At 37.3% G+C, this 72,089-nt stretch overlaps 1 protein-coding gene across 1 annotated transcript; it reads right to left on the bottom strand.

Moving 5' to 3' along the window:
* Nucleotides 1–4,356: 4,356 nt before the first annotated feature.
* On the bottom strand, nt 4,357–46,625 carry LOC117083048 (H(+)/Cl(-) exchange transporter 3-like). The gene is made up of 11 exons (XM_033210254.1): nt 46,464–46,625; nt 38,863–38,962; nt 37,366–37,553; nt 35,947–36,069; nt 34,302–34,508; nt 30,943–31,023; nt 28,511–29,056; nt 23,122–23,308; nt 20,256–20,654; nt 14,237–14,453; nt 4,357–7,658 (listed from the first exon to the last, which is right to left on the bottom strand). Exons 1-11 carry the CDS (start codon nt 46,608–46,610, stop codon nt 7,568–7,570), a joined length of 2,286 nt encoding a protein of 761 aa, XP_033066145.1. The 5' UTR covers nt 46,611–46,625; the 3' UTR covers nt 4,357–7,567.
* Between the last annotated feature and the right edge of the window lie 25,464 nt (nt 46,626–72,089).

The following is a 72,089-nucleotide window of genomic DNA, read 5'->3' on the forward strand; positions in this document are numbered from 1 at the left end:
TAAATACTGCCCCTAATGTTAACACATTTAAAAAATATCCAAATTCATGTATCTCCCATTAAAGATTTGTTTAGCTAGAAATATTAGATTCCTTTAATTTTGCTAATTGGTGATCCAACAATCTCAACTGTGTAGTTGGTAGAATTTTTTTATATGCCTTATGATCAGTAATAAGGATTCCAGAAGGATTTCTTATCAAGGAACAAATGAAAGGGAACAAAAAAAGGTGAATCGGTTTTTCATCCATTCCTTACAGAAACCTAACATGAATGTGTACCTTCAGGAAGCTGGGCATATCAGAACCAAGACAGAAATTGGACACAAACCCTAAGAATATGGTGATTATAATTTGGATAATACAGTTGTGAATGGGGTTTCCTGAAGACAGTAACAAGAAATGTGGATTTCCAGTCTCAATCTCCAACCAGTTGACTCGGAGGGCTACTAACCTGTTTCAGGAGGTACTGATCTTCCAACTGGTGAACATTTTTCATTAAAGAGCAAGCTCCCTACAGGAAGATACCAAGCCTTCCTTATCTTTTGCCTTCACTAAAGGCACAGTCCATTTAAACCTAGTTAACTAAATATTACCTACCTAGGATCTGGTCACTCAATGGCTATAGTAGCTTCCAAATGGCATCTATATACCTCTGTTCTCTGAGAACAGTTTAAGTGCCTAGGCTTTTTCGTGAATGAAGAACTTTGATCCAATCAGGATTTAACAGAAAAGCATTACCAGTTCAAATTTAGCTAAGCTCACCTCTCGGAGTTCAATAATGGAGTTTCTATATAACCTCTCAAACATGTATGTAGGATGATAACACCCAAGGAAAAATGAAAGCTACAAAACATTGCTATAAACTACTCTGCAGTGTCCTAAGACCTTTGCATTACCTCAAACACTGACCTTACCAGCTTAATGGCATTCTGTCCAAACTATTCCTATCATGATTAATTTTAATGTCTGGCTGGACATGGTGGCTCACACCTGTAATCCCAGCACTTTGGGAGGCCCAGGTGGGCAGGTAGCTTAAGGCCAGGATTTCGAGACCAGCTTGGGCAACATGGTGAAACTCTTTGTCTCTACAAAAAATACAAAAGATTAGCCAGGCATGGTGGTGCACACCTGTGGTCCCAGCTACTCAGGAGGCTAAGGTGGGAGGATTGCTTGACCCCAGGAGGCAGAGGTTACAGTGAGCCGAGATCGTGCCACTGCACTCCAGCCTGGGTGATGTACATACGTGTGTGTGTGTGTGTGTGTGTGTGTATATATATATATATTATATATATGTAGGTGATCCCTACAATACTCTAACCTCGACTTACTCTTTCAATGATCTAGATTAGGGACTGACTGACAAACTAGAAACTAGTACCTTCTCAGTACCAATGAAAACCTCCCAAATCTCAACCTCAAGCATCCTACTGTCTTATCATCATTCATCCTTCCGTCTCTTTCCCTCTAGTGATTTTTAAACACGACAGTCCCCTACAGTTCACAAATGTAACCACTTTTTTCATTCTTCATCCACTCCATTCCTGATTCTCTTTACGGAGCCTTTAGATTCTACTCCCCATCATTACAATCACTCCCTACATCCTCCACTCCACTGCCCTTCTCTCCATTTGTTGTATGTATCTGTTAACCTTAAGCCAGGTTTTAAAAACTGCCTATTCCTTACCAGAGTCTGCTCAGTACCAGGTGGCTGGAGAAAAAACACAACCATGGCAGCTTGTGTTATTTTAACCTCAAGTTGGCCACGCTGGATGCCCATCGATCCTACTTTCTCATCTCTCAATCCCCAAACCCAACTCCCATCCTCAGTGTATTTCACTGAGAAAATAGAAGCAACCAAAATAACTTCAACAGAATCCCACTGCCTTACCAACTACCCCATATACTCTGCCTTTCCTCCTTTCTATGAAGGTTGAATGGGTGTCCAAGACCCCATCCTCCCTTGCTTGCTTAAGGGCCTATTTTTCCTCTCAAACATTCCTATCATTAACAGAAAGGCTATAATTTCCTGCATCTTAAATCTGATTGTTCTCAGATTAACTTTCCCTGTCAAACTATCAATAGCAGAAGAAGCTATAATATCCAGCATCTTAAAACTATTACGCATTACTTTCCTGGAAACCTCACAGGAAGAATTGCAATCATCTTCTTCCAATCTCCTGTTGGACCCACTGCTTTCAGGCTTTGGCTTGCCACCATCGTGCTGAACCTGCTCTGGGGGAAGCTATCAGTTCTCTCTACATTGGTGCATTTTGAGCCCTCATTTATTTCACCTATCAGCAACACGTGACAGTTAATCATCGCTCCTTGAAACTATTAAAATATTCATTTGGTTTAGGGCACTACCCTTCTTGAGACAGGGTCTTGCTCTGTCACCCAAGATGGAGTGCAGTAGTACCATCATAGCTCACTGCAGCCTCCAATTCCTGGGCTCAAGTGATCCTCCTGCCTTAGCCTCCTAAGTAGCCAGGACTACAGGCATGTGCTACCATGCCCAACTCATTTTTATTTTTTAATTTTTTGTAGAGACCTGGTCTGTGTTTCCCAGGCTAGTCATGAACTCCTGGGCTCAAATGATCCTGCCCAGCCTTGGCCTCCTGAAGTGCTAGATTTACAGGCCTGAGCTACCACACCCAGCTTATTTTTAAGTAAATCCACCAGTGGAATACCCTTCTTTGAATGTCACTACTCGCAACCCAACCTCACTGGCGGCTCCCTCATTTGCTGGCTCACCTCCCCAAATCTAAACATAAGCATGCTTCAGTGCTTAGTCCTTGTACCTCTTCTCTGTCTGCACTCAATCCATGATACTCTCCTGTCTCAGGATGATGCCGCCCGTGTAGCTCTCAGGCTGGGCCTTTCTCCTGAACTCGAGTCTGATACATGCTAATGCCTATGTGATACCCCCACTTGGAAGTCTAAAAGACACTTAAAACAATGTCTAAAACCAAAATTTCTCTGCACACAACACCCCAGCCCCAATCTATTCTTAAGTCTTTCCCAACTCGGCCAGTGGTCATTCCATTGTTCTGTCATTACTCAGCCAAAAACTTGGCAGACATCCTCGACTCCTCACTTACCACACTCTACGTCCAACCCATTCACAAGTCCTGTCTATTCTACCTTCAACATGTCTAGAATCCAACCACTTTCGGCACCTCCACCAGCTTCAATCAGGTTCAGATCTCTACCATATCTCACCTGAATTATTCCAAGAGTCTTCTAGCTGGTCTCCTGCTTCCACCTCTACCGCTTTATAGTCTATTCCCAACAAAGTAGTCCGAGGGATCATTTTAAGTCAGATTATGTGACTTTTCTGCCTCATTGGCTTCTCATTTTATTTAGAATAAAAATCAAACACCTACACCCCCAACCTCTTTCCTTATCACTTTCTTCCCTCTCATCCCTCTCCAGCTAGTGACCCACTCAGTGTTCCTTGAACCTGGCAGGAGAATCCTTTGTATACAGCATTTTCCATTTTCTCTTCTTACATTTTTTCTCGCAGATAAACGTACTTCTCTTTCTGTAGGTTTCTGTTCAAATGCTTCCTTATCCCCGCTTTCCCTGATCACCCTCTATAAAAATGGGGTGGGTGCACACAGGCACACACCTTCACTTTTTGTCCATTAGAAAAACTATTACCATGAGGATTCTTGACCGATTTTGTATATTCTTAACAGTGTGCAGCACATAAAAATCATTTTTTAAAAATTGCTGAACTAATCCATATGTATCACCATCTGACATACTATAGATTTCTCTTCCTGCCGGAATGAAAACTTCAAGAACACAGAATAGTACCTGGCGCCCAGTAATTGTTAAATACTCAGAGAATATAAATGATCTACTCTGAACTTTTAGTGTGTTTATTTTTACTAAAAGCTTAATAGTAAAAGACCACATCTTACTCAAAGGTTGTTACTTACCACCCTCTTTTGGCAGTTCTATTAGCAAATGTCCAAGGTGATTTTTTAAAGACGTGTAAATAAATTGTTTTACCTCTTTTCATGCAAATAGCATAATTTTTCTTGCAAAAAGAAAAAAAAATCACTTTTGAAAGTGAGCTGAAATGATCAGTTTTCTGTAGATCTGCAGCTTTCACTGACAAACAGGGGCGCTAAACCACTGCTGGTGGTATGAACATCCTGCTGTCAATCCAGCATCTATCTACACTTCTATTGCTCCTTGCTTGCAAAGTGTAGAAATGCTTTGTAACCTGAGAGAAGCATTATAATTATTACCTTTTTGGGGCTCCCTGTGCCAGGCGTATCGGCCTACACTGCATAGGGCAGCAGTGAAGAGGGAGGGCTGTTACAGATATAATTAAAGGCCAAACCACACATTGTCATATAGATTTTAATAGATTTTCTGATTAACTCATCACAGTAATCATTTTTACTGTAATGATATGCAGCTTTACTACACTAGTATAAATAAAAACAGATAAATACAGCTCTAGGTAACATCACAGATTAACAAACTAAGCATTCTTTGTGAACCAAAACTGAAAACAATTATTAAGAAGAAGAGATGCTGACACCCTTGCCCATTCTCATCATACCTTCTCAAAAAGGGTATTCAAATAAGGCGCTACATTTATTATATTGGTAAATTAATTTGCCAATTAGCCAGGCACAACAATTTCATGGTCTCCACTATTTCATCATTTGGTTGAAAAGGAGACACACCTCAATGTATGAAAAAGAAAATGGAACAGATAACACCAAAGAAAACCACTGAATGCATTAAAAATACGGCACTTTTCCTGTATTTTAGCAGTAAGACACGCTAGGGATAGAAATACACCAAAAAAGAAAATTAATGCTTTAATTAATATCCACTCTGAAATGTCAGTCTCTGAAGCAAGATGGGCAATGAAAGGAGGAGCAGAAATAAAAGAGAGAAATATGGAAAATAAACTCCATGTGAAGTTTTATGAAGCTATCTGCAAAGAAACCGATTTCTCCTTTGAAGGCTTGTAACTCGAGACAATCAATTATCCAGCAGCCATGCTGAGGAGTTCATAGTCTAGCAATACCTTGCACAGAGGCAAATACACTTAAGACAAGTTGGAGATATACAGAACTATCATTTAGAAATGATTTTAGTCTGGATGGCCCAAAAAACTTTGAAAGGGCTATGAAGAAAACTTGAAGTCTATCAAAGGAGGGAAGTAATAAGGACTAATCTTAGGCAGACAGCACAGCTCAGGATGTTTCCCAAAATCCTGAAAATTTTGCTCAACTTTCAATCCTCATGATTATATGGCTTCATGATCTTATAAGTCTTCAGGACCTTACAGATCTTAATAGGTATATTATAATTAAGAACTAGGAAGTGAAGAATCACTTTCAAAATGTAAAAACAGCTCATTGCCAGTTGTGTTTCAGAAAATGTCTGTCTAAGCCAGGCGCAGTGGCTCAAGCCTGTAATTCCACCACTCTGGGAGGCTTACACAGGCAGACTGCTTGAGCTGAGGAGTTGAGACCAGCCTGGGCAACATGACAAAACCCCATCTCTACTAAAAATACAAAAAAAGTAGCTGGGCATGGTGGCGCATGCCTGTAGTCCCAGCTACTTGGGTGGCTGAGGCGGGAGGATCACTTGAGCCCAGGTGGTCAACCCTGCAGTGAGCCAAGACCATGCCCCACTGCACTCCAGCCAAAGAAAAGACAAAAATAAAATGTCTGCTTGCAAAAACTTCATTTTCCTATCAAAAATGCATAATTACTGAATATTTAGGCCAGTCCTTTGAGTAAACTGCCTTTGCCAATGTGAATTAAGACTGTGATTAAAACAGACAATTCCAAAAACAAAAATCCCAAATATACTCCAGTGCATTTTAACTCATCCTGCAAAAAATGTCCAAACCATCATTGACCACTTCAAATATGGATGTGACCTAGCTCGAGATTCAAAGGTTATTTTCATATTAAAATTTTAACTGCTATCTTTGCAATTCTATTGTTTTCAAATTTTTTGTTTAATTTTTTTTTTTTTAAGAAGGTAAACACTAACTTTTGGTTTTATTCTCCAAAGTAATGTAGTTTTTTCAGTTTTCCAGTTAATGTAGTTTTTCAACTTTCCAGTTAATGTAGTTTTTCAACTTTCCAGTTAATGGGTCAAAATGGACAGGTCAGAAGACATAATCCTGAGGATGGCAGTGAAAGATCAGAGAAAGGTTTATGTACACACTGGATCACAGAGAGAGAACCACAACCTCTTTTTAAACCTTTGTTCCCACTGTAAACTTTGTTCATATCTCCATATTTGTAAGTCTGAGTTATTCTATAAAAATCACATTAAAAAGGTAAAATTACTTAAGTGCAATATTAACTGATCTGTATTTTATAAATTTTAATCCATAAAAATATAATAAGAATGGTAAATTTTTAAATGTATTTTAAGAAAAAAAATATACATTTAGTGCAAGTTATGAATTACATTTCTTCTTCAGTGTCAGCCATGTGATACCTTGAGAAAAGAAAAGAATGACTGATCTAATTTCAATTTTAAAAATTCCAGTGTTTTAACATGCAATTAATACCCGATACAGCTTAAACAGAATACTTCCTTCTCTTTACTGTCAAAGCAGCAGCATTTTGTTTAATTATGCTGAACAGCACTTGTATATCATAGTAGTTTTAGAAATAGAAAATTTGCATAAGACCAGGTCACATTATCCATAAAGTCTGAGAGGAAAACAAAAAAGAAAACTGTTTATCCTTTAAAACAAGCTTCACTGTTTTCGGTTTTGAGCCACATGGCACACAATGAGAGACTTCGTTCACGCTTCCTTCGAGATTTTACCTGTTTGATCAACCTTTGCTGTGGTGCATGTGTACTGTTCCAAGCGTTTAGTGATGGTACAAACTACATGGTTAATGGCACAAGAAACACTCCCTTCTTGTGATGAAACCTCAGTAAAATCACAGTACATCTCAATATGAGAAAGGACTGCTTCAAAAGGGTACACCGATTTAAAGAGGCTTTGTTACAGCTCAGGAGAGAGAGAGAGAGAAATAAAGGCTCTTCTGGAATGTAGAAAGGTAATGCTTAACTATACAATTCATGAATTAAACAGAACAGTTTTGATTTAAAAAAAAGGGCAAGACCTTGCAGTTTTATAGATGGCTCAATTCAAAGTAATCCCTCCAGAAATAGGGACTGATAATGTGTCTTTGCAATGTTGGAGCAACAGGCCAGGTGCTCGAGGACTCTGCTGTCATCTCTGTTGAGGCGCAAGCCTGCACTATCAGGCACATCCTCAGCTGAATGCATCCAGTGCAGAACAATAGGAGTTGATAGGCTGCTTTCTGTTAGGCGGGAAATACCTCACTCCTTTCCTTCTCTCTCCTTTCCCTCCCCAAACAACTCCTCCATTCCACCAGCATTATTTGCAAACCACGTTGCAAAAACCCGGCTTTTATATTTCCTTTCTTTTTTTGTAAAGGAGGAAAAAAAAGTAGACGACTCCCTCGGGTTAAAGAGTTGTGCTATTCAACAAATAAACTTCCTCTTCTGTTTCTTCTCTCTCCTCATCTATGAGATTCAGTTGAACATTATTGAAGCGGGGTCTTGGTTTGCCGTCTGGGCCATATGCCGGAGGATATCTTTTTTTGTTATAATGCCAAGGAGGCGCCTGAAAGGAATAACAGAAGACTCCCATGAAATAAAAGGGAAAATAAAAGCAGAAGCTAAATCTATAGCTAAATCCATTTTGTTGACAGGAATAGAGCAAAGCAAGCAGCCTGATTTTGTATTTCCAAAAAGTACTTTATTGGTAAAGGTATTAAAATTATCCAGCAACCATCCTTTGGTATAAAAAGTTACTATGGTCACTAATAGTATGACAGCCTTTCCACTGAGAGTCTGAGGACTGCATGCCTCAATGAAGCACAGCTATTTTGATTAATGTATGCCAACAAAAAAGTAACAAAAAATGGATGGATGTATGAATACAAAATGATACTGATCCCATTTGAGAAGGAAAATTGATTGCCATCACATTAAGAAAGCAAAAATGATGACCAAATCCTCTCAATACTTTCTCTATTTATTTATTTATTTATTTATTTATTTATTTAGACAGATCTGTAGCCCAGGCTGGAGTGCAATGGCACAATCTCAGCTCACTGCAACCTCCGCCTCCTGGGTTCCGGTTCAAGCAATTCTCCTGCCTCAGCCTCCCAAGTAGCTGGGATTACAGGCACGCGCCACCATGCCCCGCGTATTTTCAGTAAAGACAGGGTTTCACCATGTTGGCCAGACTGGTCTTGAACTCCTGACCTTGTGATCCATCCGGCTCGGCCTCCCAAAGTGCTGGGATTACAGGCGTAAGCCACTGCGCCTGGCCACTTTCCCTTTTTTTTAACCAAAATTAACCAATTTTTCAAAGATAATTTAAGGATTGCCCACTTGTATCAGAATCTTCATGAAAGCACATACTATTGAGATAAAATGTATATAAAATGGTCAACACAGAACATCAATCCCAAACATCAGAGCCCCAAGAACAAAGCTATAAAAGAACCCAAGTTTCTAGGACACTTATCAGTGTTTTCCTTTTTTGATTTAGGCCAGAAAAGTTAAGATACAGTGCTTTTATGAAAGTCTTAGTTGTTAATGCTTACATTAAAAGATAGGTGAAAAATCAGAAAGCAGTCCTAAAAGATTATTACAGGTGAAGCAGAAAGCGGAATGAATGAGTTGCTACGATAATATTCTGGTTAGTAGTTTTTAAAAAAAGGATGCATGAAACACTTGTGAAATATTAGCATACAACAGGAATACATAATCAGTTGTGCAATTAAGCAAACTGGGACAAGTTTCATATAGGTATGACAATTGCAGGGCAAAATAATTTCAGGCACTAATTGCTAAAGCCAGACACTTTTTATGTTATGCAGTAAGATAATTCAAATTTGTAGTCATGAAACCACTAGGACATAAAGCCAGTTAAAATGAATGCATTTGACTCTAAAAGCTGCTTATAGCATTCTAGAAACATCATACAAAAGGGACACACACATAATCTAGGTACAATTCACTAATGAGATGGCAGGACACACATTGTGACTTTGAAGATATGCAGGGTATAGCAGAAAAAGAACTAATGCTATGATCACAAATAATATACACATTACACTCTAGGTAGTGTGCCCATTAAAAAATCAATTTAACTGAAAGCAATTCTAATTGCTAAGCTCCTTTAAAATCCTTTAGGAGCTTAGATTTACCATAGGACTACCACAAGATCAGAAAACATTAAAAAAAAAAAAAAGGGCTTGGGGGGATGGGTCAGACATTTTTAACCAGTCAGGAGTCTTCTGAGACCGGTGTAGCCACTGAGGTAGACAGATTTGCCATATTCACTTTAAGAATGTCCAATAATATTCACTTATTCCACTACCAAACTGTTTACAGTTCTGAAATTGTAATGAACGATTTGATGAGGTGTTACTTTTGCTTACTTTCTATAAATGGGATTTTACACATATCTAAATTTATCTTACAGATATATTTTATCAGATACAAATGTAATTGGCAGCATAGCAGGATATTTTGGTTCAGCAGATATCTGGGAAAGAGAGAACTCAACAGTTCACAAGTTTCATGCTTCCTGACTTCTAAGGTGTCTAATGAGGAGATCTGATATATCTAATCACCAAGGGTTCGACGTGCTGCTTTAGTTGCTCGAGATGCTCTAATATGTTCTTCTTTGTGATGATCCCCAAGACAATCCTGAAACAGATTATTATGCTAATAACTGTGTGAGAAATTAAATTAAAAGAGGTTCCAATCATAATGATAAAGAATGAGAGAAAAAATAAAAACATGAACCATAAGAATGAGTCTCATGAACCTTAGGAAATAAAAACAAAAATGGTTTAAAGTTCCAGGTTCCTTTTGCATAAATTCTACTGACTCTCAAAAATGACACAATACTAATCTTCAATATTAGTGGGTTATTTTTCTTTTTAAATTAAAAATAGTAATATGAAAGTTTGGAATGAAGATGACTACAAAGCAAAATACAAAATAAACTTAATATTGATACATAGCTATAGACCTCTGATATGTAGAGTTTCATTTACAATGTTCTTTCCTCAGAGGAAAATTTTTTTTAATTTCTATGATGTCACAACACAGCAGCTATCATCTGGATCTACCTTCACAAAAAGGTAGGAAAAGGCTGTGAGGAGACTTTAAAAATCCCGTGGATTTTACTATCATTTCAGATTCAAATGAAAGGCAATGTGCACTGAATAAATGATGCTGACCAAAAGAAGCACTCCCTAATGTTCAGGAGCTGTGACTGCCACTTCTTAAAGCAAGCTCATAAAATGTATTTATGATTAGGAATGAAAAGGACTTTCACTTTATGCATTTTTTTCCTAAATAACAATTGTTTCTCATTTAGCATGTCATTGTTATCACATCAAGCAAAGTAATGGACATAAATTCTCATAATGAGGATACGTGAAAATAATAAGATTGCTAATTAAAATAAAATTATGGTTACTGGTTTTATAATGGAAATTAATGTGGCAATATAAACAGTGAAAAAAAAAAAAAAACTTAAAAAAACTTTAATCTTTAAATTCCGGAAGCCCATCCAAAATACCCTTCAGGATGACTGGACATTTCCCTGATGATCTCATTAAGTCAACCTCCCTGTTAAACAGCCTTTGAACATTCAGACTTGAATGATGTCCCCAGGAGACTTCAAAGTAGGCTGTTCCTATAGCTATGTCCAGGTGTAAAATAGTTACTTAGCTTGATGGCTGGGGTGGGAGGCGGGGGAGCAGGAGGGCAGAGAATGGGAGGGACAGAAATGGCTTCTCTGCTCATGTTTTCTCATTATTACGTTAAAAATAACGTATAGATCCTTAAAAGTTCTCAGAGCATGGGAGCAACTTCCCCCTCCAAAAAAGCTCAGAAAATGCACTATATAAAATGAACATTCACTCATTCAACAGATGTTCTTCATCGACTAAACATTTGAGGTTTCCTTTTTTTAAGCCATCAATTCACTTTATTTTATTGTTGTAGTCAGGAAATGTGAAAATCTTGGCAATTAATTAAATATAACACCAATTTAATTCTTACTCATGCTTTTCTATCCAATTATACAGAATGATTAATTTCAGTTAGTATCATCTATATTGTAAACTCCACCAAATCACAAAATATACTATGAGGAAAATTACAAATGTATAAGGGCCCAGTGGCAAATGTTGAATTTTACAAAGTAATCTCTGTATTTATAAAGTAAAAGCCCTAAAAGAGGGAGAAACCTACATTAATGGAGAAGAGTGATTCGAGCATAAGTCCAGAGTGCTACTTAGTAATTTTACAGATTGGAAGGAAAATCAGTGCAAAATGTGGCTCATATAAAAATTTATTTGCTGTTTCCTTTTGGGCTAAAAACTAATGATGTAAGAGTTATCAGGGCATAACCCAGCATTTCCAAAGCATGTTCCAAGAAACACCAATTCCCATGAGTTCTTCTATATCCTTCCCTGCAACCCCAAAATAGCTGCATTTTCAAACAAGTCTGGAAAACCATGTATACTACTACCCGCGCCCGCATCTGGGAATCAAAGAATATCAACATATTATAAGTTCTGAGGAGTTCCATAGCAAAGAAACCTCAATTGTATTTAATCCAATACTTCCCAAACTCAGACAGTCACAAAATGTTTTTTTCTCAGCCACTCCTATTAACATCCTGCTAATTCCACCAAGATTAACTGATTTTGAAAAATTCTAAGTTAAAAAATAAAGTGCAGAAAATCAATAGCTAATTTAAATTTTTATAATTTACAAACATCTTTCCTTTTCATCTCTCTATTCTTTTTCTCCTTGCACCTAAGGAGATTTGTTATCTCTCTTCCTCCAAATAACTATTTTCCACTTCTAAAATGCAGTATGAAGTACACATCAATGATAGCTATGCAGAACTTCATGGTCTCCATTAAAAACCAGAAGATAAATCATTTCTTTTCTGGGTTTTAAATAATTTAAGTAAGAAAAAAACACTCGATTTCTTAACACACTTCAAACAAAATAAAGTTCCATGAGCCACTTCCCTAAATGATCTTTTCTTCCCATATATGTATCAATTTATTTTCCTTGACAGACAGAATAAGGAAAATATGATGAAAGCAATTAAATATATTCCCTTAGAAGAAAGTCCAACCCCTTCTTTCATATAGACAGGCAGGACCGGACAAAATTTTAATTAGCTATCCACCCCTCGCCCTACACACTTCGTTATTTTTACACTTTCTTTTAAACATTTTCCTTTCTAATATCTATGCTGCCAAATACCTGGGAATTAATCAACAAACTGAAATATGAAAATTAATCCCTAAAAGTTCTGTGATCATAGTTAACCATAACTCAATAGAATAACATTTGTATTTGTTAGTACACAAAAGAAAAAGCCATACCAGGAACAGAAAACAACTTGAAGCAAATAATAGTTTGTAACAACTCAGCTTAGGTTCCAATTGAGCCACTTAATAAATAAAAGGGCTCAAGGACAGCAAAGCTTTATGAAAAGTTACCCCATTTAGTACTGAGTTTTTAAACGTAAGGAACTTGGTGCCATTATGTATTCAAACAATATTACATAAAGAAAAATAGTAACAGTAATAATTTATGACATACATCTCTTCTCCAATCAGTATCTGTGGTATTTAATAATTCTAAACTCCCTGCCTTTAATGAAGGGCTTTATCTCTTTAATGATTTATTTCATATTCCAAAAGTTATTTTAATTAGCACAGTGAAAAACACTAAACATAGATCTAATTCTCTAATTTCATATTTCTATTCTTAACCCAATCTAATACATTGGCCAAGAAAATGTTTTAGTAGTTTAAGAAATCACAAAGAAAGAGAATTTCTGCCAGTCGCTTACAGCGCAACACAGCGGCAAGAGACTCGGTGTTCAAGTTGGGAAGGCAGTTTTATTCCCTGAACCAAGACTTGCTCACCATATGGCTTCGGGCAAATTATTGAAGCTTTTTGAGCTTTAATGACTACATCTGTAAAGTAGGGATGTAACTATCTACTTTGCAGAGGTCCCGCAAAGTTAAATGAGAAAATGCGAAGGTGTTCAATAAACAAATGTCCTTCCTTTTCTGTTCTTTTTTTCTCCTTTCTCTGGACAGGAGTCATGTATTCTGTCACCAATGTGTTTTCTACAACACATCAAAAAAAAAAAAAACTGCTATGATTCTCTAAGTGTTTAGTATTTCAGCCAGCTTTATGCTGTTCAGGATTAGCTATTCAGTTTATGCATAATCCAATACCCTCTGTTGTTCCTCTCTAGCCTTTCTGGTATTTGCCTTCAGATAAAACAACGTTCTTAAGTTCAACAAGAAAGAATATATGGCGGAAATAAAGGGTCCTAAAGAAAGAAGTGTGGAGAAACAGATCCGAGGTCCAGGAAAAGAGAGCAGTGGTGATGAAGTAGTGTATTTGCCAAATTAATTCTGCGCATTAAGGTCTCCACAACCCCCATGACATCTGTCTCTTTCCTATATTCCTGTCAATGGAGAAACACTGGCAGTTCATGTGTAAAAGGTGGAAAAATAAATTATCAATGTATACATTTTAAATACATGAGTATTTGTCTTTAGCAGTTATATAAATATAAAAGATTTGTGTATAGAGAAGGTAGACGAAAGGAAACAAAGCATTTGTTAAAGATTTTTAGCTAATTTACAAATTTCATTTAATTATATATTCTTTCCTTCATTACATGATAAATCAAATATTGGCTGAAAGAGTAAATAGCAAAATATCTAGAAACTTATTGTACTAGAAATTTATATACTAAAAATGAAACATTTACAAAAATAAAACAGGGTTTTGCAGTGCTCCATACAACTTAGGTCCACTCTTCCCCTAGGAAAAGAAGCACTCCAAGCTCAACATGCTTTCATGCTGGAGATCTTTCAGCACCTCTTTTCCAACTTCGAGGGATTATTTACAAATGTCACTGTTTGGTAAAGAGCAGGCAGATGACATCTTTCTTATTTTATAGTAAATGTGAAATTCGATTGATCCTGTATTTGTGAGTATACCATATGACACACTTTCCCACCTGGGAGCTGACTCACATGCTCCCCTAATAACTATATAGATTCCACTAAAAAGGATCCTACCTAGCAAGTGAACTGATTCCTGTGGTACCAGACTTACCCATTGTGAGTTACAAGGCACTGCCTCAGTCCCAGCTTTCGGAAAATATCCACCACAATCTCCATTGGGGTGTGGTCTGTCACTGTAAAAGGGCTCATGTCAAGAATGCTTCGAAGCTTCAATGGCCGAGGACTTTCTGCTGGAAGAGATGGGGTGTGCTGTGCAAAACACACCCGAGAACTGCCAACAATACCTTCTTGTTTTTTCCTGGCACTTTCTGAAAAGAGAGAGGAGACCAACACCTTAAAATTGATAAATTTTTAAGTAGGCAACCTGGTTATTCAGCAATAAAAAGAAACTAATGTATCCTATGACTTCTGATCCCTTCATTTTTTCCTATCTTCTCCTTAACCAAGAAAGGAGTCAACTGAAAAGCCACTTAGCAATTTTTTATATTTGATTGAATTAGAAGTCAACAATAATATATCATCTTCATGGAAAGAAAGTATTTTTTGGTAAAGTTATATCATTGTACACTTTTCTTTACTGAAGCTGTTTTCTAACTTGGGGGCTAAGGAAGTGGGTTTGGAATATGGGATTTTAAAACCTGCACAAATTCTGAGTGCAGTTTATTAAAGGAATCCATCATCAAATGAAGCCTGCCTCTGCTTCGTCTGCACTGGAGGTGGCACTAAAGAGAGTTTCATCCTTGCTTTGATTATGCTGCGTCCTCCATCCCTATGAATTAGCTGGTTCTTTTTCTTTTCTCATGTTAAAGTATAATTTTCTAGAAGAGTCATGAACATTACAGATGAGATGAAACTACAATTATGCACATAATGCACACAGACTGATTCTGGGGGGTTGTTTTCTTTGTAAAGGCTTTGTTAACTTCTCTCCAGTGTGCTCTGCTTCAAGTTCTTCTGTCCTGCTGCCTACTTCCACTCTACCGTTGAAAGAAAGAAAAAAAAAAATCTGAATGAAACTGGTGATTAAAAAAAAAGAAAGTCCTAGACAAGAAGTGGCAAAGACGGAGGAAAGTTCAGAGATCACACCACACGGAGAAGGAAACTCAATGAAGAGAATCTGAAAATAAAATAGTCATTCAGCTTTACGTTTCTACTTTGAGTTAGTATTAAAACTGAGTATATACAGATATGATATTTGTTATAGTGAAAATATTTTGGCCGGCCATGGTGGCTCAGGCTTGTAATCCTAACACTTTGGGAGGCCGAGGCAAGGAGGATCACATGAGCCCTAAAGTTCAAGATCAGCCTAGGCAACATAGAGAGACCTTGTTTCTACCAAAAAAAAAAAAAAAATTAGCTAGGCATGATGGGTGGTCCCAGCAAATTGGGAGGCTGAGGCGGAAAGATCACTTGAGCCCAGAAGTTCAGGGCTGCTAAGTAAGCCATGATCATGCCACTGCACTCCAGCCTGGGTGACAAAGCGAGACTCTGTCTCAAAAAGAAAAATTATTATTTTGAACACGAATTTTACTACAAAACTATTTAAGCCATAATAAGCATCAGTCCTAAATTGAGAAGCAGATATTACTGCAAACAATGCACTGCTTTTTACTCCTTTTGAACACTACAGCCTTCTTAACTATGTTCTAACACATTTGAGTAGGAAGGCACTAAGTAAAGCCCCAGCAACTAGTACTTACTCGACCACCTTAAAAGCATGATCAGGCCGGGCGCAGGAGCTCACGCCTGTAATCCCAGCACTTTGGGAGGCCAAGGCGGGCACATCAACGGAGGTCAGGAGTTCAAGACCAGCCTGGCCAACGTGGTGAAACCCTGTCTCTACTAAAAATACAAAATTAGCCAGCATGGTGGTGCATGCCTGTAATCCCAGCTGAGGTAGGAGAATCGCTTGAATCTGGGAGGTGGAGGTTGCAGCGAGCCGAGGCCACGCCATTGCACTCCAGTCCGGGCAACAAGAGTGAAACTCTGTTTCAAAAACAAAAAGATCATGGCATAGAAAAGAAGTCCATTAGCAACTGACATAAATGATTTTTGAAAAATACCCATTAAGTTGCTTTAAGCTCATAACAATCCGACTAACAACTGAATGCTGTCTGACAACTGAATAGTGGAATGTAAAACTACTAGAAGTATCATTAATGGATTCACAAAATAAGATGTAAAGTGTGACATCAATAGTATAAAATGTGGATGGGGGAGTAAAACTCTATAATTTTTGTATGCAACTTTAGTTAAGTTGTCACAAGAAATATACAGTCAAATTCAGAATGCTCTAAAACTACAATGGGGTTTGTAAATCATTTCTAACTCTAGTATAAATGCTGAAAGACAAAAGAATTAAAATAACTACAGCAGGCCAGGTACCGTGGCACGTGTCTGTAATCCCAGCTGCTCCAGAGGTTGAGGAGAGGGGATTGCTGAAGCCCAGGAGTTCGAGTCTACCCTAGGCAACACAGAAGACCTCATCTCTAAAAAACTAATAACTATAGCTAAAATAATTCATTAATAGATATACAAAATAAAAAGACGTGAAGTGTGATATTAAATAGAATAACATTCTGAATTAAAACTAACCCCAATTATCAATCTTAAACACCAACAAAATAACAAACATTATATCATCAATGAAATTATACTGATTTAAACATTTAATAACAAAATACATAATTTTAGAAATTTTTAAAAAATTATTTAATGGAAAGTTTCTCCATATACAAAGTACCAGAAGTGAACATTCAATCTCTTTGACTTAAATTTGTCATTTAAAAAATAACACTTTTCGCCAGGTGTGGTGGCTCACACTTGTAATCCCAGTACTTCAGGAGGCTGAGGCAGGTGGATCATTTGAACCCAGGAGCTTGAGACCAGCCTGGGACATGGCAAAACCTTGTCTATACAAGAAATACAAAATTTAGCCAGTCACGGTGGTGTGTGGCTGTAGTCCTAGCTAATCAGCAGAGTGAAGTGATCACCTGATGCTGGGGAAGTCGAGGCTGAAGTGAGCCAAGATCGTGCCACTGCATTCCGGCCTGAGAAACAGGGTGAGATGCTGTCTCAAAAAAATAAATTACTTTTAATCTTTCATTTCATTTGGAAATCGTTAAGGAGAGGGATTTTAGATACTCTCCACACACACAAAAAAATCTGAGTTAATTAGCCTGATTTAATCATTCCACAATATATACATGACATAAACATATAATTTTTATCAATTAAAAATAAATAAAATGTAAAAAACAAGTATTACTTTTACATAAATACAGTTTTTTCATTTGTTTTTAGAGACAGGGTCTCACTCTGGACTCTAGGGTCCCAGGGATCCTCCTGCATCAACGTTCCCGGTAGCTAGGACTACAGGTGGCACCACCACACTCAGCCAATTTTTTTTTTGGTGGAGACCGAGGTCTTGCTATGTTACCCAAGCTGGGCTTGATCTCCTAGTGCCAAACAAACCTCCCACCCTGGCCTCCCATTTAAAAATATTTTGATGCTATTCATTCAAGGGCCTTTGAAATAAAGAACATTACAATTTTCATTTTCTTCATTTTTAAAAGAATATTTTTGGTGCTGTTCATTCAAGGGTCTCTGAAACAGAGAACAACATTAGTTTTTATTTTCTGATATAATTCAGGCTTTTTTTTTTTTTTTTTTTTTTTTGAGACAGGGTCTTGCTGTGTCACCCAGGCTGGAGTGCAGTGGTGCGATCTTGGCTCACTGCAACCTCCGCCTCCCAGGTTCAAGTGATTCTCCTGCCTCAGCCTCCCAAGTAGCTGGAATTACAGGCATGCACCACCACACCCATGTATTTTTTGGATTTTAGTAGTAGAGGTAGGATTTCACCACGTTGGTCAGGCTGGTCTCAGACTCCTGGCCTCAAGTGATCCACCGGCTTCAGCTTGCCAAAGTGCCGTTATCACAGGCATGAGCCAACACACATGGCCTCAGACATTTGTTTTAAAAGTCTCAGCATTCCTGTTGTAATGGCCCTAAGTAATCTGAGACATCTCATTTGGATTTAATACTTTACAACATTCTGCTTTAGTATGAAACAGGGGAATCGATCTAGTTTAGCATATTTCAACCATCTTATTTTATGAGACAGCATGGAAATTTTTTTGTCCTTCAATAAAGTATTTATCATTATATAATTATATTCTATAACTATATATAATACATACATTTTAAATTTATATAGAGACCTGTACACTAGGTTTTCTATATATAACCTAAATATAATGTAATTATGTTAATACTTATATAATTATATAATTATATATAATTATACAAAATATTTACATACATAATTTTCACATATAGATATGTACTTTAATATAGATATAGAGGATATATATATCTCTCCCATATAAAAATTACATATATAAACATACGTAATTTTAAATTTATATACATATATAAAACATAGTATACAGGCATGTTTTTCCCAGTTAAAAATTAAACTGGGAAAAATTACAGTTAAAAATTAAAACTTTACAAAAACATACATGAGTAAAACATTTAAGGTTTGCTTAAAAAGTCATGTGACTAACATTTCTGATGACATGGCTTGACACCTCACCTACAGAAAGTACCCTCATTCCCTTAAACCAACATTATCTCCTATCTCAATATTCTCTCTCTCAAGACAGTGACGAAACTTTAAAAACTACATCCACACAATCAGTGGGATAATGAATAGTTCTTAATTTCCACACTTTAAAAACCTGCCTGGCCTTTTCCCCCTAAATTTCTATGTAAATACCAAAATTCTGACCTCCTTTTTCTTTTCTTTGACTGGCTACTAGTAAAAACTAGAGAATGGGAATCTTAAACAATGAAATTATTTTCTGACTAGATCTAGCCACGGTAATGGCTAAAAAACTAAAATGCTTGAATGGAGCCAAGCATGACAAAATACTTTGTCATCAGCTCTGGCAACTACTATTATTAGCTAAGTAAAATTTAGAATGATGGGATTGCTAGGCCTTGAAAAATCCTTCCAAAGCTGTAGCCTGTTCCCAAACTGAACAAGCTGTTCTCTATAGGACCTTTTTTCTTTTCCTTTCTTTTCTCTCTCTCTGCCTAATGGTTCTTAAAAATTAAAGACTTTCCAGTTTGATTTGAGAAACACTCCCCCATATACACTGTCTGGTTGTGTGCCATTCAAATGGCACAAAAATTATTTTTAAATCCTTTTGCAATGGCCACAGGGGTAAGCTGGAAGGGAGATGATATGCTCACAGGAATGACCTTTCAGACAGACCAAAGGCTTGACACTTTCATTCAGGGTCCGGTACTAAAAACTGGGGAGTAACAAAGCAATGGCTTGATGTACCTATCCTCAGTCACTTTTTAGCGGTTGGAGGAAGAGATATAAGATTGCACCAAAAAAAAATTAAGTCTTAATGGCCTCCTCATCAATACTGCAAGACTATAAGGTAAAGAAAAAAACAAATTTTAGAGAAACACAACTGTAGAAAGTTTATCTCCAAGAAATATACTATGGCTAATACCTTTAACCAGTACTTTCAGGAAAGTCTGCATAAAACACAACAGGACTGATACATTATACTTTTTCAACCTGGCATTTGGTCAGAAATAAAAATCTCAGTGATAGTCACTTTAAATTATTTATTATAAATTAATATTATAATCCTAACTCCGAAGACTGATAAAGCAAAACACTGTTAATCTAATATAAAAGAGACTGATAAAGATGAGATTTTCAATAACTTGTATTCCAATAAGCCAACTTTATTAAATACAAGAATGTATTTGACTGAATGCATTTAGCCAAGGTCTTACATGGTATTTTGAATAACCAAAATCAACTATCAAGGCTTATCAGAGTGGGAAAAGAATCTGACTCCAATTTCTGGTACAATGCCAGATCAAAAGATAAAACTGTATTTAGCGGAAAACCATCCACTGAAGCATACCTTCCTTTCCTAAAGAACAGAAGATTTTAAGGGACATAAAATAACATCCCTTGCCCCCACAAATCCAACCCATTAAATGTTACTGCTTATTGCTTTCCTTTCGTCCAGAAATCCATCTCATATATACATATATATATATTTTTGAAAGGGTACCTATTGCAATTGTCAGGTCTCTTCTGAGGGCAAATCCCACTAATCTCTGAGATTCTTTCGACATGATGACCGGAAATCCATTGTAGCTGGTTTCATTAATCATGTTTTCTATATCATCCACTGTCATATTGTCCTGTGTCAGGACAGCTAAGGGAGGATCGTTCCTTCGAGGTCTCATGACGTCAGCAGCCAGGGTGGTATGAGTGAATTCTTCTTTTGCATCCAAGAAAGGGTACCCGTTTAATCGGATGTGCGCTTCATAAATGCCTTCCCTGCCAAAGGCATCTCCAACCCATTTACTAGTCATGACTGCAGCCATAAGGGGAACAATATATTCCAAGCCTCCAGTAAGCTCAAAAACAATAACCACCAGGGAGACAGTCATTCTTGTCACACCACCTGAAAAAAGTAAGCACCCACTGGTCAGGAAGGACAGGATCCTCATCATTACCTTTTATTAGAATTTTTGCACTAGGCAGTTAAAACCAAATGGCAAATATAACTCAGTCACGGAAAAGCATATCATCTAAAACTGCTACTCCTCTTTTAGGACAATAATCACTACTTTTAATAAAATCTAGAGAAACACCAATTTTCTTTGTTTATAACAGAGAAGACTATTAAAATAACATTTAAAAAACCTGTTTATTTCACATTTTAAAAAATCAAAGCTTATCAACTAAAACAATTTTGCCATTTTGGTTTACTGCTGTAACAAAGACATAATTTAAGCCTTATACAAGCTTATTATTCTAATTATTAAGGAATTTGGTAAAGGACATCATGGTTTTCTTTGCTACAATCTACAAATTAAACTCATATATGGGTAGAATGTTAATATAATAAATTTCTCCTCTAAATTTTTTTTCAAAAAGAGTAAAATACTTTGATGCCTTTGATTTACATTAACGATGCAAGTAATATCCACCCACAGAAAACTATCTGGGCCAGGCGCAGTGGCTCATGCCTGTAATCTCAGCACTTTGGGAGGCCAAGGCAGGAAGATCACTTAAGTCCAGGAGTTTGAGATCAGCCTGGGCAATACAGTGAGACCCTGTCTTTACAAAAATAAAAACTAAAAAAAGTAGCCAGGCATGCTGGTGTATATTTGTAGTCCCAGCTACTTGGACGCTGAGGTGGGAGGCTCGTTTGGGCCAGGGGCTTGAGGCCGCAGTGAGCTGTGATCACACTACTTATGGGATTCTCACTGTTATCAACTCAGTCCAAGCCCTCATGACTTTATTCCTTTTTTACTTTGTATTTTTTAAGATTTGGGGTCTCACTCAGTTGCCCAGGTTGGTCTCAAACTCCTGGGCTCCCATGATCCTCCCACCTCAGCCTCTCCAGTAGCTGGCATTACACACATGTGTCATCATGCCTGGCTATTCCTTAATTATAATACCATTTTCTCTGACCTCCTTGACTCCAGGCCCCATTACCACATGTCCTAATCAGTTGACAAAGACTTGTTTTTCAAACTAGGCACTTATTTCACCAGGCGCTATACATGCATTTTATCTCATGTAATCCTCAAAACAATCCTAGCAGATCACCAGCTGTTATTCCTTTTTATATACAGAAAATTAAAACTTCAAGAAGGAACTTTCTCAAAGTCATCAAAGTAAAAATGACAAAGCTAGGACTGCCACAAATCTGAGCAACTTCAAATGTAAAATCATCCTGACATTAATCAGGTTTCTTGTCTTTTCATAATCTGTTCCTTCTCACCAATCCAACTTCATTTCCCAAAAGTACCCAAAATGTATTCTCTACTTAGAGTCAATTTCTTCAAAGCCTTATGAATACAAAATTTATTCCCATCCTAGTTCGTCTTCACATGATAATCTTCAACAGTCACCTTTTCCTTAAATTCTGCTAATCTTTCAAATAAAGCTCATGCCTACTCTTCCTGAAGTACTTCAGCTCTTTCTTCCCCTATATTCCTACCATACTTGGACTCTTTTAACCTTGTATATATTTGTTAATATTCCTCACTATGTGTTCATCTTGTCTCCTCAACTTGATTAGAGTTGAGATTGGGTTCATGTTCTTTTTGTATTACTCACTGTATCTAGCATAATGCTAAAACAAAGTGGACACTTAATAATTACTTGCTAATTCGGTGAAAATGATTCTGTCCTTCCCTTTAAATTGATAATACATTTTAAAAGATCAATAATCACATAATTTTTATTCACTAAACAAAACTGGTCAAAATGGCAACTATTATTTAATATTATAACCAAAGTTTAGCTGACATTTTAAATATGAAAAGCAATAACCATTTTTTTCCTGCCCCAACAGACATTGAATAGACTCAAGTATTTAATGTAAGTGTTTTGCTTTTCTTCTCATTAAAATAAACAGCTACCTTTTCTCATTTTATAATGTACAGCTTAGATGATGGAGCATGGGTAAACACATCTGTTACTAAGGCTAACAGTAAATCATTTCAGAACCAAAGTCAAGCTACTCTGAAACTTTGTTGCAATGCTAATCTTAGGTATCAAGCTATAGTTGCTACAGGTAAGCCAAGATCCTTAACAATGAAAGAATCAAAGACTTCTTTGGTCAGGATTCAAATTAAGCTTATGTTGTACTTAGATGGCTTCTGCCATAAAGTATTAAGTTATATTACAATGTTAATTCCATTAAATTCTTGTATTAACAAATGTTGTAAGACAGAAAACCGGTACTGTATAATACCCTAATAGTACTACTGTTTCTTATCTGTTAAAACATTTCCGCCCTGCACCCTCCTTTACTCAACTAATCTGCCCACCCATTAAGCAAGAATGTGTCCCACTTTCTCTTGGCTCTCTCAAACTAGCAAACATCCACACACAGGCAGACACAGCCATATTACCTAAGCATGCAGCAGCACCAACCATGGCATAAAGGCCAGGTGTAATGCAATCGGCCCCAACCTCACACCACTCCTTAAAGATAAACCAGTCATGGTGATAGTAGGCAAGCTGCTCCACCGCAATCCCCACAATCCTTCCTGCGATCGCTCCAATGGCCATGCTAGGGATGAACAAGCCTGATGGAACCTATAACAAGAACAGAACTCTTAATGGGGCAGAGATCCTCGACATACATGCTTGAAACTTATACTCCATGCATTTGTTTCTAACATTTTTGATTCTATTCACATTAATATAGCAAAATCCTAGTACAAATAAAACTATAGCAAAATCTTGTACCTTAACAATCCCATGAATTCAGTTACAAAATAAACCACATTCTTTAGGCCAAAGAGAAAACAACTCAAGGGTTATTTCCTTTAGCTCAAGGGTGCCCTAAGGTCAGTCCCTAACAAAATTTTCATTAGTCCATGGTGAAATGAAAAAAAAAAAAAGGACAATATTCTGGATACAATATTGGGTGACAGGTGCAATAAAATCTCAAAATTCACCATTATAGAATTCATCCGTGTAACCAAAGACCACTTGTAACCCCAAAGCTATTGAAATTAAAAAATATGTATTTTTAAATGGACAATATGAAGTATTTTTCATAAATCTCAACTGATTTTTAAGCACTGTCTTTTACTTCAAGATTATGTGATTATGTCCTCCTACATATTTACAAATGATGTAAATGGTAGATGCTATTCATCTTCAGTGGTACAATGCTAAGTGGACAGACTTACCAGAGTTGCCCAATATTTTGACTGATACAGACATACCTCGTTTTATTATTACACTTTGTGTTATTATGCTTCACACATATTGTGGTTTTTACAAATTGGAGGTTTCTGACATCCCTGCATTAAGCTAGTCCATCAGCATGTGCTCGCTTTCTGTCTCTGTATCACATTTTGCTAATTCTCTCAATACTTTGAAATTTTTCACTATTATTATATGTTACAGTGCTCTGTGATTAATGATCTTTGATGTTATTGTTACAACTGTTTTACTGCACCATGAACCATGCCCATAGAAGAAAGTGAATTTAATAAGTGTTGTATGTGGTCTGACTGTAACTGGCTGTTCCCCTGTCTCTCTCTCCCTCTCCTCAGGCTGCCCTATTCCCTGAGACCCAGTGATACTGAAATCAGCCCAACTAAGAACCCTACAATGGTCTCTAAGTGTTCCACTGAAAGCAGAAGTCATGTCTCTCGGCTGGGCGTGGTGGCTCAAGCCTGTAATTCCAGCACTTTGGAGGCTGAGGTGGGAAGATCACTTGACGCCAGGAGTTCCTGACCAGCCTGGCCAACATGGGAAAACCCCATCTCTACTAAAAATACAAAACTTAGCCAGACCTCGTAGTGCACACCTGTAGTCCCAGCTACTCGTGAGGCTAAGGCAGGAGGATCGCTTGAACTTAGGAGGTAGAGGTTGCAGTGAGCGCGCCACTGCATTCCAGCCTGAGCAACAGAGCAAGACTCTGTCTCAAAAAAAAAGTCACATCTCTCACTTTATATCAACAGCTAAAAATGGCTAGGTATTGTGGCTCACGCCTATAATCTCCATCCTTTGGGAGGCCAAGACAGAAGGTTCACTTGAGGTCAGGAATTAGAGACTAGCCTGGGCAACACAGTAAGACCCATCTCTACAAAAAAAACCAAAAAACAAAAAATAGGCTGGTGTGGTGGTACATGCCTGTAGTCCCAGCCACTGACGAGGCTGAGTCAGCAGGATCACTTGAGCCCAGGACTTCAAGGCTACAGTGAGCAATGACTGTGCCACTGCACTCCAGCCTGGGTGACAAAATGAGATCCTGTCTCAAACAAATAAGAAAGCTAAAAATAATTAAGCTTAGTGAAGAAGGCATGTTGAAAGCCGAGGGGGGGGCCAAAATCTCAGCCTCTAGCTGCAGTCAGCCAAGTCATGAATTGAAAAGAAAAGTTCTTGAATCAAATTACAAGTGCTACTTCAGTGAACACAAAATGATTTAAAAAAAGTAAAATAGCCTTATTATTGATATGAAGAAAGTCTTGAGACAGAAGATCAAACCAGCCACGATATTCCCTTAAATCAAAACCTAATCCAGAGCAAGGTCCTCACTTTCTTCAAGTCTATCAGGGGTTAAAGAGGTGAGGAAGCTACAGAAGAAAAACTAGGAGCTCGCAGAGGTTGGTTCATGACGTGTAAGGAAAGAAGCTGTCTCTACAACATAAAAGCGTAAGGTGTTGGGAGGCTGAGGTGGGCGGATCACGAGTTCAGGAGATTGAGACCATCCTGGCTAACACGATGAAACCTCGTCTCTACTAAAAATACAAAAAAATTAGCCGGGTGTGGTGGCGGATGCCTGTAGTCCCAGCTACTCAGGAGGCTGAGGCAGGAGAATGGCTTGAACCTGGGAGGCGGAGCTTGCAGTGAGCCGAGATCATGCCACTGCACTCCAGCCTGGGTGACAGAGCGAGACTCCGTCTCAAAAAAATAAAATAGGCCGGGCGCGGTGGCTCAAGCCTGTAATCCCAGCACTTTGGGAGGCCGAGACGGGCGGATCACGAGGTCAGGAGATCGAGACCATCCTGGCTAACACGGTGAAACCCCGTCTCTACTAAAAATACAAAAAACTAGCCGGGCGAGGTGGCGGGCGCCTGTAGTCCCAGCTACTCGGGAGGCTGAGGCAGGAGAATGGCGGGAACCCGGGAGGCGGAGCTTGCAGTGAGCTGAGATCCGGCCACTGCACTCCAGCCCCGGAGACAGAGTGAGACTCCGCCTCAAAAAAAAAAAAAAAGAGCTTTAACAGCTCTTTTAACTTGATTCCCTAAGAAAAAAGGTAAAACTTTAAAGTTTTTCTATTATTATTATTATTATTATTTTCTTTTTTTTTTTTTTTTTTTGAGACGGAGTCTCGCTCTGTCGCCCAGGCTGGAGTGCAGTGGCCGGATCTCAGCTCACTGCAAGCTCCGCCTCCCGGGTTCACGCCATTCTCCTGCCTCAGCCTCCCGAGTAGCTGGGACTACAGGCGCCTGCCACCTCGCCCGGCTAGATTTTTGTATTTTTTTTTTTAGTAGAGACGGGGTTTCACCGTGTTAGCCAGGATGGTCTCGATCTCCTGACCTCGTGATCCGCCCGTCTCGGCCTCCCAAAGTGCTGGGATTACAGGCTTGAGCCACCGCGCCCGGCCATATTATTATTATTTTCTACTTATTATTTTTTGAGACAGTGTCTCACCCTGTCATCTGGGCTGGAGTGCAGTGGCATGAACTTGGCTCACTGCAACCTCCGCCTCCTGGGTTGAAGTGATTCTCCTGCCTCAGCCTCCCAAGTAGCTGGGATTACAGACACCTGCCACCACGCCTGGCTAATTTTTGTATTTTTAGTAGAGACGGGGTTTCACTGCCAGGGTTAGCCAGGATGGTCTCGATCTCCTAACATCGTGATCTGCCCGCCTCGGCCTCCCAAGGTGCTAGGATTACAGGTGCGAGCCACTGCTCCTGGCCAGGCTTTTCTATTATTTAACTCTTGATACTCAGTAGACTACAGACTTAGGACAAGAGAAAAGAGACCTAAAAACTAATACCACTCCAATTTTGTAGAAACAAAGCTGTTATTCCACATTAATTTACATCTGTAAAAGCATATTATCACTAGCAAATACTATTACATGAAGTACAAGGGCAGTAATTTAAAGAACAAGAATAAGCTGATATGTGCTTCCCCATATATAGCACTGATAGTCATATAAGAAATTGTATTTACTGATGGACCATTAATCAACAAATTTTGTTACTTTATAAATCCAAAAGAAGCAATGTGCCAGGGCATAAGGCCCAGCTGCCTTAATTCTTGACGGAAAAAGGCATGTATTTATAGATCTAGTAATTTAACTGAGTCTGCAGTGTCCTTTCAAGCTAACACCCAATACTCGTATGAGGCAGAATAATGGCTCCTCAAATATGTCCATAACTTAATTTCCAGAACCTGTGGTTACATTACGTTGCATGGCAAGGAGGAATTAAGGTTGCAGAAAGAAAGTTTCGAAGCAGTTGACCTTAACAAAGGAGATTATTTTCTGATTTATCTGGGTGGGCCTAAAGTTATCACAAAGGTTTTTCAAATGTGGAAGGGAGATTTAGCAGAGTTTGTGACAGAGTGATGAGACAAGAGAAAGACTTGACCAGCCATTGCTGGCTTTGAAGATGCAAACAGAGGGCCAGGAGCCAAGGAATGCTGACAGCTTCTAATAGCCAGAAAAGGCAAAAAACACACACTCTCCTACAGCCTCCAGAATGCCCTATGAACACCTTAATTTTAGCACAGTGAGATCCATTTCAGACTTTTGATCTGCAGAACTGTAAGATAATAAATTTGTGTGGCTTTTAAGCCATTAAGTTGTGGTAATTTTATTTATTACAGCAGCAATAGGAAACTAATAAAAGTGGTTTTAAAACATGATCATGAATGCTCTGACACTTGTCCCAGTAAGTATATGTCCCTCCTCTGAATGCGGGTGGGTCTCTGTGGCTGCCTCAATGAATAGAATAAAACAAGTCATGTTGCAAGTCTTTGGCTACATTAAAAACAGCCCTCTTAGGAATCCTGAGCTATGATACAAGAAATCTAATTACCTGAGGCCACCACCTTAGAAAAACCACAGAGAGAGAGGAAAAAGAAAGCTAGAGAAAGAGAGAGAGAGAGCGGGAGTGAGCATGAGAGAGAGAGTATGCAAGATTGATCCCAGGAGCCCAGGTGTATGAATCTTTTCAGCCTAGTCATGAATGAAGAAGTCTCTGAACTATACTCAATACTAATTTAATTGTACACTTAAAAATAATTAACAGTATAATTGGATTGCTTGTAACACAAGGGATAAATGCTTGAGATGATGGATACTCCATTTACTCTGAGATTATTATGCACTGCATGCCTCTCTCAAAAGATTTCATGTACCCCAAAACTATATATAGCTACTGTGTACCCACAAAAACAGTTTTTTAAAAAGGAAATGAAAGAAGCTTTGAGATGATGAGACCTCGCCATGTCTAATAACAACTATATGAAAGACCACAAGCAAAAAAGAGGCCCAGTTGAGCCCTTCCCAAGTCGTTGACCCAATATCGAGAACAAAATAAGTAGTTACCTTAGGCTGCTAAGGTTTGGGGGCAATTTGTTAAACAGCAACAAATAACATGGTCAACAACATATGCTAAGGAATTATCTTTTTCATTACTTAAAATTAAACTCAAAAGATAAGTACTTTTTTCAGTCACTTATGAAACAACAACCTCTCTCATTTCACATACAAGTTTTGAACATGCCATGATTACCCGAATATCACCTTACATTAGTACTTACCTTGATGCCAAAAGTGAATACTGTCATTATGATTTTAAATATGAGTGCCAGGCATAACTGCCATATAGCTGAATATACTCCAATGCCTGCTGGACGATCAGGAATGTCATCGACAATTTTACTGGCATTCATATCATTTCTGTAGTCACAAAGAGAAGAGGATTCCAGGGGACCACAGTCTGTAAAAAGCTCTTTGATCAGTTCACTGGTGTTTAGCCTAGTGTATGGATTAGGGAAGGCTATCACAGCAGTAATGGCTGCAACAATAATGACTTCCAGAACGGGATACTTTCCAAATTTGGTGGACTTGCGTCGACGACACCAGGCAATATTTGCCCTAATGAAAAAGGCTCCCCAAAGCCCTCCAAATACCCCTAGGAGAATAAAAGGAAACAGTTCAAAAAGGTACCATGGTGTATGATACTCCACATAAAAAAGGACCAGACGGCTGTTACCAAATGGATTGATGGACCTCAAAACAAATGCAGCCACTAAAGCAGCAAAAAATGATCTCCATAAAGTTTTGAGAGGAAAATAATAGCTAACCTAAAAAAAGAAAAGGAAAAGAAAAATTAATGCTATAATTTTATAAGATGTTTCTGATATATTATAACTTGAATGGTAAATATCCTAGTTCTAAATTTTGCTGTAGTTATAATTTACATGTAATGGATTTTACGGTAATAAGAAAATTGATGTTATTATTATTTTTGGAGATGGTGATCATCATTACAAATTCACAGTATCAACTGGTCATGAATGTCTAATAAATATTTAGAATACCTAGCACTGTTTTATTTTCAAGATGAGTTTCACATTCAATTCAATCATGGTAGTTAAAAATAAATGTACCGGCCGGGCGCGGTGGCTCAAGCCTGTAATCCCAGCACTTTGGGAGGCCGAGACGGGCGGATCACGAGGTCAGGAGATCAAGACCATCCTGGCTAACATGGTGAAACCCCGTCTCTACTAAAAAATACAAAAAACTAGCGGGCGAGGTGGCGGGCGCCTGTAGTCCCAGCTACTCGGGAGGCTGAGGCAGGAGAATGGCGTAAACCCAGGAGGCAGAGCTTGCAGTGAGCTGAGATCCGGCCACTGCACTCCAGCCTGGGCGGCAGAGCGAGACTCCGTCTCCAAAAAAAAAAAAAAAAAAAAAAATAAAAAAATAAAAAAAAAAAAAATAAAAAAATAAAAATAAAAATAAAAATAAATGTACCATCACCAACTCCTGTTAGCTTATAATGAATTTAATTCGCCTCTTCTACATTAAAAAAAGAAAAAAGCATACAAACAACTAAAAGAAAAAAGTAAATTTAAAAACATTCTTGAACTAAAAGAGTTAAATTCATAGAAGTAGAGAGTAGAATAGGGGTTACCAGAGGCTGGGGGTTGGGGAAGTGAACAGGGCAAGGGGAGAGGTTAGTCAATGGGTATGAACTTACAGAGGACGAATAAGTTCTGGTGTTCTATTTAACAGTAAAGTGACTACAGTTAATAATATGTATTATATATTTCAAAATAGCTAAAAGAGAGGATTTTAAATGTTCTCACAACCACAAGGACATAATAAATATCTGAGGGATTTGCTAATCACTCTGATTTGATTATTCCACAATGTATACATGTATAGACACATCAAATTATACCCCATAAACATAAACAATTATTATTTGTCAAAAAAATTTTAAAAAAAATTCCTGGTTACATTTTTATGTGAAAAGAAAACAAAAACAAAATAATCCACTGAAGTGACTAAAATTATTTCCTTAAACATCATTAACTGTATCAGAAATAATCACATGGGAAAAACTTTAAAACACAACATAGGACTTGATTAAAATTTTTCAAACAAAAACTGCTTGGGAAGCTGAGGCAGTAGAATCATTTGAACCCGGGAGGCAGAGGTTGCAGTGAGCCAAGATCATGCTATTGCACTCCAGCCTGGGCAACAAGAGCGAAACTCCATCTCAACAACAACAACAAAACAAAACACACACACACACACACACACCACACACACACACACACACACACACACACACACAAACAGCCTGGCCAACATGGGGAAACCCCATCTCTGCTAAAAATACAGAAATTAGCCAATGGAAATAGATTGTTTCACGTGTCCTCTATTAAGTCAAATTCACATCTTCTTACTTTTAAATATGTCAACAAAGTAAAGTTAGATTTTAAATAATTACTAATATTTATACATAAATAAATTAAAACAAAAGTTTCCTCCAGGTATGGAGTATGAATAACATTTACTTTTTATGTAAGAATGAGTGGAAAACGACTTTAGAAAACTAAATTTGAAAACAAAGTCTTTACCTATTACATCACCTATAAAACTGAAATGTGTGAAATATGTGTGAAATATATTTGCAGTGGTAATTATATATAGTTTTAATTGTTGTATTCTTTTCACCTACCTCCTCCAGGCTAAAAAGAACTCCTCCAATTGGTGCACCAAAAGCTACAGAAACCCCTGCAGCTGAGGCAGCTGATAGCACCTAGAAAGAGGATATGGCTTATTTCACAATTTCATAGAAATTCACACATACCAAATAAAAATTCTTCATGTTACTTGAATTTTCCAAATGGATTTTCTGAATTCAATTTTCATGTTCCTTGCTCCCTAAGCAAAGGGCAAGTATTCATTTCTTCTATTAAGATCTGTTTCTTTCTCCTGTGCTTTAATTGAAAGGTCAGTCATGCATTTACTATTCAGTTAAAAAATTTTTTTGCCAGATATACTAATGTGAATAGGGTGTAAAGAAGAGGAAGCAATGAATATAGATAATTTTCAAGATGTATGTTTGTGTAGATAAGAGGGGAGGGCAGTAACTGGGATGTGCGGCTATTTTTAAATAGGATATCATTTCTTCAAATTTTAGAGCTAACTGCTCCACCATAAATACTCTATTCCAAATCCTAGCAAGATACGCAGGGAACTGAAGACCTTGTAAAATTCCCTATATTTTCACTACCCTATGCCCTGTGAAATACTGCTAAAATACTGTCAGTCTAGAGAGCCTCATTCTGAAAGTACACACAATAGCTCCTCAAGTTACAGCCTCACCAACTAACACCTCTACAAAAAATTTAAAGGAAGAGAAAAATCCAAGGACACTCTTCCATGTCCTCTCTCTAGCTCCCCGGTCTATCAATTGGTAGTGGTCTGCTTCCCACCAGTATGAAGCCAACTACATCTATAATTTCACTAGGGTTTTATTTGTAATTATTTTTCTGGGCCTGTATTCCTTTTTTTTTTTTTTTTTTTTGGAGACAGAGTTTCTCTCTTGTGTCTCAGGCTGGAGTGCAATGGCACAGTCTAGACTCACTGCAACCTCCAACTCCTGGGTTCAACTGATTCTCCTGCCTCAGCCTCCCAAGTAGCTGGGATTACAGGCACCTGCCACCGCGCCCGGCTAATTTTTGTATTTTTAGTAGAGACAGGGTTTCACCATGTTGGCCAGGCTGGTCTCGAACTCCTGACCTTAAGTGATTCACCTGCCTCTACCTCCCAAAGTGCTGGGATTACAGATGTGAGCCACCACGCCTAGCCAAGAGTCTGTATTCCTTTCACTACTTAATCCAGCAAATATCCAAGGCTACCTAAAGTATTTCTTCAAATGGTCAATTGTTACATTTCCAGAAGAGAAATTATAAATAATCAGAATTAAGCTGTAAATGGTTAAGATCATGAACTCCATAGTCAGGCTGCTGTGTTGAAATCATGGCTCTGCTACTTACTAGCTATATGACTATGGGTAGATAATCTCTATGTGCCTCAGTTTTCTCTTCTCTAAAATGGAAATGTGATAATACTACTTAGCTCTTAAGGATTGAGTAAATATATAGAAAGTGCTCAGAACAGTGCCTGGCATCCAGGAAATACTTTATAAAAGTTTGGTGAATTAAAAATAAATAAATATTTGTTTTAATTAAATTGTTGGCATTAGAATGTAGACTCTGCTTATTTGGGGAGGAAAGGGAGCAAATTTAACCTCCTTTTTTTCCCCCCACTAAAAGGAATGCAACCATATTTCTTTGACTGTCCTGATCCTGCATTTACAACCAAACTAACACCTATGTATGTAAAACTCATATACACGTTTTAATCCATTTCATACGTATCTAAGAAGCATTTAATTTAAAAATATCAATGCTCGCTCCTCTTGTCTACACAAAACTATGGGATCTTAATGCTTTCAACTAACTGAATTCTTGCCATTTATATATACACTAAGGTAACAAAATAACAACATCTTAACATTAATCATTACAATACAAACATTAAAATTTAGGTAAACTTGATTTCTAAACATCTAATTATATTTTTTGAACTTAGAATAAAAGTCTTACCAAACAAACATAAAGGTACAGCAGAAAGTAAAAGAACTGAATTGAGGAAGCAGGTGCTCTAGCTCCATCTTAGCCACTAACTTGCTACACTACAGGATGGTTTTGAGTTTTATTTTGAACACACACAAATATATACCCACACAGTCGTAAGGGCAGTAAGGTAGTACATAAAACCACAGACTGGAGTCAAAGATAAATGAATTTTAATCCACGTTCCGCCACTAACTAGGTATGTGGTCTTGGGCAAGTTAGTGAGCTGTTTCCAGCCCTAGTTTCCTAATCTATAAATGAGGATAACAGGGCCATATTAATAAATTACTGTGAAATTAAGTTTTAAAATCCAAGTAAAGTATCTGCCACCGTACCAGATACATAGAAAGGAATCAATAATGCTATTTTTGTTGTATAGTAAAGTACTGGAATCACAATTCTTCAGAGATGAAACTATGACGATCTGAAGTATCCCACTTTTGGGATATTTATGGCCAATGTGAGGACAACATTTTAATGTGAACGTTAAAATGTACTAGAATTATTTCAACTGAAGATCAAACAGTTTGATAAAATATTCTACTTTTTTGGTTCTAGTACTTAAAAAAAACCCAACAAGATGAAAAGATTCTGCCAGTATTTAATGAGAGGTTTTTTAAAAATTCGTATCTAAAAAATCCGAAGATCTCTGTACCATCTAGGGCTGTAGATTTAGATTTGGAAAATAGGAAGGGACTGGGCTCCCAAAGTCTAGAGCTAATATAAAAGACTCAGGAAAATACTCAGAGCAATCTAGAAATATCAGAGGAAATACATAATATATACAAGGTATCAAGGTCTTGTAGAAGATCTCAGGCTGGCCTAAAGAAACAGTAAAGGAAATTGCCTTAAACAATCAAATGAAAAGGATTTCCTGCAATCTTTTTAATATGTGAATTTCTGATTTAAACTTCAAGAGCTTCTAAAGGCCCTCAGAACTTCCCCCACGGCACTGGATAGCATTTTTCATATCACACATCACTGACACTGGCACCAGATGCTGGCTCCAGGAGGAAAACACAGCTATTAAGGTTTCCCAACCTCTTAATGTTGAAAGCAAGAGTAAAAAACAAAGCTAAGCTTAGAAAACATTTCAGAAGAGGAAAGATATAAGGTAAAGTGAAAACAGGAAGATCTTCAAGAAATGCAACTGAAACCCAATGGACACCAGCTGTCTATCTATAAAGTTTCTCTAAAATGTAAGACTAACTGAGCAGCACTGGGAATGGATTCCAGAAAGATGTTATATTCAGGAAAAACAAAAGAAGCACACATTAATCTCAACATTTTTTATCTGAATACAGAATTTATTATTTTTACACTAAGAAATTCTTTAAAATAAACACTATACAATATACATTTTTCAGTCAAATTAACTATAAAAGACACTTACCTCCCTTTTTTTAGCTTCATTTGTGCTATACTTTGGAAAGAGGTAGGAAAAGATATTTCCGCAGCAACAGGCAACATGTACCAGGGGACCTTCTTTTCCTAAACTCAAACCTGATGCCACAGCCAGGACTAATGTGATGGTTTTAATCATTAAAGTCCATTTTCCCAGGTAACCTCTGATGATGAATCCACTTAAAATAGTTTTAATCTACAAGGCAAAGATTAAGGCAGCTTAATGTTCTTTAAGAAACATAAGAATATAACAAATCCAAGTTATTTTCTTGTTTTACGCACAAAAACGACCTCGCAAATTTTAGCAGCCTACAGAAACATTTACAGTTAATTTTTTAAAAACTTTACCTATTATGCTACATATGATAAATTGATATTATAATCTAATTCTCTACCCAAGAAAGGAGAGAGGGTAACTCCATCTCAGGAACAAGATCCAAATATCAGGCCATGTTAAAAGGAATATAGACCTTAATTATAAGGATTGTAATTACACAAGCAAAAAAAGAGGCAAATTTGAATATTTCTGTTGTAAAAATAAGCATAATATTTTAAATATATTTTGGACATTATGTTAGAAATAATATGTTTTCTCTAAGTACTATAATTATGTGGAATAGTTTTTTATATATCAAGAAGGATGAATGACAACTGTTATTATACTGCATGATACTGCTTTTTATGAAAGTTACTCTTAATACAACCTTAAAGATCACTACAATTTCATTTTAAAAAGAAATGTATTAGGAAAAAGTTGGTAACTTATTTAACTACAGAAAAATAAGTTCAAAACAAGTTCAATCAATCCTCTGTATAACTCTACTCTATTGTAATGAAAAATAAAACCCAAAAGTTTATATTACTGACCCACTGTGATTAACCACTTTCTCAAAGTATAAAATGGCCAAATTCAAGAATAACTAACATCTAATCAAAAGGTAATTATAAAAAGAGAATGAACGAATCAAAATCAGGGTCATAGCCAGGTGCGGTGGCTCACACCTGTAATTCCAGCACTTTGGGAGGCTGAGGCAGGTGATCACTTGAGGTCAGGAGTTTGAGACCAGCCTGGCCAATATGGTGAAACCCCATCTCTACTAAAAAAAAAAAAAAATTGAAAAATTAGCTGGCCATGGTGACACGTGCCTGCGATCACAGCTACTCAGGAGGCTAAGACACAAGAATTGCTTGAGCCTGGGATGCAGAGGTAGTGATGAGCTGAGATCGCGCCACTGCACTCCAATCTGGGTGACAGAGCAAGACTCATTCTCCAAAAACAAAAAAATCAGGGTCATAATAGCAAAATAACAACTAATCCATCAAAGACTGTTAGGTCACAAGACAGTTCTTCCAGGCTCCTGATGTTTAACTAAATCTTCTGAAAATTTGCCTAGTCATGTGTTAAATTAGTGGTGAGAGAAAAAAAAATCAACCTCCATAGTAAATGATCAAATGACTATACGGAACAATATTTTTCAAGTTTTTCAATTTTAAAGCTTATATTTAAAAAAAATTTTTTCATACTATGAACAAACTATCCCCTCCCTCCAGAAAAGCCAACTTCTATTATCACTAAGGGCAAAAAGTTAAGCACCATAATAATGTTTAATGACACTAAATATTACTTGGCTTACCTCCGGAATTCCAGAGCCACAGGCATATGGAGCAAATACCTTTACCAGAGAAACTGCAAGAAAGGCAAAACTCAAGGCCCAGAAGATGTACATTATGTAGTTCATGATGTAAGAACCAGGACCCTAAAAAGAAAATAGTTCAAGAGTATGAATTTAATTTACATTGCACCTCTAATGCAAATGCTTGTCACAACAAACTTCAGTAAATGGCCAGGCGTGGTGGCTCATGCCTGTAATCCCAGCACTGGGAGGTTGAGGCGGTGGATAACCTGAGGTCAGGAGTTCGAGACTAGCTTGGCCAACATGGTGAAACCCCATTGCTACTAAACATACAAAAATTAACCAGGCATGGTGGCGTGCACCTGTAATACCAGCTACCCGGGAGGCTGAGACAGAAGAATCGTTTAACCTTCAGAAGCAGAGGTTGCAGTGAGCTGAGATCATGCCACTGCACTCCAGCCTGGGCAACAGAGTGAGACTCCACCCCCACCACCAAAAAAAAAAGAACAGAAAAGAAGCTTCAGTAAAATGTGTAAAAGTCTCCTGGTTTATTTCCACAATAATAAAGACTTTATATGAACAAAACATTTAAGTAGAATCCAAAAATTAATGCCTATATATACAAGTAGTCGTGAGCCCATTTAATCTTTTTCCTAATCCCTAAAGTCTTGGGACCAAGACATCTCAGCTATACTCAATCTCTGCCTACAAACCACTTTTTGGAAACAATGGTGAAAACAAATTGTAACAGCACTCAGATTTCATTATGCTGCAACTTTCCAGAAGATCATTAAACTCAATTCAATTAAGCCAGGTGAGAAACAGCATACTACTCATGTTACCACAAATATATACACTTTAGCTCTCAAGTTCAGCTAAAACAAAATTAAAAAAAATATATCCATGTCATCATGTAAAAAATATATATATAATATCCTAAGTTCTAAAATGTTCTTTGTAGATCATAGTAAATTAATCATGTAAATGCTATAATGCCACAAATAAAAATCTGTTGTCTTCAATGTATCTCTACGTAAAAGGTTGATTTTACTAAATTATTTGATAATCATACTTTCATAATTCAAACTTCCCAATCTTAGTAATACATTAGTTTTAATAACTTGACTTCTTAGTAACTTTACACAGATCTTACTGCAATAACTATCACTTCTTTTCTACTACAGCTCAAATATATTTGCATCACAATCCAGAGGATTTGCTATACGACTATGTATTAACCAATACAAAAGCTTCTTGAAACAATACTGCACTTAATTATTTCTTGCTGCAATGTGTTGAGGGTGGATCCATTTAATGTGTATGCAATCATCTAATATGTGATTAATTCTATAATTAAATGAACTGGAAACATTTTGCTATATCAATTATTAATTCACCTTGAGACAAAGCAAGACTTACCTCTGCTTGACCTATGATTAATTCTGCCCATGTTTTCCACTGTGGACATTTATCCCTCTCTTCAAATGTTGTTTCATTAGATCCCCAACAGCACTGTTCGTGGTTGTACCACAACGCACTAAGGCAAATGCCTTCCTTTAGGTCAGTCATCCAATCGGCAGCAATGTCTATTAATCCGGCCAACGCCCCTGTAAAAATATGTTGGGGACGGTAAAAAAAAAAAAAAGTCAATTTTTTTGGGAGTCGAGAACAATCTAGTTAGAAGGCAAGTGGAAAGCAGGAGACTCCTAAATAAAGGGTCATTTACGAACTATATATAAATTTAAGATCTTCAAATTTTAGTTATAAACATATATTTTAAAACTGTAAAAAGTTATTTTTTACAATAAAATTGCCATTTTTGTTTGGAATTTTTAAAAGTTACATCATTCAAATTAATTGTGACCCAAAAAACAGTGTTTAAAAGATACTGAAATATCTTCAAAAGACAGCTACTTGGCAGAAGGTTCACAAATCTAATTTTCAATCCATAACTTAATTAACAGACTTATGAATGATGTCAATCTCATTAAAATTTAACATCCATTAGAAATAATTCCTGAAACTCACAGAAGTAATATTTATATTTCTCTTAAATTACAGAAAACCATATATCAAGATTATTTTACTGTAAGAATATTAAAAATACACAAATTTATGGTCAAATCTGGGTCCTTCTCATATAAAAAGATCAGTAGGTTACATATACAGAGGCCATAAAATTATTATGCATGCCAGTTAGGATTATCAGTACTTACCTCTATTCTCTATAAAAAATTTAATTTTGTGGTCTTCTGAACATAATCTTCCATCATGGAAGCTGAAACTTGATTACAACTGGGCTTAATATTTGTTTTCAGGTCCTCAACAGCTATTTCTTAAAATCTCACACATTGGGACTTTGTGGCCACGCTGTACAGCAGGGTGATAAAGGGGACAGGGTCTTGAACTAGACGGCTTTAATTCAGACCCTGGCTTGGCCACTTACTAAGTTGATGACCTTAGTAAGACTAAGTTACTTTTCTTCTGCTTCAGTCCCCTCATCTGTAAAATGGCGATAATGACAGCACTGGCACTATAGGATTGCGGTGAGGTTTAAATACATATAAAGTTTTTAGGACAGTGTACAACACATAGGAAACAATAAATATTAGCTATTTATTATGATGTTAACATCAAAAGATACTTTATTGATCATCTGATCCAAAACACTTATTTTACAGATATAGAAACTGAGTCTAGAAAGATCAACCAAGCTGGATAAACACGTCAAGTGACAGAGCCAAGACTAAACGTGGAAGCCTCTTGCCTCTTAGTCTTATATTTAAGATTTTTTGAAGAAGAGAAACAAATGCTTTTTAAAATCCAATGGTACCTGAGAAAAAATTGAGGGAAGGAGGGAAGAACAATTTATACTTCTGTTAACTAAAAAAGGATTTCTAGAAAAATTTTCTTTACCTGATGCCAATCCTGTTAGTGTTACTACTAGCCATCCTGACCACGCATCATACAAACTTTTTGTCATTTCCCATGCTGATTCTTTCTTTTTGCTGTTGATCTGAAATTAGAAATGTTTATGCTTCATTTTTCCAACTATGAATAGAAGCCACAATTCTAGAATCTAGCAATTTTTCTCATTTACCATACATAGAACAGTAAATTCTGAACTAGTCTCTGGCAAAATCACTACATTACAGACAGTTGTTATACCTGTAAACCAGACTACATGTCTTTACCCAAGATCTGCTTTTACTTTTTATTAAAAAAGTTTTTTTCTTTTAATAAACGAGGCAGGGCCTCGTTATGTTGGCTAGGATGGTCTCGAACTTCTGAGCTCAAATGATCCACCTGCCTCCGGCTCCCAAAGTGCTGGGATTACAGGTGTGAGCCACCGTGCCCAGCCAAGATCTGCATTTTAATAAGAACCTTGAGATTTGAGTACAAAGGGTCCACAAGCTATATAAAATCTGATCTAGATTGTTTTAAATTGAATCAAATTTGAACTTCAGTTGGTACACATAACTATCTTTTACATATGTCTTCTATAAGACAATATGGTTTGAATTATCAGTCATTCTCTGGTCCTAGCAGTTAAGTAGATTATAATGTTCTTCAAAAGACAGGATCTGTGTATAATAATACCATGTCCATAAATACAATGTATTATAGAATAATCATGTGGACAAACGGACTCCCCAAAACTTATAGGCTTTTTAATATGCAGGTTTGGAGAGCTCCGATCCCACTGGTAGAATCCGGAGGCTCTTTCTTTACTGTGTAAGCCAAAAGTGTCCTCTACTGAATATAGTGTAGGAAGTTAGGAGATTAACAAGAGTAATAGATTTGATCCAGATCTCACTACACTAAAACACAAGAAGGTAAGTCTCACCTCTCTTACTAAGAATGTACTTCTAAACCTAAATTCCTTACTAGTCAACACCTCTCTTCTGTTCTACTAGGATTGTTGCTTTAAAAAGCCGTATCTTCGGATGGGCACAGTGGCTCACGCTTGTAATCCCAACACTTTGGGAGGCCGAGGCGGGTGGATCACGAGGTCAGGAGTTCGAGACCAGTCTGGCCAACACAGCGAAACCCCCATCTCTACTAAAAATACAAAACTTAGCTGGGTGTGGTGGTGGGTGTCTGTAATCCCAGCTACTTGGGAAGCTGAGGCAAGAGAATCACTTGAACCCGGGAGGTGGAGGTGGCAGTGAGCTGAGATCATGCCATTGCACTCCAGCCTGGGCAATAGAGCTAGACTCCACCTCAAAAAAAAAGCCATATTTTCAGCCCAGGACTTCAGTGCTCAACTGTTCTGAAGGAGGGCTACAGCTGGAATTCAATGACCCAGTCTATTTCAAGCATCGGGTCTGTTTGAAGTCACAATGCCCCACTAAAATGACACAGTAAGTTCTAAGTTGAACAAGGCAATTTTATCCCTTCTACCCTATAAGCAACTAAACACAGATATTAACCATTCTTTAGAATTAGAAGTAGGTTATTTCTTTCAAAAATAATCACTAAACTCCATGTTGCTTTTCCTCAATAAAAATAAATAATGTGTAAGAAAACATGATAACATTAAGCCGTTTTCAGACTGAGTCACTGCTGTTTTCTTTATATAACTGCTTGCACAGCACCACAGTCAGTCACTTAAATAGTTGCTTGATGGAGTGTACCAAGTAAAAAAGATATATGTACAGAGAATTCAATCATCACCATTCCTAAAATCTGAAAATCATTTAAATGTTCTTCAATATAGCATCATATAAATAAATTGCAGTATACCTATGTAATGAAAAATTCTGCAGCAATTAAAAAAGATTCAGATAGATGTGGTGTTATGCAGGAAAAAGGCAAGATGCCTAAAAGTATGCTAAAAGTCAGGAATATAAATATTCATGCTTATATTTTTAAAAATCAGAAGATAAACCATAAAATTAAAAATGTAAATTATTACTTTAAGGGGAAGAAGACAACAGGTTGGATGGGACAGAGATAGAACCTAGACTTCTTTGAACATACCTGTTTTGTATATTTAACTTTGGAACCATGGAAATGTTTCATATATTTATAAAAAAAAAAAACTAAATCTAAAAAGTAAACCTTAAAAATTGAAGTAAATTAAATGAATCAAAGGTGCATCTAATTGGTAACACAATGACACAGAAGAAACTATCCCAAGGGACTTTACGACAAAGTAATTTGCATGTAAAACTGTGGTGGAATAAATAAAGGATAGGCCAGACACAGTGGCTCACGCCTGGCTTTGGAAGGCAAAGGCAGGAGGAATGTTTGAGGCCAGGAGTTTCAGACCAGCCTGGGTAACACAGGAAGACCCAGTCTCTTTAAAAAAAAAAAAAAAAAAGGCCAGACGCAGTGGCTCACGCCTGTAATCCCAGCACTTTGGGAGGCCGAGACGGGGGGATCACGAGGTCAGGAGATCGAGACCATCCTGGATAACACAGTGAAACCCCGTCTCTACTAAAAACACAAAATATTAGCCGGGCGTGCCGGCGGGCACCTGTAGTCCCAGCTACTAGGGAGACTGAGGCAGGAGAAGAATGGTGTGACCCCGGGAGGCGGAGCTTGCAGTGAGCTGAGATCGCACCACTGCACTCCAGCCTGGGAGACAGCAAGACTCTGTCTCAAAAAAAAAAAAAAAAAATTAGCCAGGCATGGTGGTGTGCACCTGCAGTCTCAGCTACCCGGGAGGCTGGAGGCAGATTACCTAATATATTTCAGTAGGTATATTGTTGGAGATGGTGTTGGTACTGTTATTCTGACAATGTTGTATGTGTGTATTATGGGGTAAATGAAATGACTATGCTTGTGATGTTCAGGTTTTTGGCATGACTTAAAGGAAAAGCAAATTTAAGAACTAGAGGTTTAGCCCCATAGTCATGAATTCAAATTAGAAGAGTCATAAACACTTAGGAGGCTAGAAACAATAGCCAACCCAGAAGCAACAAGTATCACCTATTGCCCAGATTGTACCTATATTATATTTTCCTTCAATGGAATCAGAGAGCTCCTTGGCGAAATGGCTGATTCCAGGTTTGCTGCAGGAAATGTTTATGATGAATCAGGATTAGGATTAGGATTATCTAAGGACATGACAAAGGACACAGATAGCAAACTAAATAAGCTCCCACTAATCTAAAATGGAATAACATGAACATCAATAAGAATAATAACAGTGATGATTAAAACACAAATATGCTTAAAACCATGAGTCCATGAAGACACAGAAACAAACAACAACCAAACAAGCAAAAAATCTCATTGGTCAACTTTGAGGATGCTAAGGAACCTAGTATTTCAAGGTATCTCCCTTTCCTGTACCATCTTACTTCAGGGAATCCAAATGGTTGATGTGGGGTAAACTCTCTATAGAAATATGCAAGCTAATATATAAAAAAGGAACAACAATTAAACTGCAACCATTTTGTAAAATACTGAAACAGCAATATTTGAAAGTACAGAATGTCAATTTGCTTCGAAATCATCTGGGGTAGGAAGGCTACAAGTATAACAAAAAAGTCACGGAAAAGAAGAATTAGGTTGGGTATGTGTACTGACGTAGAAAGACTTTAAAATTTAATGTAAGTCAGGCACAGTAGCTCCCATTTGTAATCCCAGCACTTTGCAAGGCCGAGACAGGCAGATCACTTGAGGCCAGGAGTTTGAGACTACCCTGGCCAATATGGTGAAAACCCATCTCTACTGAAACTACAAAAATTAGCCAGGTGGGTGGTGCACACCTGTAATCCCAGCTACTTGGGAGGCTGAAGTGTGAGAATTGCTTGAGCCTGGAAGGCAGAGGTTGCAGTAAGTCGACATCATACCACTGCACTTCATCACACCACTGCACCTCAGCCTGGGTGACAGAGCAAGACTCTAACCAAAAAAAAAAAAAAAAGTTTTAAGAACAATAGTAAGAGTATAAATGTGTGGAATTTTCCAGCTTTAAAAATGTTTGTTTATATAAGCATGGATCAAAATGTCGAAAAATATTTGATTGGTCTAGATGATTAATAAAATTAGCTAGGACACATATTGGCTACTTCATATATTGCTATATTATTTGCAATGCTTTTAAAGACTGTAGACCAACCATTAACATACTCAGAGAAAAAAGTGTTTTTGTTTGTTTTGAAGGATGACAGGGTCTTGCTCTATCCAGGTTGGAGGGCACTGAGGCAATCATAACTCACTGTAATCTTGAACTCCCAGGCTCAAGGGATCCTCCTGTCTCAGCTTCCCGAGTAGCTAGGACTACAGGCACAAGACTCTATACCCAGCTAGTTTTTCTTTTGTTGTGTAGAGATAGAGTCTCCATATTTGCCCAGGCTGTCTCAAACTCCTGGGATCCAGCGATCCTCTGCCTCAGTCTTCCAAAGCACTGGGATTACAGGCATGAGCCACTATGATCAGCCTGTTTTGGTTTCCTTTGGTCGCAGTTTTCTCTAAAATTTTATGAACATAGTATCATGGATATTCTCCAGGTACTTTAAAATACACTTAAATCCCAACTCTATTTACCTAATGATCATACAAGACACAGGATTTATAGTGTGTCTGATCTAGGCACTTTGGATTAAAATAGTGATTTTCAAGGTACGGTCCACAGACACCTTGGAGGATCCCTGAGACCTTTTCACACTATAAATCCTGTGTCTTGTATGATTATTAGGTAAATACAATCACACTTAGAAGTATACATTCAGAGACATTATCAGTATTCAGGTTGGGATTTAAGTGTATTTTAAAGTGTGGTAGCTGGAGAGTATCCATGACACTATGTTCATAAAATATTAGAGAAAACTGAGACCAAACGAAACCAAAACAGGCTGGTCATGGTGGCTCATGCCTGTAATCCTAATACTTTAGAAGGTTGAGGCAGAGGATCGCTGGAAAATACTGTTTACAAAATAATACAAGACATTATGTGCCTTTTTCTCTGTGTTAATATTTTTACTGAAAATGCAAAACCAATGGCAAAACTGCTGGCTCCTTAGCAAAAATCAGGCAGTGGCACTCAAATGTACTGGCAGTGATTACATTTTTGACTGCCATGCTTCCCAGTAAAAATAAACAAACAAATAAATAAATAAATTAAATGCCAGTTTCAAATAAGAGCATCTTTGATGAAGGAGTAAAAACTGCTACTCTTCAATCACTGAGTCTTTTTAATATTTTGTGTGATGAAATAAGAACTATGCATAAGTAACTATGCATAACTACACATGTCTGCTGCATGTGGAAGTATGAGGTTATGTCCTAAAGAAAAGCACTTGTGTAATTTATTTGAGTTGCAAAATAAACTAGATGCTTACATGGAATACCATTTTTACTTGAAAGAGTGACATCAAATTATGCTTTTTCAAACTTGGGAATTTGACAGGTATTTTCTCAAAAATGAAACAAAGTAATCCTGTCACTTTTAAGTAAAAAAAAAAAAAAAAAAAAAAGTATTTGTTTCCAATGATAGAATTTGAGCTCTACAGTAAAAATTAGAATTTTAGAAAACTTGTATCTATCACTGTGAGTATAGGTTCCCAATACTTAGAGACTTTTCTGAAGAGATCAAAGGTAAAATTAACAAATGTGATTTTTAAAATATTGTATTATACAATAAAAGTGTCAACATGTAAAATATCCACATAAATCAGTGAATCAATATTTTCCAAATGATCACTGCCGAAATCATATATTCCAAGTTCAAGGTTCAAAATCAATGGATTTTAATGTAACAGAAGACAAAGTTCATTGACGCAGTTTCAAAGCACACCTTACAATTATCTTTAAGAAACTAACAACTGTCACTTTTGTGTAGTATCAAAGAAGAATATTTGCAATAATCTTAAAAGACTATTGAAATACTCAATAGCTTTTCCAACTATATTATCTGTGTATAAGGTTATATTTTCTTCATAAACTTCCATAAAAACAACATATAACATATTGAATGCAAAAGTAGATATGAGAATCCAGCAGTGTTTTATTAAGCCAGACAATAATGAGATTTATAACAAATATAGTGCAATGTCATTCTCTCACTGAATTTTTTTTGAAAATATATTTTTGTAAAACTGTTATTTATGTTAACATGTAATGGATTTTGTTACTGTTGTTTTAAAATGAATTAGTTTTTTTAAGAAGTCCTCAGTTTTAGTGTCTAATATGGTAAATATCCATTGATAAAAACCATGTAAACCAAGGCTTCTTGGGGGTCTTCAATATTTTTAAAGAGTTTCAAGGGGATCTGACACCAAAAAGTTTAAAAATCACTGGATTAAAGCACTGATCTCATGTACTGTATTTTTAGATATGCCCTAAAGGTATGTATCATCTGATGAACCTCAGAAGCTGTACCTTTCATACACAATATAGTGTAATTTCAAGTTCAGGTTTCACACACATGTATACATTAATATGGAAGCTTATAATTAATTTCTGTAAATAGTCATTTTCATTGACAAGTAAATTTCCAATACCAAAATTATATATGGCCTTTTGAGATTTGGGATTTTATTTTTCTGAAATATTTTCTACATTGAGAGGCTGAGGTCAGCGAATCACTTGAGGCCAGGAGTTTGAGACTAGCCTGGCCAACATGGCGAAATCCCATCTCTACTAAAAATACAAAAATTAACTTGGCACGATGGCACACACCTGTAATTCCAGCTACTTGGGAGGCTGAGTACAAGAATCGCTTGAACCTGGGAGGCAGAGGTTGCAGTGAGCCAAGATTGTACCACTGCACTCCAGTCTGGGCAACAGAATGAGACTTTGTCTCAAAAAATACACATTTTTTGTTTTATAAAAATGTATTTTGTATAAAAACTAGGCATATTGGCACACGTCTGTAGTCCCAGCTACTCAGGAGGCTGAGGCAGGAGAATCACTTGAACCCAGCAGGCGGAGGTTGCAGTGAGCCAAGATCACGCCACTGCACTCCAGCCTGGGCAAAAGAATGAGACTCCGTCTCAGATAAATAACTAAATATATAAATAAATAAAGTACTTTGGATTACATTAGCAGTAAGTCACGACCACAAACAAAAGGATCCAGAGAAATATCTCAGAATCGAATACTGGAAAAGGGGATAAAAGAAAACAGTAAAACCCCACAAAACTATCTGCCCCCAGTAGATTTCTTCTTTTTCAATAGGTAAGAGTTATGCAATGAGTTTCCTTTTTTTGCCTTAGCTTCTGGGCTGCTAAAAACCAGAAATCATGCTGACCTCCATATCTTGACCTTGGCTTGTTCTTTACCCCAACTCCTGTGCTGTATTTTTCCCTTTCCTTCTTATTTTGTCTTCCTACTGTATTTCCTTGTTTTTTTAGCTACCTGGAATCCTTTCTGGAAATATATGGGGCATAAGTAAACTTTAAAAAGTTAACACAGAAAAAGAAAAAATATTTATCACGTATGAAATGTAGAGATTTACTTATACTAAATGTAAACATATTTTGGCAGCCTGAGATCATTGGCAGAATACGTTACCAAATGATCTAATTATGCACTATATTTTCTTAAATTACTAAAAACACTTCCTCATATATGCCTTTCTCTGTCTTACATTTGTCTTGCACCCAACCAATAGTATGGAACTCACCATATGTACCAACACCTGGAATTGGTTCATCCAAAAGATCCAGTAAATGTGTAGAACTATTAATGCTGCCTCCATTTGTCATTGTATAATGAGTTCCTACAGAGGAAAAAAGGAAAGATGAATATGTTTTAGAAGAGACAAGGCCGGCCGTGGTGGCCCAAGCCTGTAATCCCAACACTTCGGGAGGCCGAGACGGGCGGATCACGAGGTCAGGAGATCGAGACCATCCTGGCGAACACAGTGAAACCCCGTCTCTACTAAAAATACAAAAAACTAGCCGGGCGAGGTGGCAGGCGCCTGTAGTCCCAGCTACTCCGGAGGCTGAGGCAGGAGAATGGCGTGAACCCGGGAGGCAGAGCTTGCAGTGAGCTGAGATCCGGCCACTGCACTCCAGCCTGGGCGACAGAGCAAGACTCCGTCTCAAAAAAAAAAAAAAAAAAAAAAAAAAAGAAGAGACAATAGTGAGCTATGTGACCTTCTGAGAAGTTCATTAAGTCATACAGAAATGATATCACTTGAAATCATTTCAATTAGGGAAAAATGCTAAGAAAAATTATCCTAAACTTGGAAATAAGGTCAAAAGATTATGGCATGTCCTTTTAAAGTCAAATTCAAATGTCAACACAATTAGCCTGCATAATAGTCACCTGATGCTCTGGAAAATTTTAAATGAAACCATTTACTACTGATTAGGGAATAGACTCTGTATAGAAAATGATTTGTAAAAGATATATTGAAAATAGTAATTTGTATCTGCTAAAATAAAAATGAATTCTGTCCAGTAGAAAAAATAACCCTTAGAGTTGTGGTTTTATTTGTTTTTGCCCTGCAAGAATTTGCTTTCTTTCACTGATGCTATCTATACACTTCAGTCTCATACATCCTCCTCTGAATCAGCCCTGTCATCAGGTTGATTCCCTCAGGAGAGTCAAATTAACTTGGCACATGTAACTATGTATCTTATAAGAGTATCACAGACTTGAGAAATGTATCAGGAAGGACATTAAAAGATAGCTCAAGAAAAAGAAATACAAGTGCCTTTAAATATGAAAATAAGGTGAATCTAACACATAAAAAGAAATGCAAATCAAATCCACAATATCATTTTCCTCTATCAGATTATAAAGATAAAGCGTGTGAATGCACTAAGTTAGCGAAGGTAGAAAGAAAGAGGCCCTGTCACAAAATTAGTAGTTTAAATATGAACTGGAATAATCCGTTTGGGAAGGCAAAAACTAACAAAATTTAATATACACAGATGCTCTTCAATCCAGCAAGTTCACTTCTAGGTTTTTTTTGTTTTCTTGCAACTACACTTGCATAAATCCTTGAATAAATCCATAAATTATGCACAATGTGGGCAGAACATCTTACTATGTGCTACAGAAAGAAAACAAAAACATATTAATGCCAAAGTGCTTATAATCTAAAATGGGTTGGCAAAGAGCCAGAGAGTAAGTATTTTAGGCTTTGGATGCCACACAGTTGCCACAACTCAATTCTGCCATAGTAGCACAAAAGAAATCATAGACAATATGTTCATGAATGAGTCTGAATGTGTTCCAATAAAACTTTATTTACAAAACAGGTGAAGGACAGGATTTCGCACATGGCTGATAGTCTGTCAATCCCTGATCTAAAGTGTGTACAGCAGACTTTATAACTGAAGACTTCTATTAAGAATTTTTTTATGTAAATAGCACTTTTCTATACAGTGTCAAAGACACAAAGATAATTTAAAAAAAAAAACTGTCCCCGACTTCCAGGTGCAATATATTATAATATTTTTATAATATAACAAATTATATTTCAAAACAAAGTTCAAATATTGAAGTTCCCAGGTTGCAATATTCTTTGACTACAATTTTAGTCATGTTACCTATATTTAATTGTTAAAAAGAAAAAAGTCGGTAGCACCTGAAACTAGGTGGGATTAATCTAAGAAAATTTCCTTAAAATGAATTTTAAATTGTAATTTGAAATTAATTAGGCTATGGTTTTACAATGAGAATTATACCTGTACATGCCATGTTAGATACGCTTAACACCTATTTCTGAAAGAAGAAACATATGATATGAGTATAATCTGTAAAAGACAATTTATATTACTCTTAGAAAAAGAGTTTTTGGGCCAGGTGCCATGGCTCATGCCTGTAATCCCAGGATTTTTGAAGGCCAAGATGGGTGGATTGCTTGAGCTCAGAAATTTGAAACCAGCTTGGGTAACATGGCAAAACTCCACCTCTACTAAAAATACAAAAAAATAAAAAATAAAACTGGGCATGGTGGTATGTGCCTGTAGTCCCAGTCACTCATTAGGCTAGGTTGGGAGAATTGCTTGAGCCCAGGTCAGTCGAGGTTGCAGTGAGCCATGATCATGCCACTGCATTTCAACCCAGGCCAGAGAGCAAGATGCTGTCGAAAGCATAGGGAGGGAAGGGAGGGGAGGGGAGGGGAGGGGAGGGGAGGGGAGGGGAGGGAAGGGAGGGGAAGGGAGGGGAAGGGAGGGGAAGGGAGGGGAAGGGAGGGGAAGGGAAGGGAGGGGAAGGGAAGGGTGGGGAAGGGAAGGGAGGGGAAGGAAGGGGAAGGGAAGGGAGGGGAAGGGAAGGGAGGGGAAGGGAGGGGAAGGGAGGGGAGGGGAGGGGAAGGGAGGGGAAGGGAGGGGAGGGAAGGGAGGGGAAGGGAGGGGAAGGGAGGGGAAGGGAGGGGAAGGGAAGAGAGAAAAAAAAGTAAAGAGAAGGAAGGGAAGGGAGGGGAAGGGAGGGGAAGGAGGGGAGGGAAGGGAGGGGAGGGAAGGGAGCGAAGGAAGGGAGGGGAAGGGAGGGGGAGGGGAGGGGAAGGGAAAAGGAGAACAGTTTAGAGTGTAAAAAACAGGCTTGGTAAGAAATATGATGATCCCGAGTGAATATTATTAGATTTGACAGTGGAAGTAAAGAGATACAAGCATTTTGGGAGGCAATTGGAAATACCTATCAAAATGTAAGGGTTCTACTTCTAGGAATTAATGTCACAAGTGCACAAAAGCTTAAATATTTTATTGAACCATTATTTGTAATACTGAAAAATTCAAACCAATGTAAATGTATCATCTATTGGTAATGAATTAAATTATGTACATTTATGCAGTTGAATATAATGCAGCAGTTAAAAAGAATAAGGTTGATCAATATATACTGATATAAAAACTTAGCCACAATATATTGTAGTTTTTTTAAAAGGGCCAGGTGTAGATCAGCATTTTTATATGCAAATTACTGTGTAAAATTTATTTTGGTTTAAAAATTATGCTTCATGTTCTAACCCAATGCAAGGAAGCTAAGAACCTTGAAAAAGGTTAAACAAAATGCTAACTAGAATAACCAGTGTAGAGAACATAAATGACCTGATGGAGATGAAAAACACAGCACAAGAACTTCATGAAGAAGTGTCAATTGACACAAAAAAGTGTCAATAGTGCTGTCAAAAGTGCTGAATCAATCAAGCAGAAGAAAGAATATCAGTGATTGAAGATCAACTTAATAAAATAAAGCGAGAAGACAAGTATAGAGAAAAAAGAATAAAAAGGAACAAACAAAGCCTCCAAGAAATATGGGTTTATGTGAAAAGACCAAACCTACGTTTGCTTGATGTGCCTGAAAGTGATGGGGAGAATGGAACTAAGATGGAAAACACTCTTCAGTATGTGTTCCAGGAGAACTTCCCCAACCTAGCAAGACAGGCCAACATTCAAATTCAGGAAATACAGAGAACACCACAAAGATACTCCTTGAGAAGAGCAACCCTAAGACACATAATCTTCAGATTCACAAAGGTTGAAATGAAGAAAAAAATGTTAAGGGCAGCCAGAGAGAAAGGTCGGGTTACACACAAAGGGAAGCCCATCAGACTAACAGCAGATCTCTCAGCAGAAGCCCTACAAGCCAGAAGAGAGTGGGGACCAATATTCAACATTCTTAAAGAATTTTCAACCCAGGATTTCATATCCAGCCAAACCAAGCTTTATCAGTGAAGGAGAAATAAAATCCTTTACAAACAAGCAAATGCAGAGATTTTGTCACCACCAGGCCTGCCTTACAAGAGCTCCTGAAGGAAGCACTAAACATGGAAAGGAACAACTGGTACCACCCACCACAAAAACATACCAAATTGTAAAGTCCATCGACTCTATGAAGAAACTGCATCAGCTAACGGGCAAAACAACCAGCTAGCATCATAATGACAGGATTAAATTAACACATAACAATATTAATCTTAAATGTAAATGGGTTAAATGCCTCAATTAAAAGACACAGACTGGCAAACTGGATAAAGAGCCAAGACCCATCAGTGTGCTGTATTCAGGAGACCCATCTCATGTGCTAAGACACACATATGCTCAAAATAAAGGGATGGAGGAATATTTACCAAGCAAATGGAAAACACAAAAAACACAGGAGTTGCAATCATAATCTCTGATAAAACAGACTTTAAACCAATAAAGATCAAAAGAGACAAAGGAGGGCATTACATAATGGTAAAGGGATCAATGCAACAAGAAGGGCTAACTACCCTAAATATATATGCACCCAATAGAGGAGCACCCAAATTCATAATGCAGGTTCTTAAAGACCTACAAAGAGACTTAGATGCCCACACAATAATAGTAGGAAACTTTAATACACCACTGTCATTATTAGACAGATCAATGAGACAGAAAATTAACAAGGATATTCAGGACTTGAACTCAGCTCTGGACCAAGCGGACCTAATAGACATCTACAGAACTCTCCAATCCAAATCAACAGAATATACATTCTTCTCAGCACCTCAATGCACTTATTGTTAACTTGACCACGTAATTGGAAGTAACACACTCCTCAGCAAATGCAAAAGAAGAGAAATTATAACAAACTGCTTCTCAGACCACAGTGCAATCAAACCAGAACTCAGGATTAAGAAACTCACTCAAAACCCAACATCTACATGGAAACTGAACAACCTGCTCCTGAACGACTACTGGGTAATTAACAAAATGATGGTAGAAATAAAGATGCTCTTTGAAACCAATGAGAACAAAGACACACTGGACCAGAATCTTTGGGACACATTTAAACCAGTGTGTAGAGGGAAATTTACAGCACTAAATCCCCAAAAGAGAAACAGGAATGATCTGAAATTGACACCCTCACATCAAAATTAAAAGAACTAGAGAAGCAACAGCAAACAAATTCAAAAGCTAGCAGAAGACAAGAAATAACTAAGATCAGAGCAGAACTGAAGGAGATAGAGACACAAAAAAACCCTTCAAAAAAATTAACGAATCCAGAAGCTGGTTTTTTGAAAAGATCAACAAAATACATAGACCACTAGCCAGACTAATAAGAAAAAAGAGAAGAATCAAATAGACGCAATGAAAGTGATATAGGGGTTATCACCACCAATCCCACAGAAATACAAACTAACATCAGAGAACACTGTAAACATCTCTATGCAAATAAACTAGAAAACGTACAAGAAATAGATAAATTCCTGGACACATACACCCTCCCAAGTCTAAACCAGGAAGAAGTCAAATCTCTGAATAGACCAATAACAAGTTCTGAAATTGAGGCAGTAATTAATAGCCTACCAACCAAAAAAGTCCAGGACCAGACAGATGCACACCTGAATTCTACCAGAGGTACAAAGAGGAGTTGGTATCATTCCTTCAGAAACTATTTCAAATATAGAAAAAGAGGGAATCCTCACTAACTCATTTTATGAGGACAGCATAATACCAAACCAAAACCTGGCAGACACACAATAAAAAAAAAATTTCAGGCCAATATCCCTGATGAACATCGATGTGAATATCCTCAATAAAATACTGGCACACTGAGTTCAGCAGCACATCAAAAAGCTTATCCACCATGATCAAGTCAGCTTCATCCCTGGGATGCAAGGCTGGTTCAACATATGCAAGTCAATAAATGCAATCCATCACATAAACAGAACCAATGTCAAAAAAACACATGATTATCTCAATAGATGCAGAAAAGGCCTTCGACAAAATTCAACACCCCTTTATGCTAAAAACTCTCAATAAACTAGGTATTGATGGAAAGTATCTCAAAATAATAAGAGCTATCTATGACAAACTCACAGCCAATAGCATACTGAATGGGCAAAAACTGGAAAAATTCCCTTTGAAAACTGGCACAAGACAAGATGCCTTCTCTCACCACTCCTTTTCAACATAGTGTTGGAAGTTCTGGCTAGGGCAATCAGGCAAGAGAAAGAAATAAAGGTTTGCAGATAGGAAGAGAGGAAGCCAAACTCTGTCTGTTTGCAGATAACATGATTGTATATTTAGAAAACCCCATCATCTCAGCCCAAAATCTCCTTAAGCTGATAAGCAACTTCAGCAAAGTCTCAAGATTCAAAATCAATGTGCAAAAATCACAAGCATTCTTAGACACACAGAGAGCCAAATCATGAGTGAACTCCCATTCACAATTGCTTCAAAGAGAATAAAATACTTAGGAGTCCAGTGAAGGACCTCTTCAAGGAGAACTACAATCCACTGCCCAAGGAAATAAGAGAGGGCACAAACAAATGGAAACATATTCCATGCTCATGGATAGGAAAAATCAGTATGGTGAAAATGGCCACACTGCCCAAAGTAATTTATAGACTCAAGGCCATCCCCATCAAGCTACCATGGACTTTCTTCACAAAATTGGAAAAAACTACTTTAATGTTCATATGGAACCAGAAAAGAACCTGCCAAAAAAGACAATCCTAAGCAAAAAGAACAAAGCTGGAGGCATCACGCTACCTGACTTAACACTATACTACAAGGCTACAATAACCAAAACAGCATGGTACTGGTACCAAAACAGATATATAGACCAATGGAACAGAACAGGGACCTCAGAAATAACACCACACATCTACAACCATCTGATCTTTGACAAACCTGACAAAAACAAGGAATGGGGACAAGATTCCCTATGTAATGAATGGTTTTGGGAAAACTGGCTAGTCATATGCAGAAAACTGAAACTGGACCCCTTCCTTACACCTTATACAAAAATCAACTCAAGATGGATTAAAGACTTAAATGTAAGACATAAAATCATAAAAATCCTGGAAGAAAACCTGGGCAATACCATTCAGGACATAGGCATGGGCAAAGACTTCATGACTAAAACATTAAAAGCAATGGCAACAAAAGCCAAAATTGACAAATGGGATCTAATTAAAGAGCTTCTGCACAGCAAAATAAACTACCATCAGAGTGAACAGGCAACCTAGAGAATGGGAGAAAAGTTTTGCATTCTATCCATCTGACAGAGGTCTAATATCCAGAATCTACAAAGAACTTAAACAAATTTACAATAAAAAAACAAACAGCCCCATCAAAAAGTGGGCAAAGGATATGAACAGACACTTCTTAAAAGAAGACATTTATGCAGTCAACAAACATATGAAAAATGCTCATCATCACTGGTCATCAGAGAAACGCAAATCAAAACTACAATGAGATACCATCTCACACCAGTTAGAATGGCGATCATTAAAAAGTCAGGAAACAACAGATGCTCAAGAGGATGTGGAAAAATAGGAATGCTTTTACACTGCTGGTGGGAGTGTAAATTAGTTCAACCATTGTGGAAGACAGTGTGGTGATTCCTCCAGGATCTAGAACTAGAAATACCATTTGATCCAGCCATCCCATTACTGGGTATGTACCCAAAGGATTATAAATCATGCTACTATAAAGACGTACGCACACATATGTTTATTGTGGCACTATTCACAATAGCAAAGACTTGGAACCAACCCAAATGCCCATCAGTGATAGACTGGATAAAGAAAATGTGGCACATACACACCATGGAATACTATGCAGCCATAAAAAAGGATGAGTTCATGTCTTTGCAGGGATGTGGATGAAGCTGGAAACCATCATTCTCAGCAAAGTAACACAGGAACAGAAAACCAAACACTGCATGTTCTCACTCATAAGTGGGAGTTGAACAAGGAGAACACATGGACACAGAGAGGGGAACATCACACACTGGGGCCTGTCGGGGAGTGGTGGGCTAGGGGAGGGATAGCATTAGGAAAAATACCTAATTTCTCCTACGTATTTGACGAGTTGATGGGTGCAGCAAACCACCACGGCACGTGTATACCTATGTAACAAAACTGCATGTTCTGCACATGTACCCCAGAACTTGAAGTATAATTTTAAAAAAAGAAAAAAAAATTTGTTTCACAGGTATACTTATGAATACAGAGAAAACAGTGTGACCAAACATGAGACAACATATTAATAAAGGTTATCTCTGGGGACTAGAATTGTCAAATGCAGAAAATGAACTTTCATTTTCTACTTTGTACTTATAGGTGTACATATATGTATAAACACACACACAATATTTTCACAGGACCATGGATACAGCTATGAAAATAGAGACATTCTAATGAATTCAATCATCATTTAGTAAGAGAGCAACAAACTGTTACCAAAAGGCCCAGATTCTAGTTCTGGACAGTTGAGTAACTTTATATGTCACCTTTAAATATTAAGTATCCATCAGCATCCTTGACAAATATATGATATATTCTACAGCTTCTAATAAAGATATATAAGCAAAGAAACATTTAAATATTTTCCAAAGCACTATAAACTTTGAACGCCTCATACATAATTTCAAATCGGTGATTTTAGCATAAGTGATTATAAATTATACTGTCAAATTATTTAGTAATGCAGATTTTAATGCCAAAAATTACCCAGAGTTTATTATTGAAAATGTAACTAATTATTTGATATAGAATATAAGGAGTGTCATTCTATACTAATGTTTAAAAACATTATAAAAATAAAACATGAGACATGTTTATTTTATTATAGGAATTTCAAGGAATGGAGCAAAATTCCCAGACTACTCTTGGAGTCTTTCCAGTTTAAACAAACTCATTCTCTTTTGTTTGCAGATAACGAAACAATTATATACGTTAAAGCCAGAGTCTGAACTTTTCATAATCACTATAAACATTCTTAGACTAGAGCAAGAGATCATTTGAAATCAATTTGTGTGGTGGGATAAGGGAGGAATGCACAAAGAACCATGATGCCAATACTATTAACTAATTTTATTACTGCTGAGATATGAGCCAAATAAACTATAGAGAAAGTTTTTTTGATAATTCTAAGAGGCAGTAAGAACAGACATGAATATAGAAGGGGATAATATTTTAAACAGTGTAATAGTACTAATAAATGTTTGTTTGCTTTTACCAGGTCCAACAGGGTTCTCGCTTATCTCCCTATTTATTACTTTAAATGCCTGCCTTGGAAGCCCAGAGTGGTGGTCCACGTCTGTAATCCCAGCACTTTGGTAGGCTAAGGAGGACAGATAGATTGAGTTCAAGAGTTGCAGACCAGCCTGGGCAACATGGCAAAACACCATCTCTACAAAAACTAGCTGGGCATGGTGGTGTGCACCTGTAATCCCAGCTACTCAGGAGGCTGAACTGGGAGGACTGCTGGAGCCTGGGAAGTAGAGGCTGAAGTGAGCTGTGATTACACCAATGCACTCCAGCCTGGGCGACAGAGCAAAACTCTGTCTCCAAAAAAAAAAAAAGTGTACCTTGGAAAGGTGTAAAAATTCTAAAAGGAGAGTGGCGCACTGATTTGAGTGTTTTAGCAGAAGTACTCCAAAAAATATATATAATAATAACTGATACCATTCTTGGCCAAAGGTTTAAAGGCCCAATCCCTGCATCATGATGCCCATGTTCATTTACATACAACACATACTCAAAAGCTTAAACTTAAAGATTTAATAAAGCTCTTCCCCGCCCCCCTCATCCTAATTTTATGTAGTGACTTCCACTTTGTAAAAGCTACCTGAAAGGCCACACATTTTCTTGAGAAAAAGCAATTGGAGAATAAATATATAAGGAACACTTATAGTATCTTGACATATGTGAGAATCTCTGACTCTGCTTTCCACATAATATTAAAACTGATCATTTAGAAAATGCATTTGCAGGGAAGAATCAAAAGGCACTTATGGCTTTCTGGTAAGATTTACAGTACTTCTGTGGTATTCTGACCAAAAATGCATAAAATGAATCTTACAAGGAAAAACCAGATACACCCAAACTAAGGGATATTCTGCAAAATATATGGATTGTACTCTGCAAAAATGTCAAGATTATGAAAGATAAAGAACTGAGGAACTGTTCTAGATTAAAACAACTAAATGTAACATGTGCTCCAGGATTAGCTCCTAGACCAGGAAAAAAACCTTTTTTCTTTTGTACTAAAGGACACAGTGGGACAACTGGCATACTGGAAAATGGTCTGCGGATCATGTCATAGTATGGTATCAACATAAACGTTCTGATTTTGAAAAGTGTAGAAGTGTACAGTAGCTACACAGAAGAAAATGCCCTTTCTTGAGGGAATACACACTGAAGTATTTAGGAATAAAAGCATGTTACATCTGCATTTTACTCTTTACATGGCTCAGAAAAAAATACATAGTGCATACATGCCCTGTATCTATATAAAATGCTACTTATTGCATATAATGGCATATACAGTACTTGGAGAATAGAGACATAATGAACAAATGTGGTAAAATATTAACATTTCAGGAACTGGGGTGACAGGTATATGGGATTCTCTGCACTATTTTTAAACTTCTGTAAGTCTGAAGTTACTTTAAGAAAAAGCCTACTATGAAATATTTTGCAAACTTTGTTTTCCCTCCTACATTGCCCTTCTCTGGGTAGAGCTGAAGAAACATGGACTACTGATCTTATTCTCTTCATGCAAAAAATAAAAAGTGAAATTTCTATACCACTTAACATGTATCGGTAATACATCGCTAGCCCCACTTAAAGAATTTCCAGGCTATTTGCAGCATGAAGACAATAAGCAAACAAAACATATATCTCTCCAATAGACTTATGAATGACGAAGTGGAAAAGTACAGACTGCTGTTCTCACTTTTATGAGGTATAAAAAGGTACAGTAGTGCAATACACATTTACATCAGACATGTGTCTTGCTTTCAGTGACTTTCAAATAATTACTCTGTGGAAACTACTCTTAACATCTCAATTTACAGAACGATTCAGCAATTCAAAATCTCTGAAAACCAGAAAATTTTCAAACATCCAAACATTTACTTTAGTATGTGACATTTCAAATATTTCTCTTATAAATTTTATAATTTGTTCTGTCAAACATGGAAACCTATTCGAAAGGGAGGAAAAGGAAAATTTCTATCCTAAACTGGGGAGAAGTCACTGTATTTCTAATGTGAAAAGAAATTTTAAAGGTATTATGTTTTCTAACAATAACAATGGCTTTAAAATAATCCTATTGCACTGTTTCTTTGCATATAATTCTCTGAAACCTAGATTAGTGTAAGATATAACTTACAGCCAGGCGCAGTGGCTCACGCTTGTAATCCCAGCACTTTGGGAGGCCGAGGTGGGTGGATCACAAGGTCAGGAGTTCAAGACCAGCCTGGCCAAGATGCTGAAACCCCGTCTCCCCTATAAACACAAAAATGAGCTGGGCGTGGTGGAAGGCGCCTGTAATTCCAGCTACTCAGGAGGCTGAGGCAGGAGAATTGCTTGAATCTGGTAGATGAAGGTTGCAGTTAGCCGAGATTGCACCACTGCACTCTAGCCTGGGCAACAGAGCAAGACTCTGTCTCAAAAAAAAAAAAAAAAAAAAAAAAAAGATGTAACTTATATAGGCTAAAATGAGATAGGTACAAAAAATTATGTATGTTAAAAAATTTTTTTAAAGCAACAGTATATCCAATTTTACCTCTCAATTTCATCTTACATATGAATAAAGCATGTATCTTTTAGGTACTGTCACAGCATAAAGTTCTCTTTTACATGAAGTACACCTCCTCTTTTCCTAAAATAATATTTCAAAGGCTGGGCGTGTAATCCCAGCACTTTGGGAGGCTGAGGCAGGCGGCTCACTTGAGGCCAGGAGTTTGAGACTAACCTGGCTAACACGGTGAAACTGCGACTCCATTAAAAATACAAAAATTAGCTAGGTGTGGTGGTGCACGTCTGTAGTCCCAGCTCCTCAGAAGGCTGAGGTGGGAAGACGGCTGGAGCCTTGGAGGCAGATGCTGCAGTGAGCCAAGATCACACCACTACACTCCAGCCTGGGCAACAGAGTGAAACCCTGCCTCAAAAAAAAAAAAAAAAAAAAAAAATATATATATATATATACATGCACACACACACACATAATATATATATACACACACATAAAAATATATATACACACACACATATACATAAAATTAGGAAAGTTAATTAGGAAAATATGGCTTTTTTAAAACTGATATCTGGAGGAAACTCTAGAAGACAAAGAGAGGTCCTTAGGATGAAATAAATGTAGTAGTGAGACTGCAGCTTCCTTGATTATGCCTTTCTTTCTCTCCTTAGTAAAAGCTCTTCTTAAGATTTTATTTTATTTTATTTATATGTATTTTTTGAGGCAGAGTCTCGCTTTGTTGCCCAGGCTGGAGTGCAGTGGCGCGATCTCGGCTCACTGCAAGTTCCGCCTCCCGGGTTCACGCCATTCTCCTGCCTCAGCCTCCTGCGTAGTTGGGACTACAGGCGCCCACCATCACGCCCAGCTAATTTTTTTAAATTTTTACTAGAGATGGGGTTTCACCGCGTTAGCCAGGATGGTCTCAATCTCCTGACCTCGTGATCTGCCTGCCTCGGCCTCCCAAAGTGCTGGGATTACAGGCATGAGCCACTGTGCTGGGCCACAGTTAGATGTCACTAACCTAAAATGACAGGATTTGCCTTGGACCTCCCATTTCTCAAAGTATATGCAGTTCTCACTTACCTGTGAAAACCGTAGTGGAGCTGTAGTGGAATACCTCTAGGAAAGACTAAGCAAGTTTCCTTATTCCACACTATTTTCTTGACCCCTCCACACACCTTCCCCACACCAATTCAGTCAGAGACATCCATTGCCATAGGAAAAGAAATACAAAGCAGAGCATGGAGAACATGATTTGCTATTACGGTATCCCAGTTTCAAATGTAGGCTTCTGAAACCCAAAGAGAAGAAAAATTCTTTTTTTTTTTTTTAATTTAAGTTCTGGGATACATGTTTAGAATGTGCAGGTCTGTTACACAGGTACACATGTGCCATGTGGTTTGCTGCCTTTACCAACCCATCATCTAGGTTTTAAACCCTGAATGCATTAGGTATTGTCCTAATGCTCTCTCTCCCCTTGTCCCCCACCCCCCGACAGGCCTCCCTGTGTGATGTTCCCCTCCCTGTGTCCATGTGCTCTCACCATTCAGCTCTCACCATTCAACTCTCACTTATAAGTGAGAACATGCAGTGTTTGATTTTCTATTTCTGTGTTAGTTCGCTGAGAACAATGGATTCCAGCTTCATCCATGTCCCTACGAAGGACATGATCTCATTCTTTTTTATGGGTGCATAGTATTCCACAGTATATATGTGTCACATTTTCTTTATCCAGTCTACCACTGATGGACATTTGGGTTGGTTCGAAATCTTTGCTATTGTAAATAGTGCTATAATAAACATATGTGTGCATGTCTATAGCAGAATGATTTATAATCCTTTGGTATATACTCAGTAATAGGACTGCTGGGTCAAATGGCATTTCTGGTCCTAGATCCTTGAGGAATTGCCACACTGTCTTCCACAATGGTTGAGCTAATTTACACTCCCACCAACAATGTGAAAGCGTTCCTATTTCTCCACAGCCTTACCCACATCTATTGCTTTTTGACTTTTTATAATAATCACCACTGCGACTCACGTGAGATGATATCTCATTGTGGTTTTGATTTTCATTTCTCTAATGATCAGTGACGATGAATACAACTTACAAGGGATGTGAAGGACCTCTTCAAGGAGAACTACAAACCACCGCTCAAGGAAATAAGAAAGGACACAAACAAATGGAAAAACATTCCATGCTCATGGATAGGAAAAATTAACATCATGAAAATCTCCATACTGCCCAAAGTAATTTACAGATTCAATGCTATTTCCATCAAGCTACCATTGCCTTTTTTCGCAAAATTAGAAAAACCTACTTTAAATTTCATATGGAACCAAAAAAGAGCCCGTATAACCAAAAGAATCCTAAACAAAATTAACAAAGCTGGAGGCATCATGCTACCTGACTTCAAATTATATTACAAGGCTACAGTAACCAAAACAGCACAGTACTGGTACCAAAACACATATACAAACCAACGAAACAGAACAAAGGCCTCAGAAATAACACCACACATGTACTATCATCTGATCTTCAACAAACTTGACAAAAACAAGCAACGGGAAAGGAATCCCTATTTAATAAATGGTGCTGGGAAAACTGGCTAGCCATATGCAGAAAACTGGAACTGGACCCCTTCCTTACACCTTACACAAAAATTAACTCAAGATGGATTTAAGGCTTAAATGTAAAACCCAAAAGCATGAAAACCTAGCCAATACCATTCAGGACGTAGGCATTGGCAAAGACTTCATGACTAAAACACCAAAAGCAATGGCGACAAAAGCCAAAATTGACAAATGGGATCTAATTAAACTAAAGAGCTTCTGCACAGCAAAAGAAACTATCATCAGAGTGAACAGGCAACCTACAGAATGGGAGAAAATTTTTGCAATCTATCCATCTGACAAAGGTCTAGTATCCAGAATCTACAAGGAACTTAAACAAATGTACAAGGAAAAAAAAAACAAACGACCCCATCAAAAAGTGGGCAAAGTATATGAACAGACACTTCTCAAAAGGAGACATTTATGCGGCCAACAAACATACAAAAAGACTGATTCTTAATAGTCAAAACTTTGAATTCAAAAGATGGGTCTCTGGGTTTCAAAAAGCTTTAAGTAAACAGGATTAGGGTTTCTGCAATAAGCCAGATGTAGAACCAACTTTACCTAACTACATGAGGATTGTTGGGGAGGAGAAAAAAGGGAATCAAGTAAACAAGAGAGTTAGAAATGTTAAAGTGGTGACTGGCTTGAGCCTTTTACATTTTCTAAAAGTGAGATATAGGTAAGATCACACTAACCACACATACAAGTTGATTTTTTTCATTCATACCTCCTAAAAATTATGTCACGTCATTAAAAGTACACGCATATTTTCAGTGACTTCAGATAACTGTATTTGTCATAACATACTATAATTTGTTCACTTTATTTTTTTAGAGATGGGGTCTTGCTCTGCCACCTAGGTTGGAAAGCAGTGGTGGAATCATAGCTCACTAGAGCCTCAAACCTAGGCTCAAGCAATCATCCTGCCTCAGCCTCCCAAGTAGCTGGGACTGCAGGGAAGCACCACCACACCTGGCTACGTACTACAATTTAAACAAAACTTCAGGTTGGTTTAACATTATGAACATTATCTAACATATATGTATCTGCTCAGCCATCCTCTTTTTCAATTAATTTTTACAATTTTAAGTCTTTTCTTATTCTCGACTTTTTCTCCAACCCCACTACCAGATATTCAATACTAATAACCAGGTATATTTCCAAATTTAAAATAATCATATTATCCATTTATTATCCTCACATTAGGGTTAGTATTTATATAATGGAACCTGATTGTTTTGCCCACTTGGTATCTCCTTCCCCTTCTTTCTATAATAGAACCCAATTATTTTAAGGAAACTTCTGTCTCTCACTGCATGCAGGCCTGGTAAAGGTATCAATCAAGGTACCTGCTCCTCCCCAGCTAAAGAAAACACACAGATCCAAGTTAGATCAATCAAACTGTGGCTCCTAGAAATGTAAATCTTGGCACAGTGGTAATCCGAACCAATTGATTTTAATAGCTGAACCTTCAAGAGGACATAGGATAATTCCATAGTTCCTGTTACCTAAATATCCAGCTCTTGGATAAGAAAGTATGACCTGAAAGTAGCTGCCAAGTTTAAGACAAAAAAAAAAAAAAATCAAAAACTTTTTTGGAGAGCTGACTACCAGATGCCCGTGACTACTATTCTACTACCCAACTCTACTATCTCCTGGCTGAAAAACAGTAACAAAAAAGACTGGAAAAAAGATCACTTTTCTTCCAGGTGGCCTAGTAGAGAAATTCCATGACTTTACTGCACTTTGAGGTCAGAAAGACCTACAGTCAAATTCCAGCTCTGCCTCCCATTAGTTCTGTGATCTAGCACAAGTTAACTTATTAACCTCTTTGAGTACCTTGGTTTTGTTACTCACTTCTACTAGAGTATGGTATGTGGACTGGAGATACATTACGTAAAACATTTAATAATACTACACTTGACAAATAGTAGAAAAACAATAAACACAAGCTATTATTTCTGCTCAAATACTTGAGTATTTAAAATTTCATCAGAAAAGCCAGGTGCAGTGGTGCACACCTGTAGTCCCAGCTAATTAGGACGCTGTGGCAGGAGGCTGTGTCGTTTGAGCCCAGGAGTTCAAGGCAGCCTGGGAAACATAGTGAGATCTCATATCTATTTAAACAACAAACCAAAAACAAACCCCCCCCACACACTTCAGCATGTTGCATTATATTACTCATATGACTAAGTTATAATACTGCTTAACCAAAAGACTAACAATATGACAAAGAAAGCCAAAAAAACAAAACGAAACAAAAGTCTGGCTGGACGCAGTGGCTCACGCCTGTAATCTCAGAACTTTGGGAGGCTAAGGCAGGTGGATCATGAGGTCAGGAGTTCAAGAGCAGCCTGGCCAATATGGTAAAACCCCATCTCTACTAAAAATACAAAAATTAGCCGGGCATAGTGGCATACACCTGTAGCCCCAGCTACTTGGGAGGCTGAGAAAGGAGAATCACTTGAACCCGGGAGGTGGAGGTTGCAGTGAGCAGAGGTTGCGCCACTGCACTCCAACCTGGGCGACAGAGTGAGATCCATCTCAAAATGAAAAAAAAGTCTTAAAATTTTGGACACTAAGTTCTTCTACAACTGTATATTGAGCAAAAATCAATTTTTTTAACAGATAACTTAATTCATTATGCCTGGTACGGACACAGAAACAAATTCTTAAAATGCATGATTCATGAATTTCATAGTTCAGACATTACCAATACTGAAATACCTCCAGTAAGCAGGAAAAATTATTCAATCGATGAACTAAAACTGGCTTGCAACCTTCTTGCAAAAATAACTCTATTAAGAAGATTGTTTTGCCTTATTTTATTTTTTTCAGAGACAGGGAACTTTATAAAGATCAAGCACACCTATGGAAACACAAATCCATTATTTCCTAATATGTGTAATCTAAACAAAAAGACTTAAATTTACCTGTAGGAAAATTATTTAAAATTATTCATTATTCTTTTTCCAATTGAGTGACAGTGGTTAAAAAGAAAAAAAAAGTATTCATTATTCTTTAAAGAAATATTTTTTCTACTCGGGAGGCTAAGGCAGGAGAATGGCGTGAACCTTGGAAGCCGAGCTTGCAGTGAGCCAAGATCGCGCCACCGTACTCCAGCCTGGGGGACAGGGCAAGACTCCACCTCAAAAAAAAAGAAATATTTTTTTCTAGTGAGGAAAGATAGTCTTTTGAATAAATGATGCCAGGACAACTGGCTATTCACATGTAAAACAATGAAATTGTACCTCTCCCTCATACTATATATAAAAATTAACTAAAAATTGATCCTAGATCTAAAGAGCTAAAACTATAAAATACAGGAGTAAATTTTTGTGTTCTTGAGTTAGGCAGTAGTTTTTTAGATATGACACCAATACACAAGAGAGAAAAGAAAAAAACAGATAAACTGAACTACATCAGTATTAAAATCATCTTTCCCATGCAGAGGTCACTGTTATCTAGCTCATGTCTAATAATAACAGTAAGAATAGCTAATTTTAATTAAGTTAATGTGCGCCAGACATTGTTCTCAGGACATTACATATATTAGTTCATATAATACTCCCAACAACATGACACAGGTACTATTATCTCCACTTTATACATTTGGAAAACAAGATGCTGAGAGTTAAACAGGCCCAAGGTTACACAGCTAGCAAGTAGGAGAACAGGGATTCAAACTCTAGCACTTTGATTCTCAAGTCACTAAAATAATTTCACTGTTGGTTTACATGTATACTTTAAGAAATGTGGACAACCTTCTCTCAGAGTAGGTTAAGAACTATTACATGATGCCTTCTCCCAAACACATATGTATATGCACTTAGCCTTTGGACAATAAATACAATCCTACTCTTCACCATCACTATCCCTCTTTGCCTTTGGTTGCAGTTCACTTTTTCCTATATTATTTAAAATGCTGCAGTGCAAAACTGCAGAAGTGGTGAGCACTGCTTTGCTCCCAGCACTCACATCCTTATGCTTTACAGAAGTTTATGATAATAGTGCATCCCCATTCTCACCCTCAGTTGTTCCCGACATCTTATGCCACAGGAAGTGTACCTTTACCCCAGGTGTACTTACAAACAGGTTTTCAAACTAATTTTTAGCTTTTGAAATGTTTTTGCAAAAAAAAGTTGAGATACGTTTCTCACTGACATAGTATATAGATATGTACTTAAATAAAACCAAAGTTTAGAAACAATGCTTACTCTTACTAGTTGGTATATACTGATATTTTACTTTCTGCTTTTTTAATCTTTCCTTTTAAAATACTGGTCACAATTCAACTGGTTTCATGATCAACATGTTAAAACTTGAAGTTTGACAAACACTGAACTAGAAAAATATAGGCATTAATAAAATTGTCTGCTTTCCCATAAATACAAATATAATTTTACCCACAAGCTTTCCACAAATATTTGCTGAACTGAACTTTAAAAAACAAAACAAAACAAAACAAAACAAAACAAAAAACCTTAATTGCTGCACCTTAAACTGAGCTTATTAGTAAATATCACAGTGACACTGGTAGGAGCCTAAGTCTTTTCTCAAAGGGGTTTATCCAAATAATGGTTTTACATGAAAAAAATGCATATAGTTATTTAATAAGAGTTCCTTGTTACCTCTGTGATCAATCTCCAAAGATGTGAAATGGTGATCCTTGTCATTTAAGTTCATAATGCAGATTACTGTTACATAAGACACAGACAGGCCGGGTGCGGTGGCTCAAGCCTGTAATCCCAGCACTCTGGGAGGCCGAGACGGGTGGATCACGAGGTCAGGAGATCGAGACCATCCTGGCTAACACCGTGAAACCCCGTCTCTACTAAAAATACAAAAAACTAGCCGGGCGAGGTGGCGGGCGCCTGTAGTCCCAGCTACTCGGGAGGCTGAGGCAGGAGAATGGCGTAAACCCGGGAGGCGGAGCTTGCAGTGAGCCGAGATCCGGCCACTGCACTCCAGCCTAGGCGATAGAGTGAGACTCCGTCTCAAAAAAAAAAAAAAAGAAAGAAAAGAAAAGAAAAAAGACACAGACAAAACATATGAACCTTTTAAAAAAAAATTACGGAAGGAAGAAGGTAGAAATCCAAAATACCATGTATTCCTTCACAACCTATTTGCTTCTGTATGTTAAGAGCAGGAAGTCTAGCCCCATATGTTTCTTTTTTCTCTCTCTCTGCGACCGTACTGATAAGAAATGGCCTTCTTGGTAAGGGAGGGGAAAGTAAACGTTATAAGTTGATAGTGGAAGTTCCAGAATGTTAGCAGACTCCAAATCAAAGATTAAAAAGGTAAGGGCAAGAATAGTGCCTCATATTTAGCAGGTGGTCAATTAAATGTCTACTGGGTAAATGAATAGCATAAAAGAAGCATATGCTATTAAAATTTGTTCAGTCATTCAGTCATATTTAACTGTCTAAACTGCAAAGACTTGCAAGTTAATGCCAAATCCCAAAGAAGTTTTCCAAAGATACACAACCAGGCAGCAGCAATACTAAGCCCATTACTCAATTTACTGTTTTCTGTTCTGTTGCCACCTCAAATTAAAAAGCTACATCCTTAGTTAGAGATGATACGGTGGACATTAAGACATCTGTGTAACTGGAAACAGATTCCAAATTTAATTATTATGCCTGCATATATGATGAGCTGTATAATACATGAATAAAAAGATTTATAAAATTTGCTATATTTCATAAATTTATAAAATTATTAGAGAAATCAGAATAAATCCACTTTATGACCTAATTAAAGTTGCAAAGGGCTACAAAGAAACTAGAAATTAAACATATGTTAATTTAAAAACACGAAACAAAACCTGAAAGTACAATTTAAGCTACCAGTCTCCTGCATAAACACAAAGCAGAAACCTCGATGCTGGGAAAATAGCCAAAATTAATCAATGTGACAGGAAATCTGTTCACACTTTAAAATCTTGATACAAAGCATTTCTGACAAGCCATGAGATGGCATAAAACTAACCATACTAAAGTATCAGTTATTTTTAGAAAATCAAGCTAAAGGTAGTAATATGAACCAGATTTTATTGAAGATTTGAAATTCAGACACTGTGGGCAAAATACATTTCAAAACAGGGTTTGTTTTATACTGTTGTAGAAACAAGGAGTTTTTGATGCCAAATCAAGAATCTTTTGTTGTTCCTTTAATTTATAGACACTTAGATGAATTAGTTTTTAAGAAGAGGTTTAATTTTCTAGTTGGATAAAATATTAGGGCTAATAAAAGTATAATAAGGATGTGAATCCTAAAATCACTTATAAAGAGCCTACAAAATGTCCCTCTGGCAATAAGAATATCATATAACATCTAGATTTCCAAATAATTTGCAAAAAATGCTAACTACTGATACTTTTCAGAGGGAAGAAAAAGGAAAAAACATCTATTATAACAGAAACCAAAAAAAAGTTTTATTTAGATACATTGCTGAGCTAATGAATGTCAAGAAATAATTTCTGGGAGAAACTTGAAAAAAATAAGACCCCAAACTTTTATTTTAATGGCAAAGCTACACTTTTTGTGCTTTAAGCCCATCTTTGGTCCTTTAGGGTCTGGCACTCTTCTAACTTCCACCTTTCTACACTACCCCTCTGCTGACTCACAACAAAACTGCCTTTGTTGTATCAAATTAACCCAAGAACAACATACTAGGCATTTCCTCCCATCATAGCATTTACTCATTTTATTATATCCATCAGGAATGACGTATCGAGTTCCCTTGCGTATGTGAAAACAGTCTACTTTGATAACACTTGTCAAAAGGAGACTCATCTCCTCTTCCCCAAAGAACACTGGGACTTTAGGGAAAGAAGAGATTTCTATCATTTCTGTCATTCACTAGAAGTTTACTAACTTCCTCAGGATTTTGTTTCTTTGTTTTTAAACTTCTTATGCCTCTACCAGACTTAAAACACAAGTTCAAGACTTAAAACACAAGTTATTATGAAGATACGTGTAGTGAGAAGCAGTTTAGCCTCATGATGAGAGTATGAACCAAATATCTGAATGGAATTCTGACTTTTCCTTAACATTTCCTCACCTCAGTCTTGTCAACTGGAAAATGGGGATTATAATAGTGCCTACTTCATAAACTTATGGTGAGGATCTAAATGATTTCGTACACATAAAGCACTTCGAACAAGCCAGGCACAATGGCTCACGCCTATAATCCCAGCTACTCAGGAGGCTGAGGCAAGAGGGCCACTTGAGCCCAGGAGTTGGAGACCAGCCTAGGCAACATAGTGAGACTCTCTCTAAATAAAAATTTGTGTCTTTTAAATTAGCCAGGCGTGGTGTTGCATGCCTGCAGTCCCTCACCTGGGAGGGTGAGACAGGAGGATCTAAGCCCAGTAGTTCAAGGCTGCAGTGCGCTATTATCACTCTACTCTTTCACCCAGGCGGGAGTACAGTAAAACAAAAAAAACCACTTAGAACAGTATCCAGCTAACAGAAAATTCTAATAAATTTTAATTATTAATATTTTTATCATAATTCTCCACAGCACTTAGTAGTGCTACATAAATATATATTTTATATATATATATATGCTCACTTTGAATGAAACAATATTTAAATAATTTTTAAAGTCCCCTCCTGAAGCAAATGGAGGCTTAGGCCCAAAAGATCAAATCCATTATAAAGGGTTGGTAGAAGAAAGAAATTTCACCTCCAAAACTACTTAAACATCTTGAACAAATAAAGAAGAAAGTCAAAGTGTAAAACTAATAATCCAAATAAGCCAAGAATTTTTTTTATTACTCTTATACTTTAAGTTCTAGGGTACATGTGCATAACGTGCAGGTTTGTTACATATGTATACTTGTGCCATTTTGATGTGCTGCACCCATCAACTCGTCAGCACCCATCAACTCCTCATTTACATCAGGTATAACTCCCAATGCAATCCCTCCCCCTCCCCCCTCCCCGTGATAGGCCCCGGTGTGTGATATTCCCCTTCCCAAGTCCAAGTGATCTCATTGTTTAGTTCCCACCTATGAGTGAGAACATGCGGTGTTTGGATTTCTATTCTTGCGATAGTTTGCGGAGAATGATGCTTTCCAGCTGCATCCATGTCCCTACAAAGGACTCAAACTCATCCTTTTTTATGGCTGCATAGTATTCCATGGTGTATATGTGCCACATTTTCTTAATCCAGTCTATCATTGATGGACATTTGGGTTGATTCCAAGTCTTTGCTATTGTGAATAGTGCCACAATAAACATACGTGTGCTTGTGTCTTTATAGCAGCATGATTTGTAATCCTTTGGGTATATACCCAGTAATGGGATGGCTGGGTTGTATGGTACTTCTAGTTCTAGATCCTTGAGGAATCGCCATACTGTTTTCCATAATGGTTTAACTAGTTTACAATCCCACCAACAGTGTAAAAGTGTCCCTATTTCTCCACATCCTCTCCAGCACCTGCTGTTTCCTGACTTTTTAATGATTGCCATTCTAACTGGTGTGAGATGGTATCTCATTGTGGTTTTGATTTGCATTTCTATGATGGCCGGTGATGATGAGCATTTTTTCATGTGTCTGCTGGCTGTATGAATGCCTTCCTTTGAGAAATGTCTATACATATCCTTTGCCCACTTTTTGATGGGGTTGTTTTTTTTTCTTGTAAATTTGTTTGAGTTCTTTGTAGGTTCTGGATATTAGCCCTTTGTCAGATGAGCAGATTGCAAAAATTTTCTCCCATTCTGTAGGTTGCCTGTTCACTCTGATGGTAGTTTCTTTTGCTGTGCAGAAGCTCTTTAGTTTAATGAGATCCCATTTGTCAATTTTGGCTTTTGTTGCCATTGCTTTTGGTGTTTTAGACATGAAGTCCTTGCCCATGCCTATGTCCTGAATGGTATTACCTAGGTTTTCTTCTAGGGTTTTTATGGTATTAGGTCTAACATTTAAGTCTCTAATCCATCTTGAATTAATTTTCGTATAAGGAGTAAGGAAAGGATCCAGTTTCAGCTTTCTACTTATGGCTAGCCAATTTTCCCAGCACCATTTATTAAATAGGGAATCTTTTCCCTATTTCTTGTTTTTCTCAGGTTTATCAAAGATCAGATGGCTGTAGATGTGTGGTATTATTTCTGAGGAATCTGTTCTGTTCTATTGGTCTATATCTCTTTTTGGTACCAGTACCATGCTGTTTAGGTTACTGTAGCCTTGTAGTATAGTTTGAAGTCAGGTATCGTGATGCCTCCAGCTTTGTTCTTTTGACTTAGGATTGTCTTGGAAATGCAGACTCTTTTTTGGTTCCATATGAACTTTAAAGCAGTTTTTTCCAATTCTGTGAAGAAACTAATTGGTAGCTTGATGGGGATGACACTGAATCTATAAATTACCTTGGGCAGTATGGCCATTTTCACGATATTGATTCTTCCTATCCATGAGCATGGTATGTTCTTCCATTTGTTTGTGTCCTCTTTGATTTCACTGAGCAGTGGTTTGTAGTTCTCCTTGAAGAGGTCCTTGACATCCCTTATAAGTTGGATTCCTAGGTATTTGATTCTCTTTGAAGCAATTGTGAATGGAAGTTCATTCCTGATTTGGCTCTCTGTTTTTCTGTTACTGGTGTATAAGAATGCTTGTGATTTTTGCACATTAATTTTGATTCCTGAGAGTTTGCTGAAGTTGCTTATCAGCTTAAGGAGATTTTCGGCTGAGACAATGGGGTTTTCTAAATACACAATCATGTCATCTGCAAACAGGGACAATTTGACTTCTTCTTTTCCTAACTGAATACCCTTGATTTCTTTCTCTTGCCTGATTGCCCTAGCCAGAACTTCCAACACTATGTTGAATAGGAGTGGTGAGAGAGGGCATCCCTGTCTTGTGCCAGTTTTCAAAGGGAATTTTTCCAGTTTTTGCCCATTCAGTATGATACTGGCTGTGGGTTTCTCATAAATAGCTCTTATTATTTTGAGATACTTTCCATCAATACCGAATTTATTGAGCGTTTTTAGCATGAAGGGCTGTTGAATTTTGTCAAAGGCCTTTTCTGCATCTATTGAGATAATCATGTGGTTTTTGTCTTTGGTTCCGTTTATATGCTGGATTACATTTATTGATTTGCAAATGTTGAACCAGCCTTGCATCCCAGGGATGAAGCCCACTTGATCATGGTGGATAAGCTCTTTGATGTGCTGCTGGATCTGGTTCGCCAGTATTTTATTGAGGATTTTTGCATCAATGTTCATCACGGATATTGGTCTAAAATTCTCTTTTTTTGTTGTGTCTCTGCCAGGCTTTGGTATCAGGATGATGTTGGCCTCATAAAATGAGTTAGGGAGGATTCCCTCTTTTTCTATTGATTGGAATAGTTTCAGAAGGAATGGTACCAGCTCCTCCTTGTACCTCTGGTAGAATTCAGCTGTGAATCCATCTGGTCCTGGACTTTTTTTGGTTGCTAGGCTATTAATTATTGCCTCAATTTCAGAGGCTGCTATTGGTCTATTCAGGGATTCAACTTCTTCCTGGTTTAGTCTTGGGAGAGTGTAAGTGTCCAGGAAATTATCCATTTCTTCTAGATTTTCTAGCTTATTTGCATAGAGGTGTTTATAGTATTCTCTGATGGTAGTTTGCATTTCTGTGGGGTCGGTGGTGATATCCCCTTTATCATTTTTTATTGCGTCTATTTGATTCTTCTCTCTTTTCTTCTTTGTTAGTCTTGCAAGCGGTCAATCAATTTTGTTGATCTTTTCAAAAAACCAACTCCTGGATTCATTGATTTTTTGGAGGGTTTTTTGTGTCTCTATCTCCTTCAGTTCTGCTCTGATCCTAGTTATTTCTTGCCTTCTGCTAGCTTTTGAATGTGTTTGCTCTTGCTTCTCTAGTTCTTTTAATTGGATGTTAGAGTGTCAATTTTAGATCCTTCCAGCTTTCTCTTGTGGGCATTTAGTGCTATAAATTTCCCTCTACACACTGCTTTAAATGTATCCCAGAGATTCTGGTGTGTTGTATCTTTGTTCTCATTGGTTTCAAAGAACATCTTTATTTCTGCCTTCATTTTGTTATGTACCTAGCAGTCATTCAGGAGCAGGTTATTCAGTTTCCATGTAGTTGAGTGATTTTGATTGAGTTTCTTAGTTCTGAGTTCTAGTTTGATCGCACTGTGGTCT

The sequence above is a fragment of the Trachypithecus francoisi genome, unplaced genomic scaffold, assembly GCF_009764315.1.
Source record: "Trachypithecus francoisi isolate TF-2019V2 unplaced genomic scaffold, Tfra_2.0 Contig00280, whole genome shotgun sequence".
Taxonomy (NCBI): Eukaryota; Metazoa; Chordata; class Mammalia; order Primates; family Cercopithecidae; genus Trachypithecus; species Trachypithecus francoisi.

Bases quoted from the DNA above. Each gene is read 5' to 3' on its own strand.
- LOC117083048 (XM_033210254.1), bottom strand. From the start codon at position 46,610: ATGACAAATGGAGGCAGCATTAATAGTTCTACACATTTACTGGATCTT. The intron at 31,024-34,301 runs GTAAGTGTCTTT...TCCTCTTTCTAG, and splicing joins ATGAAGCTAAAAAAAGGGAG to GTGCTATCAGCTGCCTCAGC. The intron at 14,454-20,255 runs GTACCCTTTCAA...CTCTCTTTTCAG, and splicing joins AGACCTGACAATTGCAATAG to AAAGTGCCAGGAAAAAACAA.